We start from the raw sequence: 72,089 nt of genomic DNA on the forward strand, positions 1-72,089 counted from the left end.
CTCTCCCGATCTCTCTCTCTCTCTCTCGATCTCTCTCCCTCTCTCCCGATCTCTCTCTCTCTCTCTCGCTCTCTCTCTCTTTCCCGATCTCTCTCCCTCTCTCCCAATCTCTCTCTCTCTCTCTCTCTCTCTCTCTCTTTCCCGCTCTCTCTCCCTCTCCCCCTCTCTCTCTCTCTCTCTCTCTCTCTCTTTCCCGATCTCTCTCCCTCTCTCCCGATCTCTCTCTCTCTCTCGCTCTCTCTCTCTTTTCCGATCTCTCTCCCTCTCTCCCAATCTCTCTCTCTCTCGCTCTCTCTCTCTTTCCCGATCTCTCTCCGTCTCTCCCAATCTCTCTCTCTCTCGCTCTCTCTCTCTTTCCCGATCTCTCTCCCTGATGTAACACGGTAACGCCGCGACCGACGGCTCGTGCTACGTCACAATGATGTTCGATGCGTGTTGATTATGAAGATGAAATGCACGTTCAAATTCCCTCTTAGAGTGACGAGGGCGGGCTTACGGAGGGGCAACGGTTCAGTAAATTCAAAGAGGGACGACGAGATCCGGGTCGACTCCAAGTGACCCACGGGTTCTCCCGATCGAGCTTGTCATGAAGGCCTTTGACAGCCCGCAGGAGTTCTCCCTCAACGAAGGTAATTAGATCGTCAATCCTCAAGAAAATGCCTAACACTCGACAACAGTGGTTATCCTAACTGGATTCGTAATAAGATCAGGCGGCAGGGCAATCGATAGAAATACAGCACTGTAGGTAGTAATAATACTGTTATGAAGAAAGGGAAATCGAGAAGAACCTGGGGCAGTAAACGCCTGGTAGCAGGGATCCTGGCGGGTGATCGACAGAATTCCCGAAACTGAGAGATCCAGCCACGTCACGCCAAACAGCAACGCTCCTAATGCTCAATCGTAGAAGCCGTCGCCGAGTAGTCCGGAAGCAGCTATCCTAGGACAGGTTAACATCCGTTAACTTGCGAGAGGGAAAGGCACAGGTCGGATAGATCCGACCACCGAGAAGTGTGAGGTCCGGAAGGCGCGATCCAGATCGCTGGAGAAAACTCACGGCTGAGGGGGCTGGCCGCGGAACGAGGCGAGGAACGACGGAGAAATCAGTCGCGTCTGAATTTGATGCCGCGGTGGCGGCGAGGGCGACTGATCGGGAAAAGGAGCTTGGTCGGCGGCCGGCGACAACAAGCAACCCGCGTGCGACGGGGAGGGTGCGGGAAGTCGACAGCGGCCTGCAGGCCGGTAGCCAATGGCGGAAGTTGACAGCGCTCGGGCGGAGGGCTACGACTCCCGGCAGGGGCAGTTGGTCGGGATATATCGGCAGGGAACGTCCAGAGACACCGACACGGAGCTTAAGGGTCAGACACCAGAGTGCCCCAACCAGCAAGATGAAGAACCTCGCGAATTTCATCGAGCAGGGAGAGGGCTCACGGGGCAACTCAGCTGAAGACGTGCAGACCGCCGGGAACAGTTTGGGCGATCATGAACGCTCGCGGCCGAGAGCGCCGGCGGTTCAAGAAGAAGAAAAAGAACCCAGCATTATTCGCCAGCGTAGCTGGGCTGGCTGGAGACAATCTTGATCGTTGATGGAGCTTGCTCAAGGGGGAAGACCAACGGGCGCCTGTGGAAGACCAATTGACTCTTTGGGGTGGCGAGAGGTAGAGGATGACTCCCTTCTAAATTTGACTAAGAAAACATGACGAAAATTTACTAAAGAAGACCATTTTTTTTTTCTCAAAATGACAGACTAAGCAGTCCTTGGGCAGGCCTCCCCTTTATATAGGTGGGGGAAGGGAGGATGCCAAGAGACTAGACTAAGGGGGAGGGTTCCGTCAAGTGACGTGGCCCTCCTCTTTACACGAGAACGAACAAACATCAAATGCGAGACCGGCCCAAAGCACGACGCGGTCCGAAAGCAATACTTTAGAAAAAAAATAACAACGCTTACTTGGGGTACTTGAACTCCGGGTCACGGACGTCGGCACGAGCGGCTCGGAGCGGTCGAACATCTCCCGTGTCGGTGTCGACGCGATGGTCCCTGATGGGGGACCATCGCAAAGACACCACCATGGGACGCGCTCGACCTCTCCGAGCCGCTCGCGCCGACGCCCGCGACCCCGACTTTAAATAATCGTCATAAGTCTTTAATTATTTTCTGATTTTGTTGTTCGTGATAAATATTCGGACCCGGCTAGGTGTTAGGCCTCGTCCCAGTTTCTTTTTTGTTTTGTCTCGTCATTATGTGTAACGAGGAGGGCCACGTCATGCGACGGACCCCTCCTCGTCCTTTGGCTCTTGGCACCCTTCCCCCCCCCCTATATAAAGGGAAGGCATGCCCCAAGAGCAAAGGGGCGTCTTTTGAAAAAGTGAAATTTTCCTATGTTTTCTTCACGTTCTTCTTTGAGTTAAAAAATAGCAAGGGTCCTTCTTCCACCTCTGACCTGAGCCAGTACTCTGCTCAGCTTCCCGTGTGATCTTTTGAACCCCGAGCTCATCCACCACCAGACTTGGCCATCATCGTGGGGTTCTTGAGGTCGACGGCCTGCCCTAGCCACCTTCAGTTAGATTCCCGTGCTCGGGTACCATCAGAAATCCAGCTTAGCTGGCATTTTTTTTCTCCCTCAGAAACCTTTCGCCGACCTGTTCTTTTCCTCGCCCTTCGAGACCCGAGGAGTCCTCTGCCGCTGCCTCTCGGACGATCAAACTTGCGCCTGCCCGAGGTCTTCCGCTCCCCCGCAGGCTCCTCTGCTGTTGGTTCTTTCTCCGCCGGCCTCTTAATTCACCGCGGGTGATCTTCGTTGGACATCGGCTGGTTGAAAATCTTGCTAATTTACACCGGCTGCCACCGGTCTTCTCAGCTAGGGTGGTCGCTATCGTGGTTCCACCTCTCGTCGCCGGGTGGTTGCTCGTGAAGTGCGACGACGATCGCCCCCCGCACCTTTCTAAGACCGCTCGGGTCTACGTGCAACTATCGCCCATCCCTCGATCAAGGATTCCCCTCCCCCGACCGACGATCCTCAGCCTCTGGACGCAACGGCGACCTGCTCGTGTGACTCCGCCGGCTCGGACCGTTTACCGTTGCCGCCTGCGACGGGTTTGACTGATCAGCAGATCAGGGTGCCGACCCCCCCCCCCTCGCGGCTAGATTTGCGGACGGCCACCAGGCCGATTGTTGCTAGTCAACTGCCGTCGTCCGAGTACTGTGGCCCTAGTGTGCGCACTATACTGCACGCCTCTTGGTTGTCTTCCGCCGGCCACGTTTGCTCGACCACGCGATCTTCAACGCCTACTTGTGACCGGGTTGTGCTATAGTCTTCTCAACGCAACGCTGGTCTGCACTTGGATCCGCCGTGGAATTCCTCTTGATTGCCCTACGTCGACGGAAGCGCTTAGCCCGGGTACCCCTCTCCTTAACTCTTTCTCCCCTGAATTTTATAGTACGGTTACTTTCTTCAGTGCTGTCATACCCTATCGTCCCTGCCGCTTAGCTTATTATCTGAATAGGTTAGCCACCCTTTGTCGAGTGTTAGGACCTCCTTGAGATAGACGAACAGACCACAGTCGTCGAAGGTGAACTCCAGCGGACCATCACACGCCTCTCTCGTCGTGCTAGATCGTATAGTTCTCGTGGGTCATTTGGAGTCGACCCGGACCTAGTCGTCCCTTTGGGAACAATTGAATCGTCGCCCCTCCATCGGCACGTACTTGTTGCTCTAAGAGGAAACTTGACTTGCATTCATCCACTTAATTGTCTCGCATCGCGCATCGCTGTGACCTAATACGAGCCGTCGATCCCTGTCATGCCGTATTACATCAGTCCCCCATCACTCCCTCTCTCCCGATCTCTATCTCTCTCTCTCTCCCGATCTCTCTCTCTCTCTCGCTCTCTCTCTCTCTCCCGATCTCTCTCTCTCTCTCTCGCTCGCTCTCTCTCTCTCCCGATCTCTCTCTTTCTCAGTCCCTCTCTCTCAATCCCCTCTTCTATCTCTATTACGGGAATTTTCCGTCACTAATGACGGTGACGGCGTCACCGTGACGGTGACATGACAAAACGAGAAGGGGAGGATGAGTGACGTAACGGTGACGGATTTTTTGAAAATCCTCAGACGAATGACGTGACGGTGATGTGACGAACATTTCATCATGTCACCGTTTGTCACAACCCGTCACCATCCCGTCACGTCCGGGGCGTCACGTCCCGGACGTGCCGTTCCCTGTACAACACAGATTAATGATCAAGGAAGGAAATGCTTACAAATAATGCAGTCTTTTGAGTAGAATCAATGAGAAATGTTATGAAAATCTGCTGATTAAGTGGTCGATCAACTAAAAGGATTGAGAGTCGACCGGTTCAGCCAGACTCCCAAGGACTTGTTAGGATCAACTAGATTTCTATGTAGTGAGGGGCACGACGTGCCCAAAGGCATCCACGACCTCTATTGATAGGTGACCTAACGGTTATCACAATAAAATCCTACCTCTCGACACAAGGTGGCTAATCCTAATGAATCGTTAGTAAAATCTGGGAAGCGGAGCAACTAGCGGAAGACGGCACTGAAAGAAGTAATAATACCGCCATTTATAGGGGGGGGGGGGGAATGGTAGAACCTGGTGGGATTGCTTATCCAATGTGTTCTTACCGACGAGTCAAAGAGGCGATTGCCCAAAACGTAGGCACAATGATGACGAGGAGACCGGCGTGCTTCTTGTAGGCCGTTCGTTGTTGGGCAGGGCATTTTCTTGAATCTTCACCAAGAGGTCCCAAGAAAGTTCCAATAAACTCCAAGAAACTCCAATAAAGGGTGTTTTCTTGAATCTACTTCAACAAGCTCCAAGAAAGATCCAAGAAAATGTCTTTTCTTGAATATGCTCCAATCAGCTCAAAGAAAACTCCAAGAAGCTTCAAGGAAGCTTTAAGGGATGGCCTTTTCTTGAATCTGCTCCACGAATCTTCAAGAGAACTCCAAGATAGGGCCTTTTCTTGAATATGCTCCAAGAAGCTCCAAGAAAACCCCAAGAAGCTCCAAGAAAACTTCAAGAGAAGGCCTTTCTTGAATCTGCTCCAAGAAGCTCCAAGAAAACTCCAAGAAGCTCCAAGAAAGGTCCAAGAACGGCGTTATTTGAAAGTCGTCCACCCAAGAAAAGGTTTCTTGGTGAAACAAGGCAAAAATAGCTACGATAGCGGTGGCGGCGGCGGCAACGGCAGCGGCAGGGGAAATGGCGGCGGCGATGATGGTGATCTCAAGAACAGTCCATGAAGAGAGTTCTTGGCACTTCTTGAATCAGGTCCAAATCAAGAAACTGACCTTCTTGATGCAGACCTTTAAGAACAGCTATGGAACGCGGTGGCAACGGCTCCTCCATGGGATTCTCGAGGTGGGCAGGGCGTCATGGTAGGCAATCCCACGATCTATGCTATGCTAGAAAACTTAAAAGGTAATCTCCCAAAGGGAGAAGGCGGAAGCCCAATTGAAATGAACTTTCACTTTTTTCAATTAAACTCCAAGGCTTCCTTTGGGCATACCATCCCTTTATATAGAGGGAGGATGCCCAAGTGGGGCCCAAATATGGGAAAACCGTCTCGTGATGTAGTTTCCCTAAAACATACATCAAACAACATGAAACAAAATTACAACAGACGAGCCCAAAAAAACAGTGGCCCAATCCAAATTGGTTAGAATAATAGAAATACAAGAAATAAATGCATAGCCCACAGTCATTGATGGCATCAAGTACTTAAGCGAGGGTCGTGGACATTGGCTCGAGCTGTGCGATGAGGTCTGATGGCATTCCATGGCTTGGTCAGTGCGATGGTCCCCCATCAAACAACCCAGTTGATTCAAGAGAGCCAAAGAAGGTTAACTCATAAATCACTAAAACCATTAGTTACGACCAAATAAAAAATGAATTTTAATTTCAGTTTCAACTTAAATAAGTGATAGTTTCTGTGCATATTCTGAATAAAAAATATAAAATAAATCATAAAAACACATTTAGCACTACATATTCAATGTCATCACCTAGTTTTCTCATTCGCTGAACTACTTATCTAGAATAATACGTATGTTCAATAATTTTAATCCATTATATAAAAATTACATTCTTTATTTTCTAATTAATAAGATTAATAAAAAATAAAATTTTATATGGGGTCATTAATATATTGGGCCAGATAGGTCATCCCAACCCTTACCCCAACCAACTGTTCTTGTTTTTTTCTTGCAAAGGTAGAACGCTTTACTACTAAAAGGTTGATTAACCAAGATTTATTTATTATCATGGTAAAATTCCATAACATTTCATCCATACCAATGAATTCCACTCTCATGACTAAATTAGATAGCTCATAATTTTCTATACTCTAGGTGTAAATTTTAATTTGTCATGCATGCATGTCCATTGATACAAAGGCAGTGGAGTCTATATTTCTCGTAGACCAGATACCAAAGTTACTATAGACAAAGAGTATAGTTTTATGGATTATCCATTATTAATGGCTCATAAATTTAAGAACTTTGAATGACTGTGACACAATAATATATAATTAGTGCTCTAGTCTTAATGATGGAATTTCAAGGTTTTAGATATTATAGATCTTTTCCATTCACTAATAACAGACTAGCGCAGAAGGGAAGGTCTACTTTCCCCAAATCTTTCATTCATACTACAATGTTATCTTATTATTTTCATTTTCAGATTCGTAGATGATATTAGAGAAACCTAGAACATTTCAATCATCGTCGTCATCACAAAAAAATAAAAAACCATGCACGATATAACCATTATTAGTATAATAACTTCTCTCTCCAACAACAATCTCCCTAACATGCAGATGCTACTCTTGACCATCCATCTCTGATCAACACAACAAATAGACTGCTAAATCAGAAGAGCGTGAAAAGCAAGGATATGGACTCAGACGTTTGCCAAATGAGAATACCATTCAACATAATCTTAAATTTTCATTAAAACGTTTTAAATAAAAAAAACTGAGCATAGAATGTGGAACAGCGCATAATGTGCCAACAAACTTCCAAACCAAATGGATATAAAACCTAGAAATCCTGGACTATCAGGATGATTTTTCGGAGACATGAAATTGTTTTTTGAATTGGTACGAAGCTTCAAATTATTTTTTTGAGACGAAAAAAAACCATGTCACTAACGGAAAATCCTTGGCCAACATGAATACTTGAAGAAAATATTATATAGAACATGGCGAAGATAATCAAACTATCATTTTGGTTAAAAGAGCAAGGGTACTAAACCTAAACATATACCCTACGGGAGAAATACATAACAATAGCAAATTGTCAAAATGCATGATAGATCCAAGATAAGCACAAAAAATTATGATACTATAGGGATATTTTTCATAATATATATATATATATATATATCTTTGATTAAGAATTAATTTAATAAATTTTATGATATTTACGCCAACGACCAGTGGCAGAAGTGAATCCCAATATTCATATTTCATAATTTTGTCAATGGTATGGAGAACCACTTCACCAGGGAATGTTAATGTTGAGTATTTCTGTTGAAAGGTGTGCTTTTTATTGGACTTGTTTGCCCTTAAAACTGTGATGTTTTCACAAGCAGCTGAAATTTGGGTAAGGCATTTCTCAAACCATCAAGGGCCACTCTCAAAATGGATAAATAAGTACCTATACATAAATACAAGAAGAAATAGGTGTCACTCAAGGCAAAAGAATATATAAAAACCTCCAAAACATGAGTGAATATTTTCTTATTTACAAAAATGATAACGCTAAAGGATGTGGGAAAATTATGGATAGGTTATAAAAAAATTCAATAACCAATAAAAAATTTCAATCATTTACGGGAACCAGATTATACATTATTTTTTCAAAAACAGTCTAAAAGATTGTGCTCTCGATGGATCATACATGCATTTATGATGTGAAATGAGAACTTAAATACTCATTTAGAGGCATTGCATGCAGATAATCATATGGGGAAGACCGAGTGGCAAAGTTTAAAAATGATAATGAAATATTGAAGTTTAAATTTATTACAACCCTATAAAGAGGAATAATAAATGATACATGAGGTTTGATCGAAATATAGGTGGCCTAATAGCCAAAATCACTATTGAACATGCAATTCTATATCATTAATGAATGCAATGAAAGTTTACTAATTCATTATCGAGTTTATTGATGGAGCCCTAGGATTGATGTGGAGATCAAATGAGTTGACATGAGATGTTAATGTAGGAATTATTAGATCTTAATCACACAACCTTAAACTTGTTCCTATTCATGGATTATTGAGAATGGCATCAATCAATCCTGATAGAATAGCATCACTTGATCCAACTCACTAGGTGAGTATGATTGATCCTGTAAGTCATTGGTGTGGAGACACCTAGGACAAGTGGTGGGTGCTCTTTAAGAAAGAGTTCACTGAGCTGATCCAAAGGTGAATCGCTGAATGGTGGTTAAACTAAAATGTCAATCAGAATGATTCACATGTTGCAATTATGATTGTGATCCTTTGACCTGAATCATCAAAGACATTGTGAGAGGAAGGGTGTACTTTGACCATAGTAAATGACTTCTTATCAAAGGAGTTCAATTGCTATTTGTTGGGTGCACAGCGATCTCATGGAAATGATTGAATGACTTTCAGGGAATTGTCCATCCCTATAGAAAGGGTTGTTGACTCGTGGAAGAGAATGCTTGAACAATCCCTGGCCAGGGTAGTGATTGATTCAAAGAGAAAGAGTTCTCTTATGATGAAACACAACACTAAGCATTAGTACAATCCTATGATGGAATTGGGATTTGACAATTAAACATATCCCAATGATCATTAGGGAGTCATAAGAAGGATAAGGGATTATACGAACATGGGAACTATGACTGGCAGGTTCCATGCTTGAAATTTCCAAGGACAAGAGGTGTAGCTTAGCACCCTCACTTGTTGGAAGCCATCCTAGTCCGTAGGATTAGTTGGACCATCAATTATAGTTCATGACGATGATCATAATTGATGATAGGAGAAACAAGTGTTGTTATGTTCAAATGGCCTTTAACTTGGTTGTACATGGGCCTAGAGGGTCACACACAAATAAGGCATGAGAATCTATGGGATATTATCTAGGGTAATGATCCATTGTAGAAATGTGATTTCTTAAATGGAAGCCCAAGAGTATATGGGCCCAATATAATTAGGGTAATGGGATTTTCCTAAATGTGTCTTTAAATAAGGTTAAGAGAGGGGCAAATTTTAGTTCACCCATGCAAGACCTAACTCGCCCCCTCTTGAGTCTTCCTCTCCTCTCACTAGCTTGAGAGTCTTGAATCTTCCCCAAGAGAGTCTTGGATGGTGAGGAGATCATCTAGGCTCTCTAGTAGAGATCAAGAGGAGTCCCAAAGCTTATCTGCTGGTGTGGATACTTCTGGAGGACTCCAAGAGAGCCGTAATGATCCCAATTCTTCAAGAATAAGCCCTGTTAGAAAGGTTCAATATTTTGAGTGAAGTTTAATTTCAAGAAATTTTATTATGCTGCATTTCATGCATTTTTGCATAGAGGACAACAATTAAATCCAACAGTGTTTACACACCTAGAATGAAAATGAAGAAATATAAAAACTTATAATAGAATACTAAAAATACTAAGCAGATTTTTATTTGAAAAACATCACAAAGTAGTGAGAAATAGGTTTGAATATCCTCAACTATCTTGGAGCTTTATTGAATGAAATCATATGATGACTTATGGATTCCTAGATCCATAATTGAGTAGTTCTTTTTATCTCTCATGAATATCCATACTCTTGACAGAATATGAAAAGCATATAACTTGTAGGGATATCATTTCATTTTTGCAATGATGGTCTTTATTTCGACAATTATTTTCCCTTTAAATATAATAAGTTATGCTTTCCTTATTAAATGTGCATAGGCCAAAGAATGTAGTTGCCGAAGCCTGGGAGATAGGGAACAGCAAGCGTCATCTGTCACGTCACACGTTACCATGATGGAAATATGACAAATGATGTAACAGATGACATGGCGTTGACAATGATGGTTTTAGGGCTACGCGACGGTCACTGTGATGGATGACGATGGGTGCGTGACGGTGACATGACGATGACGGGTGCTCAGGATGGGTGGTGTGACGGAACGGCCATCACGGATGATGGACGTTCCGTTATTTCTTAATCTTGTTAAAAAGCAGTATTTTTAAACACTCATAACTGCATCCAATCGCCGGAAAATTCCCATTTGCTTTGAACTTTACGAGAAATTGTGCTAAATTCAAGAGATTATCAGCCACCGTACCTTGAAGGCCTCCATTTTTCCCTTTGTGATCTGGTTCTTCACGATACAGCTATTCAAGACGTCTTTCGTGAACTCATCTAGTTCTTCCCATCATCAATCAAACTGTCCGCACCCGTAGAAATAAATAACTAGTCAATAAATTTTACATATAACCCAAGAACAATCTAAAGCAGACTCACTTGATAACTTCCATGGGGATTTGGAAATTACAATTCCCAGTCAACTGTTGCATCATGTCAAATTCAGCGACGAGGGCATTCCTAGGACAAGAAAAAACTTGAATTTCAATCCGTAGAAACAAAAAGTGGGAAAGAGCAGATTGAAGAAGAAGATTGAAAGGAGAGGATATAGTTTCTATAGTCGTCGTAAGAGGGGAAGTTGAGAAGCAGCATTGAAGGAGGAGACAGTGATGTGAAGTTGATGAAGCAGGCCAAGTGTTTTCTGAATTGAATTGGTGATCTGGTTAAGATTCTGCTTTTGTCATTGTCTTTGTTGCTCTGCGTGCTCTTCGATGAGTCCATTCAGCCTGAAAATTTTCCTTTTAATATTTTTTTTACTTTGAAATCCTTTCTTTTCCCCTACGATTATGGAAATTTATTGATAAATTGTTTCTACAGGATACTGTTAGGCAAGATGAAGAATGAAACCTCAATTTTTTTTGTGGAAGCGTGATTTTATTTTACGACAATGAAATTTTTGATATCAAATCAATAAACGATCACCGAACTAAATTATTTCTACAATCAAAGATGATATCTCGAAGACTAAATCATCAAATTGCACCAAAACCAATTGTTCCCAACCCCTGAAACAAAAATTTCTGAGATCGGACCGTCAAATAAACACGGAAAAGAAATATTTGAGATAAAATCATCAAATTACGCCGAAAGCTACTGCTCACAGTACCGAGTGATCTGCCATTCACACTTCAAATAAACACCAAAACCAAATTTGTAGAGGTTCTCCTGTCACCGGTGATGGTGATGCCATCACGGTGACGTGGACGTGAGGGGACGCCCAATTGAGGGACCTGTGACGGAACGTGGTGATTTTTTTGTATTTGCTAGGACATGTGACGTGACGGTGATGTGACGAAAGTTGTCATGCCACCATTCGTCACGTTCTGTCATCCGTTCCGTCACGTCTAGGGCGTCATGTCCCGGACGTGTCGTTCCCTACTGAAAGAGCCCATTACAATTGTGATGAGATTTATTTATTGATTTTCCTATTTATCGCCCTCATATTTCACTCATTAAGGAGCATGCTTAAAAATGAAGGTAATGTTGTCACCAGAGAGTATTTTTACAAAGGAAATGACTAATGTTTAAAATTTTGTGTAGGCATAGAGAAAACCTGATGGCGCACACCTTCAAGGTTCATTGACGACAACGTCCACGACGACTGCCACCGTCATTGAAGACCGGGTGAAGATGCTAGTTATCGTTTTTTTTATTTCCATCATTTCTTTGTCATGTTTTGTGCTTCTTCATATTCGTTCTTTTGTTTTTGTCACAATCTCGACGCGTCATGTATGTTCGTCCTGGTCGTCATGGGAAGGGGCCCCTAGTCCTTTCCCCTTTCCCTTTTCTTTTTATATTTTCAATTTCCCCTTTTTATTTCTTTGTAATGGGGGCCCATTCTATAAGGGCCCCTAATGGATCAGTCTCCCCCCCCCTTTTTGTTGACCCCCGTAGGGGGCCCAATCCCTCTTCCCTCTTTATAAGGGAAGAGAGGGGCACCCTAGGTCCTCAGACCAAGAAGAAGAAAGAAAGGGAGTTTCGTTGTTTTTCTGTCTTGGTCTCCCTCTCTTGTTCAAGAGAAGAATACAAAGGGGAAGGAGGGAGGAGAGGAGATGTGGAGAAGGACCTGGGAAGATCGCCAAAGGAGGAGCAAGGTGGCACCTCTTCTGTGAGATTATTCAATCAACGATTGAGGCCTTCCTTTCCCGAATTTGGGGATTCTCATACACCTGTGAAGTGAATGATTTACTCGCCTGCCAATCAATCCAAAGTTCTGTCAAGGTATTGCTCTCGTCGAGCGGAAGGCATCCCGGCTGAGTTGAATTCCCGTCAACCCACCCGGACGCTGGTGACTTCAGCCAGCAACGTAGGCGTCGTCATAAACTATGCCCCTGGATCCAGTCCGTCGTGGACTAAGTGATATCTCTCTGCTATTTCTGAATGTGCGTCCGACGGTGACCGAAGGCGTCGAGTCAATCCACCGCAATAGACCCTGCGATCTCAACCTGTGATCACTGATCGCCGTCAATCGCTGACAGGGAGTAACGGGTCAACCAGGGCCCGTTTCTCCCCTCCCCCCTCGAGCTGCCTCCTTCGGTCAACCTTCGCACAGCAGAATCTGCATATCGGCCATCGGGTTTCTTTCCTCAGGCCTTGTTCAACGAGACGTCGAACAAAGAGGGAGACGCTTGTCCCCTCCACCTGCCAGACGACTAGTCGATCAACGTTGTGGCTCTGCGCCCGGCATCTGATGAAATGCGTAGCCTGCAAGATGAAATGTACCAGAACGACGATAGACAAGGAAAGCTAACTATATTGAAAGAGGATAGTAGAAGAATACAACGAACTACATTTGCTAATACACTTAGATGTTCTTATAGAGATGAGAAGAGGAACATTGGGTCGGTTGTGCCATGAAGGCAGTAGGTGGCATCATTGCTCCTGCCTTGGAACAATGCGGCGGCGCTCCTTGCACGTTGTGCTGTTGGCGGCGCTTCTCTATAGGCGTATCTTTCTTGCTCTGTGTGATTCTTATGGAAGCTTCTCCGACGTCATCAGTCGTTGCGTCACTGTGTGTCTTGACAGGTGGCTCGATTTCCTTGACAGCATCCATTGACAACGACAACGACACTCGCCTCTCCACCAGACGCAGGAGTTTGGCAAGGTCGCCATGTGCCTGTCATCCCCGGCTGTCATAAAGTATCATCGTAGGTTGATAGTCCCAGCCACCCACCTACCATTCGTGTGGATCCCTTGAGTTCAGCCTCACCGGACACTTTGTGGCACCAATCCACCAGCATGCCTCAACCACTCACATGCGATCATACCAACCCACGAGCAGTCACATCGCCGGGCTTAGTTGGTGCTCGAGCCGAGTTGCCCCAGGCTTCACCATCGCTCTCCTCTCCTCCGCCCCTTTACCATCGCTCCGGCATCATCAGCGCTAGTTGAGCCGCCATTGCTCTACGGTGCCTCTTCACCACACTTGCTTTGACCGCCGCGGACTGTCGACAAACTCTGCATCACAATCCTCGTCGACGAGGTACGCCATCCTCTCCCGTCGCTCGTTTAATTATCTCTTGCAGTAAGTTTTCATCTTGACTCCACCGCGCTGGGGCTAGGTAGGTGAGAGATGTTTTGACAGAAACTATGACATATTTGAGTGTCTTACAGGTACGGAGGAGACCGTCCGTTACAGATTGACTTTCTTCAGCCCTAGACGCCTTCATCGCTCCGATGAGGTTCGAGAGGCAACCGTCGCCATCACCCGGTGACCCCATCCAAGCTTGGAGCTCGGCGCCTCCCTCGAGTCATAACTTGCACGTACGACACGTAGAACATTCATTAATTTGCATCGTAGTCACATCGACCCGTTAGAGTTCACCCGTCGAACGACAACACCGTTGACGTTCAATACCACCATCCATTATCGGCACCAAGTCATCATACTCGGTGCCGACCGGACGACATCCCCGATGACGTCCAATATCAAAACCTAAATACTCTAATTTAACCACATGCTCCAATTATCCATTCATTTGTATTCCTTTTTTTTGAGACCTTTGTAAGAGTAGGATCACTTAAAAATGATCTTGTGTCACTATGGGGGTAGAATACACAATTGAAGTGAATTATTAATTTTACCAATATTGCATATACTAGTATATAGAGTGGTAAGATGTTTTTTGCAAATCAAGAGGTGAAGCAAAGTATAAACCTGGGGGGTGCATCAAATCCTAAATTTCAACTATATATGAATGTATCCATCATAGTGTGGCCTCAATCAATTCAATCCTAATTCGATTTTAGGTTAGTGTATGTATCTAAGAATAAAGAACATACAAAACCAGAAAATATCAACTTTGCACATATCAAATCTGTGATTTCATTGATCCTTGTATGTCTCTTTGAGCAGTTTATATGTCACTCTTGAAATACTCAAAAAATCACCAGGTTGATGGATCTCCTCTTGTGTCTTTAAATTGTGCTGCAAGTATCAACTTGACCCAATCAGTAGGTCATGTTTCCTACCCATGGAGTGCCAAGCTAGACCTCATGCTCTGGAAGATACAAAGGATTATGTGGATTCTATCATACCTTCTTTACCCATCATAAATTGTTGTGTGCATGTAATCATTTATATGTGTCAGACTTCCAAATGACTTGGGGTATTATAAGCCTTCAGACCCTAATTATTCATTATAGTTAGTATTGATGCATGTCAAAAATCATCGGATAAGACCTTATGGATATGTCTACTATTGTGGGCAAGATTTAATTGTATCTTTTTACTTGAGCTTTTTGATGAATATTATGTGGCCATCAAGCCAATCACACCACCATGTTTATTGAAGTTCATTGAATAAAATAGCATGTTCATTATTATTCCAGTGTGATGTTTATAATGAAATCCATGAATATGTGTGATGGAGTGCGCTAGCTTACACCATCGGAGACGTCTTCAGAGCCACTATCATTATCATTAACGGCTTGCCGGTTCACATCTAACCCTACCAGCACGCCTGAGGCGTGAGTGAAGACACCAGGGTTTGAATCCCCAGGTAAAGCACCTTTGTATTATCGATGTTTTGCTTTTTGTTGGTTCGTGCTCTTTTGGTTCGTTGTTTTATCATGTTGCATGTTTTTGTTTGTCGTCGTGTCATGTTAGTGTTTTTTGTGTTGTCGCGCTCGTGTCCTGAAATCGTGTCAGATATATTTTTTATTTTGTGTTAAAGGGGGGATCCTATGTATAACACCCCCCCCCCAACCAGTAAGGGTACAAGCGCCCTTACTAAGGGCACCCTTGCCCTTAGTAAGGGCCATCGTGCCCCTATAAAAGGGGGCACAATGGTGCCCTAGAACTTAGACCAGATTATCGAAGTTGAATTTTGTTCAAAGGTGTGGTCTCAACGAAAGAAGAGAGGGAAGTAGGGAAGTAGAGGAAGAGAGGGGAGAGAAGAGAAGGGGTGGGAAAGGGAATCTGTCAGACTCTACTATGTACCTTCCCTTACTAGACGATCCAGCATCACCGACGGTCCCTCGAGTGCCGCCAACCCACTTGGGTGTCGCCACCGATCTCTGCTGACCCACCAAGAGTGTGGTTTGCGCTCGACGACTCGCAGGTTGGTTGGCCTCTTAGGACCGTGCGCCTGTGCATTGCCCACGTCGTTCTGAGTATGCTCACAGACCGTTGTGCTGAGATTCTTGGTGTCTCCCAATCGCTACACTGGCCAGTCCACTGTGCAATTTCAGCTTGCGCCCCTAGGGTGGTCCACGATCTCTACACCACGTACAGGGCACTGTTGGATATCGATCGTGTTGTTGCACCACTATGGCATTGACTTCACTCCCCACCCACGTCTTGAGCTGCCACAGTCCTCGTGGTGTTGCACTAGCCATTCGGTGTTCTCTGTGTCCACCAAATGCCTGCGCTAGGGAACTTCGTGTCATTTCAAGCCGTTCTGCCAACAGCGATACACGCGGGACCCTTCGCATGCATCGATACCGATTGGCCTCTGTCAGGTGTCAAACTTCCTGCGGCAATATGAGTGGTACCTTCCAGACGTGTTTGTGCTGCAAGTCCACCACACCAGCATCGCATGGTTGCCTCGTAGTCACCGGTCAACGAGCTTGCACCGACCCTCAATTTTGCATGATGCCAGTCTTGTAGTTTTGCCCCGTCGTCGACTGGACTACTCATGATTCCTCTGAAACCAAGATTGCTACCAATTTTCAACTCCATCCACGCCCACGCTACCTGGTCTCGCCCTGTGCCGTCCCACCAGACGTATCATCGAGACCTTTCTGCGTCGTCTATCCTCGCCTTTGCCACCAGTTCACTACTGCTGCGAACTGAACGGTCAGGATGCCCGTGTCGCGTGCCATCTGCTCGGTCGTACGCTGCTTTGAGCCATAACGCTCAACGCGCCACTAAGCCATTGTGCCACTGCACTCCCCACTAGTCGTTGCATTGACCCGCACCCGTTGACAAGCTGTCGGTCATCGCTCACGTTCGCTGTTAGACTCCGCTTGTGCCGTTCCACTTCAAGGTTGCTCGCTGGATTCAACCGACTGTTTAAGCCACTTTGATGTTGACCATATCTCCCTCTCATCCTCGTTTCTATCCTCCGACTATCGCTCTAGCACTACGTTGTAGCATCATGTCGAGCTAACCCGTGCCAGTCTCCGACACCTCTCCATCACACTAGCCTGCACTGCCTCGTGCCGACGAAGACACCGATGATGAGAGACACCGTCGACTAGGTACGTTGTTCCCCTTGCTTGTCAATTATATTACGTCTTTCAGTTAATTTTTTGCTGCACTCCACAGTGCTCGGGTTATTTAGGTGAGAGATTTTATAGAGAAAACTACGTCACGAGTGAATTCTTAGGTACGGGTAGAGCCCATCTGTTACATGCGAGCACCATTGGATTGATTGTGCTTGACGTCGTAGTCGTCAATGTCACTCTGACGAGGGTCACAAGGTCATTGTCATCATCACCGGTCGCCACCTCGGAGTTTGGAGCTCGACAAAACCCCATGAGTCGGGGCCTGCACGTACGTCCGCATAGGATTTAGTGCATCACATAGTTTCAAATCCCTTAGGGAATTATCCATCGGACAACATCTTCGACAACGTTTGACATCATCTTGGTATCATAGCACCATCTCCATACAACCGGACGACGTCACCGACAACGTCTGGCATCAATGTGCAATGACAAAGTGAATTATGATAAATCATAATACATAGATCACTAATCTTTATACATGCATTCTAAATATTCCAATTCGATGGATAGTCGAGAGGGACATAAGTTATCCGTATAGGATAGTGTTGGGTTCTATGCCTTGGTTCAACCAAGGAAAATATGGTTTCCATAATGCGAAAGCATATGTATTGATTCATAATGTATCTTTAAAATAAATACATCAAATGTACCTTTTGGAAAGTTTTTCCACAACTGACCTGCTATTGTTGAGATTGTTTTGAAGCAGTTCATCTGTTCAGCCTCTAAAAGTATCCATGTGATAACTTGGCACTTGGATCTCCACTTCTTCTTCAACTCTCCTTGCAAATCTAGAAGATCTTCTCACCATGAAGACACTCTCCTTGGTTTAGTGGAGAAGAGAACAGAATGGAGAAAAGGGGGGCTCTCAAATCCGGCTGCCTTGGTTGCTTGAAATGAATGCCCCTTCCCCTATTTCTGTTTTACTTGAGTTTTTCTCAAGACCCAATAAAGTAAACTATATTCATCAATGCCCCTCTGATCTTACGCATGTGATCTACTAGGGCCATATATCATTCTAGTTAGTAACTTAAGAGGCCCAATAAAAATTATTACTGATAACTTACAAATTATAATGTCGAATTGATGAATATTACATACATATATGTGTTTTACTAGCCATGTTAGCATGTTATCAAAATTATATGGACATAAATAGCTTGCACTATAGTTTTATGATTGTTTTTAATTTTTTAGTATTTTTTACATGACATTTAACCTCAGCGCATTCAAGATTTATTTTTTTCAGGGCATAAAACACTTGGATATAGATTGTTAAGGTTTTTACTAATTTTTCTGAAATTTTTCCATATTTATTAATAATTTTCTGACCATTATATAGCCAAGAAATAATTTTAAGAAGTTAAAGAATATTTTTTTATTTATTTGGCATTTTAAAAAGGATTTTCCTAAAATCACATGGCATCCACGTCATTTGCTCGAAATTCAAACGAATGATTGGATGTGTCAAATGAGAATTTTATTGGCTCATTATGGTATCGCAAAGCGTGATGCCATAATGGGAAAATCGTTACCTCTATGATATATATGGCGCGGGCGGCAAGGAGAAAAGGTAAAGTTGTCTTTTTGTACTTTTGGAATATTTTGTATAATTAATAGACGTGGAGAATTGATAATCGTGTGCAATAAATGTACGTGGCGACTTGATACTTTGCGTGCATTTATTTAAGTGGTAAGTTTGCCTATCTTTATTTTTTATTAAAACGAAAACATGACGAGGTGATATAGCACTCTCCCAAACGCTAAAAATGTATAGTCTCGCATTCTGATTATCGATAATGATTTCATTGTTTTTTGCATACAAAGACGTGGCAGTGCATGATTCGAGGGCAGATAAAACAAGGGAACAACGTTGATGGATCAAAAAATTCCATTTTTTAGTTTCGTGGAGGAGAGATAAAAAAATCCAAAGGCTAGGATTAATCGCCAGTAAAAAAGAGATATCTTGAGATCTAGCCACCCGATTGTGCTCAAATTTTGAGGGTAGGTTTGTCTTTTCACCCTCTACATTCCATACGATTGGATCTTTAAATAGAGGTCAGGAAGAAGGGGAAAAGGATCGAGGAATCTCTCTGCCAAGAATTTGGCCAGGAAGGACATAAGTGTTGCTTCTGAAGTCAACAGATAGTGGTTCAAGCATCAAAGTTGTAAGTTTCTTCTTCACTATTTGAACTTCTTGAACGATTTCAAAATGCGAAGGTATGGGCAAAATGTACATGCCCTTGGAGTTGATTTGAATGGTGATTAGCATTTCAATTTGAATCTGATTCAAGATCTGATCTTCAATTCTTAGTCCTACATTTTTCTCATATCATATTTCATATTAGATCCCTAAATTAGGGTCAAATTTCATATTTAATTCATTTTCCCCCAATTTTTCTACTTTCTCTCTCTAGGTCGTCTAATTTATCTCTCTAGATCTAGAAATTGGTTGTTTGAAAATTTGATTCAACATTTAAAATACCTAAATCCAAATTTTTATATAAAATTCAGCCATCTTCAAGCCCAATTTCAAAATCCCTTTCTTGCTTGTAATTTCTCAATTTTAATATAAAAACAATTGTGTTGATAAATCAGATTAATTTAAATCTTGGTAGTCCAAATTAATTTGATACAAGAATCAAAATTATCCTCTATAGAGTGTCTTGACCAAAAATACTAAGATCACTATTAAGCTTTTGCTTAATTTTGATTAATTACAAAATAAAATTAAACACAATAAAGGCCCATTAAATGCAAAATTTAATTCATTCTTGAATTAATTCTTTGGAATTAGGATAAAAATTCTTGCAAAGTGCCTCCTTCTGGTTTGAGCCATTTCTCATCCTAAACTTTCTATATTTTGAAAAAAGGGAATTATATAAATTTATTGTATAAGCTTAAATCAAAAAGACACTTCTAAACTTGCATTTAACAACACCAAATTTAGGCTTATCAATTACCCAACCTATTAATTAATTATTTCAACATACATTTTAATTAACTAAGGATCGATTTAACCTAATTGAGAGGTTAAGTTTTCAGCTCTTAGGGTGCCAAGCTACACCTTGTGCTCAAGAATATACCAAGTAGTCTTTGAACTCCCTCATGGAACCTTTACCGTTATCAGTTAAGGTGTATTATAATCCATCATCTGCCTGAGACTCTCAAACGACTTAGGGTATGGTTGATCCTCGAATTCTAATTCATCACTCGATTAGTATAGATGCGTAACGGGGATCATTGGAGAACGCACTCTCCAATATCCTCACTACCCTGGGCAGGGATTTTCTGCATCATCTTCCTTGAGTCAATACCCTCTTATACCAAGGATGGATGATACTGTCTAAAACACTCAATCATCTCTGTGAGCTTCTTACTACATCTGAGCTACAACTTGTCTTAATTATATGATTAAATGCTTGTAATTCGTAGTCAAAATATAGCCGCCCATCCACGAGATGTCCTTGGTGTCTCAAGTCAATGGATCACTTATACAACCATGACATGAATCAACCTAATTGAATTTTAGGTATAATACCATTTAGGAATTCATATGGATCAATCCATTGAACTCTTCTCCAAGGAGCACCTACTATCATATTTATACGATAGGTATAGCTGATCATGTGGCTATGAGTGTGGTGACTCTAAGGACAGATAGTGGGTGCTTTTTGGATAAATAGTTCACTGAATTGATCTATATGAATTCCTGAATGGTATTATACCTAAACGTCAATCAGGTTGATTCATGTCACGGTGGTCTAAGTGATCCATTGACTTGAGAATATATAAGACGAAGATAATTTGAGATATTTATAATAATTTTCTTAGGATTATATGTAAATGACTTCACAAGTAAATGGGTTATTCAAGCTTGAGATATATATGTACATATATATTATTTTTTATTTCACAATTTTTTGGTTATCAGATATGTGGAGTGGGTCAGTAATTCATATAACCAGGCTAGAGGGCCACATAAATAAGTGTATTGAGTGGTATAGCAGACTTTGGGGGTTGACAAGTTTGGCTTGCGGAACGTGAATCAGCCAAGTTGGAACAACCAAGACTGAGCCAACTCAGATTTATGTTAATATATGAAGGTTGTCTTTAACCATTACCAGATCAAGTTTTGATGAGATCTCAAGAGTATGAAAGAACCTCAATGTCCAATCCATAATTGGACTACCATATTTATCTACATATTTTTTAATGTCAACCCCTTTTTCTTCCTTGGTCGGTAATAAAGTATAAGTAATTCTGATTATAAGAAAAAAATTTCTAAATCAGAGTGTGTTGTTTGTTAATTTATGAAATCTGAGATCCAAAAAAATCCATCAAATCTGAAAGCAAATAAAACTTTCAAGAATTGAAGCAGACATCTCTACAAGAACGACATCTGGCACAAATTGGATCATTTCTGAAAGGGACCAGGTTATCAAATGATTAATCCTTGACTTAGGATGATTTTTTCATATAAATGTTGATAGGAACTTGTTAGATTATAAGATCAGGTGTTATAATCTTGTCTTTTTAAAGTTTATCATTCCTGGAAGATTAAAAGACCTTTGATGTCCATCAAAGCTAGATTTTTAATTACGGTATGACCTCCGCCAATCCACCCATATTCCCAACAAAAACCCACAGAAAAGACACAAAATTGTTCATGTATAAACATTTAATGCCAAAAATATTTGTCAAATGAGTTGACTGACTAACGAACAAAATATATGTTTAATCGATTCTGAGCTTATTTTCAACTACAACATTTTTAATATTGATTTTGATTCGTGAGGTTGTTAATGATTCTTCATTGACACTCAGCTTAGATCTTTGAAGGATGGATCACCAAGATAGGATTAAGTTGAAACTTTCAGTGAAAGAAAATTTTGTTCATGAATTTTTCCATGATACTTTCCAACTCGATATTTTCCTCCCATCTCTTATGTTAAATTACGGGGTTAAATCACTTAATAATGGAAAGCGACACTCATTGACTTAACACCAGAGATGACTCGGGATCTGCACTGGGAAAAGACTCTTGATTTGGACTTGTCCAGTACAAGACCTGTCCCGCTTTCTCTTCAGTCTCTTTCGAGAAATGCTATTACAATAATATATCCCCTAAGAGGGAGTGACTGAAGCGTTTGAAGCATCAGACTGTTTACTGAAGTTACCCCATAACTGAAGCGTTTGACTGAAATAGTATTTTCTTGGCTCATTCACACCCGATTCTTCATGCAAGAATCGCTCATCTATTGAGTTTCTACATTTCACGTAGGAAAAATCAATCCCAAAAACCATTAAACTTCCATCAGTGGAGGGAATATCTTTCTTCAGTTCAAGACATATCCCCCCTCCTCTTCAGTCATGTAGATCAGTGGCCAGATTCTATCGCGTATTTCTAGAGACCCAAAAATTAAGGAGGGAATTATGATGTTTGGCCTAGCTAGAAATATTCGGCGTAGGGATTCATGGTTACCGTCACTTCCGCCCCTCCCTTGGTGAGTAACTTTTTATAATCTGTTTTCCAAATTCTTTCATTTATTATGGTGTAGAATTGAAGAGAAAGAAGCCATCTTTTCGACGATTCTCAAGTGATTTCCGCCTAATTACCACCTGCCCACAGTCAACACGAGAGAGAGACAGAAAAGAAGAGAAAAAGAGAGAGAGAAAGAGAGCGAAAGATAGGATGAGAAAGGGAAGGAGAGAGAAAGATAGAGGGAGAAAGTGAGAGAAAGATATAGCGAAAGGGAAGGAGAGAGAGAGAGACAGGGCGAAAGGGAAAGAGAGAGATAGAGGGAGAAAGAGAGAAAGATAGAGCGAAAGGGGAAGAGAGAGATCGAGGGAAAGAGATAGATAGAGAGAGAGAGAACGAGAGGACATCACCTTTTCTGCTTCGTGGGCTGAAGAATTTGGCCGAATCGGATAACCCCTTTTTAACATTGCCCGTTTTCATCGATCCCAAGCCTTCTTTCTGTCTCTCGGACAAATGGCGGCGGCGACGACCAACGGTGAATGACAATGCGGCTCCCCAAGCCACTCAATGGACCAAGGCTAAGGTGCAGTGGCGTGTCAAGTAATCCCTTCATATCTTATGCATAAACTATCCCATTAAGTAATGCTGGTCGGGATGAGGAAGATTTAGAGCCATGGAATTGGCCTCATCTCTTCATACTTTGTGTCTATCTTGTGGCGAGGAAGCTACCACGAAGACGGCAAGAGAGAAAAAGATAGAGATAGAGATAGAGATAGAGATATAGAGGACTCTGTAAGAGCTATCCTGAAGTAAAAAGAGGAAAAGGACAAGCCGCTTTCATATGTGCCTGTGGCGTTGACGCTTCCACTAAATCATCCATCACGTCAATCCACTAAGGAAACGCACGAGTAGATTGATTGACAGGTTGATAGCGAGAAATCCAGCGAAACCGAGAGAAACCCAGTTGCGATGAGCTACGGAAAGCGATCTTTAATGGCATGCAAAGAGCACCCGAACCAATAGAGGAAAGACGTAAGTAAGTACATTTTCCCTCTTTGAAAAACTATACTTTACTGACTCCACAGAAATCCAATTCTGCATACCGTGAATAAGAGCGATGGAGATAGAGAGAAGATCTAAAAAATGGCAATGATAGATTAGGTTTTTGTCTTTTTATCTGTTTTATATCTTTTATTACAGAAAGGTAAAAAAGATAGAGAAAGAAAGAGAGCCAGATTGAGGAAAGAGAGAGAGGAGAGAGAGAGAGAAAGATAGGGAACAAAATAGAGAGGAGAGAGAAAGAAAGAAAGAAAGATAGGGAGCAAGATAGAGAGAGAGACAGATAGAAAGAAATAGATAGAGAGCAAGATAGAAAGAGATAGAGAGGAAAGAGAGAAAGAGATAAAGAAAGGTAAAGAGCAAGATAGAAAGAGACAGAGAGAGAGATAAAGAAAGATAGAGAGCAAGACACAAAGAGAGAGAAAGAGAGAGATGATGAGCAAGATAGAGAAGAAAGAGAGATAAAGAAAGATAGAGAGCAACATTAAAAGAGAGAGTGTGAAGACAAAGAAAGATAGAAAGAGAGAGAAATAGAAAGCTAAAGAAAGATAGAGAGCAAGGTAGAGAGAGTGAGAGACAAAGAAAGATAGAGACCAAGATAGAAAGAGAGATAAAGAAAGATAGAGAGCAAGATAGAAAGAGAGAGTGAGAGATAAAGAAAGATAGAGAGCAAGATATTAAAAGAGAGAGATGGAGAGCGAGAGAGAGAGAGAAAGGAAAGGTCGTTAATGCGCCCCGGCAAAGTGACCACAGTTGAATGAGAACTTGCTGCGAAGTAGACGATATAAGGAAACGTGGAACAAAGATTAGACTCCATGAAGCTGTGATTTTCGGGGCTTTTCAAGACAAGGTCGGGATGACCGGCCAAACTCGATGTAAAGGAGATGAGTTGCTGTCGAGACCCGTCTCATCCAAGAAGAACCCACGCAACGGTCCCCTTTGGGACCCATCTCCATATCTATTTATATGCGGTCTCAGGGCTTTAGGCTCTCCAAGTTTTCTTCCTCTCCGCTTCTCCACTGTAGAAAGGCGTTTCTCTCTCTAACTCCTCTAATGGCGCCCCTCAGAGACGCGCTCGTGGTGAGCCACGTTGTCGGCGACGTCGTCGACTACTTCATCAAATTAACCTCTCTCAAAGTCTCCTTCGCCGGCAGAGAAGTCACCAACGGCTGCGAGTTTAAGCCTTCCGCCATTGTAAACCCCCCGAGAGTGGACGTTGGAGGAGATAGCCTGAGATCTCTTTACACTTTGGTGAGAAGGGTCTTATTCTACATTAAAGATTGCATTTTTTAGGCCATTATTGCTTATGGGTATTTAACTTTGGAGTTGATGGAATATGGGTATGGTGTATTTTTGCTTATTGTGGTAGGTTATGGTAGATCCGGATGCTCCGAGCCCGAGCAATCCTACGTCGAGGGAGTACTTACACTGGTGAGCTTCCTCTCTCTTATGACAAGAATGGGTTACTTGGGAAGATGAGGGTGATGATATTATCGTATCCATTGTCTTTTCTCTAGGCTTGTGACCGACATACCAGGAACAACCAACGCTAGCTACGGTGAGTTGCCTCTACCTTGGTCTTCATTCTCTCCTCTCTTTCACACTATCTATCTCTATCTCTATCTTTACACATCCCACCTACCTGTATAGCCGCGTGTAATCTCTATGTCTCTCATCATTGACATCTCTATACGTGTATACATCTCTCCCTATCTATCTATAAATCAATCCATGAATCTATCTAGCTATTGAAAAAATCTGTTTATATATGAATGTATGTATCTTTACTTACCTACCGATAGATCAATCAATCTACCTTTTTTACGCATCCATCCATCTTGTAACGAATACATCTCTCCACATCTCTGTCTATATCAATCTGTACATCAATCCATGTAGATATCGAGATATCTGTACTACACTAAAAATATATATACCTATCCATCTATCTCTAAATCACCAGCTCCGTCGTTTCTTGATCCGTATGAATCACGGGCAGTGTTTGTTTCATTTTTGGAAAGTGGCTGATCTTGGTCAGACATCCGTGCGAAGCCCCATGTTACCGTACTGTAGGATCAAAGACCAGGCGTATAAATCTCCGAAAAAAGCCAATCAACCATGATCCATCCTTGACCCACTGTTCATTCATAGACGAGTGCACGAGGCCAATAATGCATCTCTCACTCTCTCTATATGCCTCTCTCTGCATATATATACATTTTCTCTGCAGCTCTCTTTATCTACCTATACATCTATTTCTTTATCTACCTCCCTATCTCTCTATACATATTCCTACATCTATCAATCTAAATATCTATCTGTCTATCTACCTATCTATCAATCTATCTTTGAATTTATCGATCTATCTTATCTATCTATCTGTCTGTTATATCTTTATTTACCAATCTATGAATTTATTGATCCATCTTATCTGTCTAACTATCTTTTTATCTATCTGGCTATTACATCCTTATCTATCTATCTATGAAGTCATCGAACTATCTTATATATCTATCTTTTTATCTTATCTATCTATCTGTTTATGAATCTATCTATCTCTCTATGCCTATATATTTATCTAACTGTCTACGGATCGACGTATCTATCTTATCTATAATCTATCTATGTGTCTATCGATGTATCCATCTGATCTAACTCATCTATAACAAATCTGTCAATGTATCTATCTCAACTGTAATCTATCTGTCTATGCATCTATTTATGTATCTATGTATCTATGTTTCTACCTATATCAATTGATCTATCTATCTATCTGTATAACTTTATAAAGCACAGGAGTTGTACAGTGAGTGAGACGCGACTTAATGGGGTTCATGCATTGCAGGGTACGAGATCGTGTCGTACGAGAGCCCCAAGCCGGCGCTGGGAATACACCGTATCGTCTTCCTTCTCTTCAGGCAGAGTTGTCGGCAAGCGGTCTACGCGCCGGGCTGGCGCCAACAGTTCAACACGCGGGACTTCGCCGAAGTCTACGATCTCGGCCCGCCCGTGGCCGCCATCTACTTCAATTGCCAGCGCGAGGCGGGGTCAGGAGGCCGCAGGTTCAGATAGCCTCTCCCTTTGAGAGAGAAAGTGTAGAGAGAGAGAGAGAGAGAGAGAGAGAGAGAGAAAAAAAACGTGTGGTTTCTCTGCTCTTGTCGTCTGTCTGGCTTTCTGTGAAAACAAACTGCGGGCTGCACACGGGCGTGAAAAACGTGTTGCAGTCGCCTTGATTCCCGTCTGTTCAATCTTCTGTTCTTGAATTCTCTGCCTCATCGCCTTTCTGGAGGGGTAGGCTGCTCTGTATAATTGAACTCTTGTCTCCTTTTGGTTTCTTTTTCTTCTTCCCGTTCCCATTTCTTCACCTCCAGTCTGTCAAATCCATAAACAGAAAGAGAGAGAGAGAGAGAGAGAGAGAGAGAGAAAGAAAGTTGGTATTTACTTCTTGGTAAAGTCAGAGAGATAGGGTCGGATAGTTGGAAGTTCTTGGCAAACTTGAGGGAGAATCGGACAGTTGGAACTTCTTGGCAAACTTAGAGAGAGAGAGAGAGAGCCTTGGATTGTTGGAGTTTACTTCTGGGCAAACTCAGAGAGAGAGAGAGAGAGAGAGTCGGAAGTGGGAATTTAATTGTTTGCAAACCCAACGAGAGAGAGAGTCGGATAGTTGGAATGTAATTTCTGACAATCTCAGATATAGAGAGATAGTTGGAATTTATTTCTTGCCAAACAGAAAGAGAGAGACAGAGAAAACTGTAGAACAGTTGGGGTAAACTCCAGGGCCAATTTTCCAACGCGGGCAGAAGAAAAAGAAACGGACGAGTCAAAAGAGATAAAGATTCCTCTAAATCAAAGAAAAAAGTTAGAGATGAATCAGAATGTGTCAGCAACAACATTCAAAGAGAGAAATATTGGATAGTTGATGTTAAATTCAGGGCAAACTCAGCGAGATAAAGAGTGGGAGATAGAATAATTTGAGATCAACTTCTACTCTCAACTTCTCTCCTCTCTAGAAACGATGAACCAACCGCAAACATATGAAACTACCATATCTTCTTCTGTTTTGACCACCAACGCCGAGTAAACACAGCCAAAGTTAGACGTATTGAAGAGAGAGGGAACACTCTCAAATCTGAGATCTGTCCAGAAACATCTTTCCGACGACAAAGAATGAAAATAACTCGTCTTTGTCAGACCCATTAAGACAAGTAACAAACAACGCCCATACATTTTCCTCAACTAAGCCAAGTCAGGCAGTTCATACAAGGTGTGAAAAAAGTGGGCCTTTTTACCATGTAACCAGGCTAGAGACTTGATCATAGCATCGATCGTTCATATGATACAAACGCCAAGAACAGCAACGGCCAATGTATAGCTCTATGACGCATCGTCTTCGGTGTTGTTGACCCGCTCGCATTCATCGATCCATTCGCTGTATCTGCGCATTTAATCATTTAAAATTAATCGCAAATTTTCTTTAATTCTTTTATTCAAACTCAGTGTCGCCGCAATTACTCACACGTCGATGGGTTCAGTCAGAGCTGCAAAAGACAGACATGAATCCAGTGTAAATACAACGAAGAAGGAATTTCAGAAAAGGGTACTATCAAACAAAATTAAGTTCAAGCTCACAGTTAATTGTCGTGCTGAAGCTCTCTTGGCATATCCTGCAAGAGGCTTCCCCGATCAAGTTCTTCATGTCGCTGAAAATTGGATAAACATAATAGAAATGTCAACGAATTGGTTGAATAATTGAAAATTCTAATTATTCCGAAAAGGTGCATACATTCTACACTCGACGCTGCTGCCGTGGTTGCAGAAGGGACAGCAGAATACTGTATCCAGTTTGTCCATTCTTTTCTTGGGAGGCGGCTTTGCGGCAGACTTTCTCTTACCCATCACTCGAAGTCTCAAGTTTAGTCTGAGAATGATATAGACACAAGAGATAATGAAGTTGATTAAATTTTGAACTTCAAGGGAGAATTTCCTATTCTAATTAGAAATTAATTTATTTGAATTAATAAGTTAATTTCTTTAAGATAGACGTTAAGAACTAATAATGGAACCACAAAAATTAAGAGAGGATAAACTATTTCATACGCATTTAAAAGAATTAACCGTATGCGCATTATCCGCTTCAACTGGCCTATGCACAGATCGCGCAGAGTTGATTAATGAGCCTTACACAGTCCAGCAAAATAAGGAAAATTTTGATTTGGAAGCCATATTAGTATGATCTTAAAGAGGAGAAAACTCGTCTGAAGCATTTACAATTAATAATCGGATAGAATGAAAAAATATCAAGATATAGAAGCACGTCAATCGATAAAGGGTTCTGATAATTGCAGGATCAGCACTACCATAAAAACATAAAGCGTCACATCTAAACATTCAAATTAATTTGCTTTTAACTTCAAGGAAGAATTTTCTATTACATAAGACATGACTTTATTTGAATTAATAAGTTGACTTTTATTATTTTGATTTTTAATTGTAAATCTAATAATGGAAGCGAACAAATTAAGAGATGATAAACAATTTCATATGCATTAACAAGAATTAACAGCATGCGCAACTTCCGCTTCAATTTGGTCTCTGTACAGATCGTGCAGAATTGCTGAATAAGCCTTGCATAGTCCAGAAAAAACAAGGAAATTTTTTATTTGGAAGCCATCTTAGTATGATCTTAGAGCGGAGAAAACTCTTGTGAAGCATTTGCAATTAATAATCGGATGCCATGAAAAAAGATAAAGATAGAGAAACACGTCACTCGATACAGGGTGTGGTGACAACTGCAGGATCTGCGATACTATAAAAACCTAAAGCACTACATCATTGATCTGCAAAATATATGAAAGATAAAGGGTCACATCGAACATAAGATCTTTCAAATATCGATTAAATTTGAAAAGCCGTACAATTTCAAGGAACCAAGATGAAGCGCATGAAAAAAGAAACATCGGCTAACCAAGAGAGTATAAATGACCCCCAAAGAATTTAAAATTAATCAACAAGAAAAGAACGCATCAATGAAATTCAAAACAAGAAATCAAATCTCAAAGCCTCCAGGAACAAAATTAGGGTTACAAAGATTCGTAAAACGGCGAGAAAGACTCGCGAAAAAATCATACCGATAGAAATTAGACGATGATCACCGATCGCCACCGAAAGCCGACGGCTTCTCCCGATCCCTACGCCGACCGCGACGATTGGGGCTCCCGCGAAAGTCGGGCACGACGCCTGCGCGAGTGTGACTCAGCGAAACTGCGAACCCTCCTTCGCAATGGCAACGTGGGTAGTATTTATAGTGTACTGGTCCGCATTCGGGTAATCCGAGAACCCATTGGGTCCGACAAATAGAATACGAACCGGAAATCGAAGGGTTGGATGGTCGCACGGTCTGGCGCGGATATTCGCACCAGGCGTGCGAATTTTTTATTCCATGCGCCGTGTGCAGAGCGGTTTTGATTAGAAACTATTATCTTTTGATGGGAATTTGTTTCCTGCAAAAAATAAGTGTGATCGATCTTTCTAGATAGGAAAACCTAAAGTGTGACTGTGAGAGATCAACCCCATTAAAATTATTTACATCGTATAAGCTTATTGAAATGATTGATATAATAGAGTGATAGTGATTTGGAGATGGAGGTATGAGAGATATGAAGATGCATAGAGAGAAATATGGAGGTTTCTGAGAGGAAGGATGGGCAGAGAGAGAGAGATGGAGTTTTTAAGAGAGAAGAAGATAGTTGGATAGAAGATATATACTGAGGTTTTTGAGAAAGGATGGGCAGAGAGAGAGATGGAGGTTTTGAGGGAGAAGAGATTTAGAGAAAGATATATGGAGGTTTTAGAGAAAAGAAGGATGGGCAGTGAGAGAGAGATATGGCTCAGGTAAAACAATAAGAAGAAAGAGAGATAAGGAGGTGTTAGAGAAAAAAAGATAGGAAGATAGAGAGGGATGGAGGTTTGAGAAAGAAGTTGTGAACAGAGAGAGATGGGAATTTGAGAGAGAAGAACATAGAGAGACCTGCAGGTTTCAGAAGTGAAATATATACACAGTGAGAATAAGAGATGGGGATTTGAGAGAAAAGAGCATAAGAAGAGAGAGAAATGGATGTTTGATAGATAGAAATATAGGAGGAGAGAGAGATGGAACGTTGAGAGAGAAGAATAGAGAGAGAGATGAAAAAATGTAGATAGGAAGACATGGAGGTATGAGAGAGAACAAAATGGGCAAGGAAAACATGAATTATGATGAGAACATAATATGGTGATCACAAATCTTTTAACAATTATTCTATATATTCTTGTTTAATGGATATTCAAGTTTTATAGAGAAGATAGGAAGAGAGAGAAAGATGGAACTCTGAGATAGAAGAATAAAGAAACACAGATTTATTAATATGAAGAAATAAAGATTGGAAAACATGGAGGTTTGAGAGGAAAAAATGGGCAGCATGAGAGAAATGAATTATGATGAGAGCATAGTATGGTGATCACTAATCTTTTAACATATATTCTAAATATTCTTTTATGATGGATATTCAAGATAGGCATTGAAATGTACAGAAATAATATCACTATATGATGATAATTTGTGATACTTATGTCTGATCCCATAGCTATTGTTGTAGAAATAATAACGAAACATAATGGGCATTCTTTGAAAAACATTTCACTCAACTTATTTGAAGAAATCAGTGATTGGTATATACTACAACTATGAATCAGGTTGATGCATGTCATTGTTGTGTAACTTGCCCTCAGACTTGAGATACCATATAAATATTGTGCATGAATGGATATGTTTTGACTAAGTTTTAGAAATATCAAATCATGGGATTCAAATAAGCCCTCTCTCAAATATACTAATATATACATGAAATTAATTGAATGGTTAATATGGGATTGTTCAGCCTCAGTAAATAAGTGATGGAACGCTTATATGTGGTTGACAAGCCAATCACACATTTCATATCTAGTTCCATGTTCATCAATCAAAAATACTTCATCATAGTGCACGTGTAAGGCTTATAATTAAGTTCATGAATACATGATCAGAATTAGTGAATTGTGATGAAATCATAATATGAATATCAATAGTCTTTCAGCATGTGCTCTAAATATTCATATTCAACGGGTACACGAGAAGGACATCAAAGTATCTATTAGATGAATAACATTATCTATCCTCACTCATACGACGAGTATGAGCGGTCCTTGTGTGGAGACACTAAGAACAAATAGTGGGTGTGACGTAGGACGACTATGGGATGGACGATTTAGGGCGGATGACGAGGCTATGGGTAGGAATGGGTTAAGGGATAAAACAATCCACAGAAATCACGGTCGATTCTCGGACTTAAAACCGATGAAATCTGGTGGTGCAGCTCCGACCTTATCGAGGGCGGAGTACTGTCTTCCCCACCGCGACGATGCCTAAGCACCGAAATCAATACCTCGAATTCACGCCGAAGAAACACTCGAGAAAAGGAGAGAAGAAGAGGAAATCCAAGTCTAATTCTGACGCGCGTGGAAACTTCCCGAGAAAATACTGAGCGGAGAACACGCCGACACCACAGGGTTCAGGTATACCTCAGCACCGCAGCGCGTGTAGAGGCTGCAGGTAATTCTGCTCGTGGCGCACGGCGGCGCGTGATACTCGAACGGGCGCCCGGCGTTGTCCGCCCTGGTTGACGTTATGAAGCGGGCGCCGGGTCGGGCTCGACGAACTCCCGCGCGCCGCGAAGGTGCGCGCGAGCGCACGGAGCAGCACGGAGCAGCGCGGGCGCGGCGCCGAGCGCGCAGAGCGCTCGCGCGAGTGCGCGGAGGCGGCGGAGCGCACCCGCGCGCGAAGCGCGCTTGAGGCGCCGCCGACGGCGCGCAGCGCCGCGATCGCGGCGCACGGAGGCGCACGGCGCGCGGGGATGGCACGCGTGGCGTCGCGGTCACAGGGCGCGCTGCGCGCGGTGATGACGACGGCGGCGCGGCGGCGGTGGTGGCGGCGGCGACGGTGATGACGGCATTTGACGGTGACGACGGGAAGGTTAGGGCAAGATGAGGGTAGGGCAATCCTCCAAGAAGAGTTAGAAAGAAAACTCAATTCTTGAATTATGATTGCCTAATGAGTTCTTGAAACAAATGACCTTATATAGGCCTTGGAGGAAAGAGAAAATAACTAGAAAATAAGACACGCAAGGGAAAACGCAGATCACGTCACGCCAAAGGGCAGTTGTGGATCTGCCTTTGGCGTCGTGTCATGACGCGCGCGGAGACGCAGCGCGGTGGTGACGTGGCGGACGACGGTTGTGGCGTGTTGACTTCTTCGTTGACTCCTGCTGACCGAGGTGGGTTGACTTCTGTTGACTTCATCTTTGGATCCGTAACGCCTGTGTTGACCCGACTGCCTGCGGTGACGTGTCCCGGCTGATGCATTGGCGCCTCGCCATCAATTCCCGGTGCGAAGAACTCGACTGCCGAGTAAGCAGCCGAGAGCTCCAGGGCCTGACCAAGTCGGGCGCAGGCGAGCCAAGTCGCCCTCCGTGATCCACGTGTCCTCCATCGACGCTTTGCCCTGCCAACGAACAAGAAACTTCCGCACCATTCCACCTTTGGTGACGGTGATTACTTCGCCCAGTATTTCTCGATGATTTCATGCCAGTCAGAAGGTAGAGACAGGGAGTGGACAAGTCAAACTCGCCACCAGAAAGTCCGCGGGTAGAACATGGCTATCGACGAAGGAGGTGGGGCTTTAAAGGCAACTAAATCTGAGATATTGAAAGTAGTGCTTATTCCCCACGAAGAGGGTATGTCAACGGCATAGGCATTTTCCCCAACTCGTTTGAGGATCAGAAACGGCCCGGCACTACGAGCATGAAGCTTAGTAGCCCGCTTGGAAGAAAATCTCTCCGGCCTAATCCGCACCATCACCATATCACCTTCTTTAAATTCACGAAAACGACGGTGCAAATCTGCGGATTGTTTATATGAGGCAGTACTATGGGTGATGCGTGTACGGATTTCCTCATGCAGACTTCTAATATGATGCGCAAATTCATGACCGTCATCTGAGACTCTAGCATGCGGTAACATTGGTATGAGGTCGGTAGGGGTACGTGGAAGGTGACCATGCACTATTTCAAATGGACTCATACCGGTAGTACGGTTGACTGATGTGTTATAAGCAAATTCGGCACGCGGAATGACAGAATCCCAAGACTTGAGGTTGTCTCCTACCAATGATCGTAATAGGTTGCCGAGGCTCCTATTAATGACCTCGGTTTGTCCATCAGTTTGGGGGTGGAAAGCTGTAGAGAATTTAAGCTTTGTTCCCAAAAGATGCCAAAGAGTCTTCCAAAAGTAGCTAGTGAATCGGACATCTCTGTCTGACACTATGCTCTTTGGAAGTCCATGGAGACGAACTACTTCATTGAAAAACAATTGAGCAACATGAGAAGCATCAGACGTTTTAAAACAAGGAATAAAATGAGCCATTTTTGAGAAACGATCCACAACCACCATGATGGAATCATGGCGCTTGTTCGTCCTTGGAAGCCCTAGCACAAAGTCGATGCTCACATCCTCCCACGGTTTTTGAGGAACTGGTAATGGAGTGTAGAGCCCAGTATTCTGCTTGACCTGTTTGGCGAGAGCACACACACGACACTGGGACACTATATTAGCTACGTCTCGCTAAGGGAGGGCCAGTAGAATCGATGCTCAACCATTGCGATGGTTTTGTCTCTCCCAAAATGACCACTAAGGCCTCCAGCATGTGTTTCCCATACGAGAAAGTCCCTAAGAGAGGAGCGTGGGATGCAAAGGCGTCGATCATAAAATAAGAATCTGTTTTCTAAGAGATAGTCTTGGTTAGCAGAATTCGGATTCTTGCCTAAAGTCAGCAAAATGGGAGCAAAGTCAGGGCAATCAGGGTACAGGTCCTTCATGTGATCAAATCCAATAACCTCAACCTACAGAACATTCAGCAAATGGACCCTTCGACTCAAAGCATCCGCGACTGGTTCTCTACACCCCTCTTGTGTTTGAGGACAAAGGTATATGATTGAATAAACTCAACCCATTTAATGTGCCGAATTTAACTTCTGCTGGGAATGGAGATACTTAAGGGCTTCGTGATCAGAGTAGAGGACAAATTCTTTGGAGAGTAGGTAATGACGCCAATGACGTAAAGACTGGACGCCCGCATAAAATTCTTTGTCATAGGTCGAATATTTGAGCTTAGCATCATTTAACTTTTCACTACAGAAGGCGATGGGATGATTCTCCTGACTCAGGACCCCACCAATTCCTAATCCCGATGCATCACAAGCAACCTCAAATACTTTATCAAAATCAGGTAGTCGAAGAATTGGGGCTTGATTCATTCTACGTTTGATCTCCTCAAAGGATCTTTGAGCTTCTATAGTCCATTCAAAATGAGTTCCCTTAAGACATTCAGTCAGGGGTGCCATGATGGTGCTAAAGTTGGATATGAAGCGACGATAGAACGTTGTTAGACCATGAAAACTACGAACATCATGCACACTTCTAGGTGTTGGCCACTGGGTGATGGCATCAATTTTGGCCGGATCGACGGATACACCTTGACCAGAGAGGATGAAACCTAAGAAAGAAACATGACCAACAAGGAAAGAACATTTTTCCGGGTGAGCGTACAACTGCTCGGTTTTTAAGACTTCACAAACTAAACGAATGTGTTGGAGATGATCTGGTGTGGATCTGCTATAGATAAGGATATCATCAAAATAAACAACCACAAAATTTCCTATGAACGGTCTGAGTATGTGGTTCATCAATCGCTGAAAAGTGTTAGGTGCATTGGACAACCCAAAGGGCATAACCTTCCACTCATAAAGTTCATTTTTGATCTTAAAGGTTGTTTTCCATTCGCCTCCGGTCGGATACGAACTTGGTGATAACCGCTCTTAAGATCAATTTTGGAGAAAACTGTCGAACCTGCCATCATATCAAACATATCGTCGATGCGAGGAATGGGAAATCTATACTTGACAGTAATCTTGTTGATGGCTCTACTATCGATGCACATGCGCCAACTCCCGTCCTTTTTGGGAGCTAGTAGTGCTGGGACGGCACAAGGACTGAGGCTCTCTTGAATGAATCCCTTGTCCAAGAGGTCTTGGACTTGACGTTGGAGTTCCTTGTACTGCGTGGGATCCATACGGTAGTGGGGAAGGTTGGGTAACGATGACCCCGGAACAAAGTCAATAGCGTGCTGAATATCGCGCATTGGAGGTAAGTTATTGGGTAAATCATTGGGGAAAACACTAGCGAACTCCTCAAGAAGCTGAGAGACCTCATGGGGTGGAGTAGAGGAGTCCTCGGAGGAGTGATCAGGAATCATGGCTAAACACATAGTCATTTCACTATCAAGCTCTTTTTGAAATTGGGATCCACTAATAACACACAAGCCTATGGAAGTAGATTTCGAGACGGCCCCTTGCGGGTTATGAGTGTAGGGATGCCATGTGATTTTCTTGCTCTGATGGATGAAAGAACAAGTATTACTCCGACCATAGAGGTGTACATCGTTATCATACAGCCAAGGGCGGCCGAGGATAATGCTGCCCACCTTCATGGGTAGAACATCGCATAAAATCTCATCTTCATAGGATTGGACCTTTAAGGGGAGACGGCATTGGTTTTTCACAGGGATAGAGGTAGCATCAATCCACGAAACAAAGTAGGGGTGAGGGTGATCAATCAACGGTAGTCCCAAACGCGAAGTCATAACGTCGGAGACGACGTTAATACAGCTACCACTATCTACAATCATCTTACACATCTTATCACCAATTTTGAAATACGTGTAAAATATGGACGTCCTCAATGCAGGGTTGTCAGTAGTAGGTTGAGTAAGATTGCAACGGACAATTCCTCTAACTGATGTAGATGGGTCATGACGAGGAAGAGATGGGGGGCAATCTGTGATGCCAATAAAGCTCACTAATCCATCATCAAGCACAAAATCATCAACAACATGGCTCTCTAGTCTATATTCCTCTTCCTCTAGGGATGGCTCATCTAAGGTAGGCTCGCTTTCGAAGGGTTCCTGTCCAATGTGCAAGGCTCGAGAGGGGCATTGGGAAGCTCTATGACCTCGACCTTGGCATTTAAAACAAGTCAAGCCAGAAGGACCGAGTTGTGAAGAGTTGGATTGAGGAGGGGCCCTTGCGGTGGACTCGAGGGACGGTGAGCTACGAGTTGTCGGGGTAGGAAATGATTGAGTCGGAGCGGCGGACGGTGTTCGGATGGAGTGCAGGTAGGGGTAGGAGCCCGGGGAGCTGGAAGTGGCGGAGCTGAGAGAGGTGGTAGTGGTGGTGCTGGAAGAGCTAAGGGAGGTTGACGCTGGATTGCACGGTTGGCATAAGGAGTAGATAAAGGGGGCCGATCGGTGAGAGCAGGGCGATGATACACAGGAGAATGATGTAAGTTCTGACACAGCTCTAGGTCTTCTACGATCTGGTAGGCCTGCTCTAACGTAGTGGCTTTACGGACTAGAAGTTCCGTCTCAAGGTACGGGTTGAGACCTGTCCGAAAGCGAAATAACAACGCGGGGGTTCTCCTCAACACGACACCTCATGTAAAACTCCTCAAATTGGGTGATGTACTCGGAAACCGGACGTCTACCCTGTTGTAGTTTATGCCATTGGTCTAAGAGGTTGTCTAAGTAAGCTAGTGGTACATATTTTTCTCTGAGTTTGTCCTTCATTTGAGGCCAAGTATCGATGGGCGGCTCACGGCGGTTATAAATCGAAAATTCAAGGTTTTCCCAAAAGATTTTGGCTTGTCCTCCTAATCTCATCTCGGCGTACTGGACTTTCTGCCACTCTAACATATTGTACCACTTGAAATAGCTATTCAATTTTGACTCCCAATCGAGATAGTCTTTAGGGTCTCTAGATCCCTCGTAGTATGGGACATCGACTTTGACGCTACGTTGAATCTGCTGCCAGTGGTTGTCGTGATCCGCACGACGGTGATCGCGAGGAGGAACCACCACTTCGGGTGGAAAAGGATCGTTCCTGTCCGGATGACTCCCGTTCCACCCGCGATGTCTATCATCAGGCGGATAAGGATCATTTCGAGGGGGATGATTCCTATCTCGCTCTGGGATCCTCTCCTCCGGTGGATGGTAATCGTCTCGTAGTGGATGATTTCCATCGTGCACCGGGGCTCTCTCCAAGGGAGGGTAGGGATCGTTCCGCAAAGGATGATTCTTATCCTGGCTTGGGGTCCTAGGTTCGCCGATAGTAATCGCCGCGACGATTCCTATCACGAACTGGAGCACGGGTATCCGGAGGAATCATATCGTCATGTTCGAGACGGTTCTGGTTTCGACTTCGGATCTATCATCGGACGTATAGGATCATCAACGAACGATGATTCCTATCACGATCTCGAGCTCTAGGATCAGGTGGGTAGTGGTTCTCACGATCACGCGAAACGATCCGGCCTCTAGTTTCAAGTTGTTGAGTTCGGTCGCCACGCGTCGATCGAACTACTTAGACGGTTGTCCATGTTGGTCATTCGTGTATTCATATCACGAAAACCATTATGGAAAGCGCCTAGTATACGATCAACGCCCAGGCGAGAAGAGGACGGTGGAGTGGGTGACGCCAACTCATGGATAGGGGCTGACACCTCACGACCGCCTTGGGGTTGGTCTGTCATCGGAGCGGGAACTCGCTTGCCTGAACGCAAATGCATGCAAGGGGAATGACAAATGATGAATGAAGACGCTCACGATGGCGGAAATGGCTGGGCGACAGGTTAGGCTCGATACCAATTTGACGAGGACGACTATGGGATGGACGATTTAGGCGGATGACGAGGCTATGGGTAGGAATGGGTTAAGGGATAAAACAATCCACAGAAATCACGGTCGATTCTCGGACTTAAAACCGATGAAATCTGGTGGTGCAGCTCCGACCCTTATCGAGGGCGGAGTACTGTCTTCCCCACCGCGACGATGCCTAAGCACCGAAATCAATACCTCGAATTCACGCCGAAGAAACACTCGAGAAAAGGAGAGAAGAAGAGGAAATCCAAGTCTAATTCTGACGGCGGTGGAAACTTACCGAGAAAATACTGAGCGGAGAACACGCCGGCACCACAGGGTGCAGGTATACCTCAGCACCGCAGCGCGTGGAGAGGCTGCAGGTAATTCTGCTCGTGGCGCACGGCGGCGTGATACTGAACGGGCGCCCGGCGTTGTCCGCCCTGGTTGACGCATGAAGCGGGACGCCGGGTCGGGCTCGACGAACTCCCGCGCGCGCGAAGCGCGCGAAGGGTGCGCGGAGCGCACGGAGCAGCACGGAGCAGCGCGCGCGGGCGCGGGCGCGGAGCGCGCAGAGCGTCTGCGCGCGCGCGGAGTGCGCGGAGTGCGGCGGAGCGCACCCGAGCGCGCGAGCGCTGCTGCGCTTGAGGCGCCGCCGACGGCGCAGCGCCGCGCGACCGCGGCGCACGGAGGCGCACGGCGGCGCGGGATGGCACGCGTGGCGCGGCGGTCGCGGCAGCGTGTGACCGCGCCGCTGCGCGCGCGGTGATGACGACGGCGGCGCAGGCGGCGGTGGCGGCGGGCGACGACGGTGATGACGACGACGACGGTGACGACGGGGAAGGTTAGGGCAAGATGAGGGGTAGGGCAATCCTCCAAGAAGAGTTAGAAAGAAAACTCAATTCTTGAATTATGATTGCCTAATGAGTTCTTGAAACAAATGACCTTATATAGGCCTTGGAGGAAAGAGAAAATAACTAGAAAATAAGACACGCAAGGGAAAACGTGCATCACGTCACGCCAAAGGGCAGTTGTGGATCTGCCTTTGGCGTCGTGTCATGACGCGCGTGGAGACGTGCGCGGGTGGTGACGTGGTGGACGACGGTTGTGGCGTGTTGACTTCTTCGTTGACTCCTGTTGACCGAGGTGGGTTGACTTCTGTTGACTTCATCTTTGGATCCGTAACGTCTGTGTTGACCCCGACTGCCTGCGGTGACGTGTCCCGAGCTGATGCATTGGCGTCCTCGCCATCAGGGTGTCTTTAATGGAAAGAGTTTACAGAATTGATCCGTACGAATCCCAAAATGGATTATACTAAACTATCAATCAGGTTGATTCACGTCATTGTTGTAGAAGTGGTCCTTAGACCTAAGACACCAAAGATGTATTATGGATGAATAGTTGTGCTTTGACTATGGCCTATGAGTTTCAAATCATGGAATTCTAAACAGTTTTATTTGGAGCATTGAGAAGTTCGCAAAGATAGTTGAGTGGTCAAGATGGGATCTTGTTCCATCAATATAAGAGGAGACAAATCCAGAAAGATGATGTGATAAAGTCCTTAGACAAGATAATGTAACATCAAAGAAGAGTTCTCCGATAAATTCTGAATGCATAAGTCCTAACTCAAATGACTAAGTAAGATTTTATAGTTGAGTATACCCTATCTTCCTACAAGCATCAGGTGAATGAGACACCATACCTACAAGATAATCGATCATGAACAGTTTCCATAGATGAGTCAATACACACTCCTTTGTATCTTATAGAGCACGAGGTGTAGCTTCGCACCCCATTGGTTGGAGACTCAACCTATTGATTGGGTTTACTTGATACTGATGGAAATATATGTGGCCGATAAGCCAATTACACATTCCACATCTCGTTCCATGTTCATTAATAGAACATATTCATTATAGTGCACGTGTGATGCTTATAATGAAGTCCATGAAGACATGATGGGACTTAGTGAATTATGATGAGATCGTAATACGGAGATCAGTAGTCTTTAAGCATGTGTTATAAACATTCATATTCAAAGGATATGTGAGAAGGACATTGAAGTATCCGAATAGAATAGTACTATCTAGCCCACTCATATGATGAGTATGGCTGGTCCCGTAGCCATTAGTGTGGAGACACTAAGGATAGATAGTGGGTGCTCTTTAATGGAAAGAGTTTAGTGAATTGATCCTTATGAATTCCTGAATGGTATTATACCAAACTGTCAATAAGGTTGATCCATGTCACGGTTGTGTAAAGGGTCCTTAGACCTGAGACACCAAAGACGTCTTGTGGACAGACGGCTGTACTTTGGCGATGGCCAACGAGTTTCTAATCATTAGTTTCTAAATGGTCTTAGTTCGGGTATATCAAGACGTTCACAAAGACGATTGAGTGGTCACGATGAGATTGTCCACCCTCGGTATTAGAGGTGACAACTCAACGAAGACGATGCAATGAAGTCCTCGGCCAAGGCAGTGAAATATCAGAGAAGAGTTCTCCGATGATTTCTGAATGCATCAGTGCTAACTTGGATGACCGATTAGGGTTTGACAATTGACCATTCCCTAAGTTGTCCAAGGAGCGTCAAGTGGATAAGGGATTATACATATATAGTAACTAATGACGAACAGGTTCCATGAGTGAGTTGATACACACTCATTTGTATCTTCTAGGACACAAGGTGTGGCTTTGGCACCTCACGTGTCGGAGACTCGACCTATCAATTGGGTTAAATCAATCCGACATTAATTAATCTATATGGTGATATAGTTAATTAATTTTTAAGGCCAATAAAGGTTATTGGGCCTCTGGAGTCGTTAACTAGACTGATACATGGGCCTAGAGGGTCACACACACATGGTCTTTTGGACGTCGGAAGATATACTTAAGTTTTAGGGGTTTTTATGAAAAAAACCCACTTAGTATAAATAGGGGAAGGCCCTGAAAAAAATTCACCTAGGCCATAATTGTTCAGGGACCTTCCCCTTCTTCTCCACTCTCCCCACATCCCCTCTCGATGCCCAATGCGATTAGAACAGCGTAACGACGACAATGGAGGTAGAACGGGGCTCGTCAAGGAGAAGGAGGAGATTCAATGTGCCGAGGATCATGCTGATACATCTAGAGGCTGCACACGTGAGTAGCTCGACTAGTCTCACTCAGGGATCCAAGAAATCACAGATGCAATCCATGGAAATGTACTTCGTTTAATGTTTTTGAACTCGTTCTATTCGTTCAAGTCTTTTGTTGTGAATCATTTTTATTTATTCATCCATGTCAAGGCTTCTAGAACCCAACAGATACGACATTAATTAATCTACATGATAATATATTTAATTAATTTGGAAGGCCAATAAAGGTTATTTGGCCACTAGAGTTGTTAACTATATGGATACATGGGCTTAGAGGGTCACACGCAAATGGTACTTTGGATGTCAAAAAATATACTTAAGTTTGGAGGATTTTATGAAAATTACCAACTTAATATAAATAAGAGAATGCCTTGAATGAAATTCACCCGTGAAATTCACCCCTTCTTATGCCTTCTCCTAGAGTTGCACTCCATTCCCCATGCGATCAAGGCGACACAACAATGGCAAGGGAGGCTGAACGAAGCTCATCAAAGTGGAGGAGGCGATTTATGTGTTGAAGTTTTTGTGGATTCGTCTAGAGGCTGCACACATGAGCAGCTCAACTTTCTCACTCGAGGATCCAATAAATCATGAATGCAATCCATGCACATGTGATTTGTTTCTTGATTTTCTAAAAGTCATTACAGTTTCATTACAACTCTTCTATTTCAAGGAATCATTATGTTCATCCAAATCAAGGGCTACACAACTTAAAATACGCATGGCATGTATATGTCCCTTTTTTATTGGGTTTTAAAAGAAGCATGCAAATGCACCACCATGTTGGACGCACATTTAATTTTTCATATATAATATAATAGTAACTATTGTTAAAGTTGTTTTATTGGTCTTTTCAAGATGCAACACTTCGCGCAAAAAGAGCCGTTGATCAAGGATAATGTAATGATTTTACATAATGCTATGATGAGTGACGACGGCGAAAATGGGGTTTTAATTTGTCGTCGTTATTTTCGTTTCGATCAAATAAAAATTTGTATATGTAAACTTAATCAAAATCATATAGAGATGAACAAGGTCATCTCCACAGGGATTGAAACTTGGAGATAGAATTCACTAATGAGTAGGATGGTCAGCAAACACCACTAGGTGTTTGTTTTCATCTCTAAAGAGAGGTAAAGAAGAATTTAATGATGATTTATAAAGGAAGTCCTCTTTAACAATTTTATTTCAACCTCAGATTTTGTATATAGGCACAGGAAGAAGATTAGTGATTTTAAAATATTTTTATGAATTTTTAGAGATCAATATCTAGGAGAAAAATAAGAGTCGAATTCGGAAGATTAAGTGTTTGATAAAATGTCTCAGTGAGTATTTGAGATTGTTAGCATATTTGGTAAGGAACGAGAGAGGATTTTTAGGTATTTTATCAGAATATGATGGAATTTAGGAATTATATATCCTTTGTTTTTATGGTATTTTTGAGAGATTTTTAATCGTGTTGAAAATATATAAAATGATTTTAAAAGGTCGAATTTAAAGACTGCATATCAGGTATTTGAAGAAATGTCTGACAGAGTTTTCAGAAGTTTTTTTATGTTTTTACTCAAAATCGATTTCATTCGATTTCGAGGAAAACGTTTGATGAGATCATTCGTTCTTTCTTGATACTAAATGAATTAGGAATTGAAATAAATGTAAACCAAAGTACTTACCGGATTTCTGCGCCGACTCAGAGTCACCGACGGCTCCAGACCCCACTCCGGCCGCTTCGTCCTTCAGGTAAGCTTTTCTTAATTCTCTCTTCTTCTATCACTCTCTTCGCGTTCTCCCTTCAGGTCGCAGCACTGTCACTATCGTCGACTGAGAGAATCGGAAGAAAATGACAAAGAAGGAGGATCTTCCTCCGTGATTTTATTTCCAAAGAGGTGTTTGAGTTCGGTGGCAAAAGATAAATTTTTCACAATTTATGGCTATTTTATAGGTCAGGAATGGTCCGAAGACCTTCCTGACCGGTATGGGATATCTCCGGCGAACAAGTATATATTTGTTGCAGAACAAGTATATATTTGTTGCAGTTTGTTTTCATTTGATATGAAGTTAACCACTTACCTTGGGCGTTGTATGCGAAAGTACTTTGACCGCTTTGAGACACGGACTTGGGCTGGGCTTGTGCTGCGCGTGCCGCCTGCGGGTGCGGTCTTCGTTGCGACTGCGGGTGGCGCGTGCGGTGCACTTGGCTTGGCTACGCCTTGGCGGTCTTTAGGATCCTTTTTATTTATATTATTAATATTATTTTTCTTTTCTATTTTTTCTTCTTTTATTTTCTTTCTTCTGAATCAACGAAATTTATGCTATACCTTATTAGAGCAAAAACTCGTTAAAAACGTGATGTTTTACATTTGAATGAAAATTTGCATAAAAGTGAGATTTGACATAATAATGCATCTGCACTTCTAAAAATGACTTCTTAACTTCCAAATAAATGTTGATTTACATGCCTGATTTATGACTCATCAATGAGACAAAACCCAGGAAAACAACATGACAAGGCTGACGCTGATGAAGGGAGAGAAATCTTTGGAGTAAATAAATGGCTAGGAACTACCTAACTTTGGGGCTTGATATCTGATGATCCAAAATTCTGATTGAGCTGTTATTATGAGGGTAGCTTCATTTTTTGTCATAAATCCATCCATAATATTGGATCTATAAATTGGGCCCCCGATATTTATAAAAAATCTTAAAGCTCACTTCCTCTTAGAGATGAATATGGAAAAAAATTGAATCTTTAAAAGTTTGTCCATAAAGTTATTGGTGTCTTGAGCGCTAGGAGAATGTTAAAACAGGAGTGGTGAGGCTGATCTACATCAAAAAGATGCCTTGATTCGAGCAGAACATAAGGATCTAAGGTTTGTCTCTTACCTTAAATTGATCCTTCTTTAATACATTCATTAAGGTAGAGCATCACTATACACCATCATCTATCATCCATCATCCATCCCCATCTATTGGCATCTAAAACCCACTGCACGTATCACTTATGCCTTCACGATCTTGTCACGTGTTCCCCTCTCCATTCGACTAAGAGAACCTATACTGCTATCTTCATCTTATTCATCATTCAAAATCCTACTTCCACCGCATCTCATCATGTCATCTCTATTCCATCTCACCTTCAACCCTTCCTATCTATTATTAAACCCTAAATAAGATACTTATCATTATCATTCCCCATTAGTTCTCAACTCGTCTTATCATCACTTCTTCATGTCTTCCTTCACCCTACTCTCTTTTATCTTCATTCGCTTCGTTCACAATCATTATGTACCACTCATGTAATACTCAACTTATTGTTATTAAATGGTTGCTCTACCTATCTTTGATCAATACCTTCATCCAAACGCTAACTTTTAGAATATATGTATCCTTTCTCATCATCTTAGTTTCACTTGGTAGAGGAGAAATTTATCTCCCTATGGCTCATTCCCCAAGGAGACAACCCATGATCATCACCAACTAATCAAATTATTTTATGAGTAAAGGCTTATATATTTTATTGATTAAACTCAAATCCGCAACAACTTAATTTTGCCCTAATTTTGATTTCATCAATCTCCTTCTAGATCATTAGATATTACTCTTTAAATTTCGAACAATCTAAGCCATTCAATTGTCTCTCTCCACAAATATGTAAAACAGATTTCTAGCATGATAATAAATTCTAAGAAGGTGGAAAAGTCAAAAAGTCATTAAAATATTAATTAAATTCAAAATTAGATTTTTCTCACTCAAAAGTTATTTTTATTATGATAGTAGGTGCTCTTTAGAGAAAGAGTTCACTGAATTAATCCAACGAATAGAATCCTTGATGGTATTATACCTAAATGTCAATCAGGTTGATTTATGTTATAGTTTTATAAGTGATCCATTGATCTGAGACACCAAGAACATCTCGTGGATAGACAATTATATATTGACTACGACGTATGAGTCTCTAACCATGGGATTCAAACAAGTCATACCTTGGATGTAGTAAGAAACTCACAGAGATGATTGAGTGGTCAAGATGACATCCACCCTCTATAAAAGAGGAGATGGACTCAAGAAAGATGATGCAGAAAATCCATGGCCAGGTTAATGAGGATATTGGAGAAGGGTTCTCCAATGATCCCCATTACGCTTGAGCACTAATCGAATGATGGATTAGGGTTTGATGATAAATCATACCCTAAGTCATTCGAGAGTCTCGTGCAGATGACAGATTATACATATACAATAACCAATGACGATAAAGGTTCCACGAGAGACTTTGAACACTACTCGATATCTTTTAGAGCACGGGGTGTAGCTTCGCACCCTATGGGCTGAAACCATAACCAATCTATTGGGTTAAATCAATCCTCAGTTAATTAATCCATATGTTGATTTAATTCATTAATTAGCTTGGCCAATAATTTCTATTAGGTCACTAAAGTTATTAAGTAGAACGATACATGAGCTTAGAGTGTCACATGCATAAGATCATAAGGGTATTAGTGAATATACTTTACCTAATGGGCTTTTGAGAAAAACTCAAATGAAATATAAATAGGGAAGGGCCACTCATTTTAAGCACCCATGCTAGCCAGAATTGGGAGCCCCCTTCTCCATTCTGATCTCTTCTCCACTCAAACAAGGAGAGTATCTTCATGGTGAGAAGATGTTCAAGATTTTCAAGGAGAGTTGAAGAAGAAGTGGAGATCCAAGAGCAACGTGTTTGCATGGATATTTCTAGAGGCCGGGCATAGGAATGGCTGAAGAAAAATCTCAAAGTGAGCAAGTCAAGGGTGGAACAAGTTTGCCATAAGGTACATGTGATAGATGATTTTCAAGTTCTATTTAAGATTGATAAACACTTCCTCATTCATGGAAAATTTATTTTACATGGTTGAACCAAGTCACAGAACCCAACATTCTCCTCCTATATAAGCACAAAATATCAAATATATCTCAATGAAACATGTATGAGATGTTTCATGAGGAGATGAACCATATTGATCTTGATAGTCATTTTGGTCATCATATTCTCCAAGTGGAGATATCTTTATTAATAATATTGGGACTCTACACAACTCCAGGATATTGTCGCAAATCAAAGTTTCTTTGCCAGCTTCACGATGGCATTGCTTTCCCAAGCAAAGTTTCACCATTGTAGCAATCTAACTTTTTCCTTGAACTTTGTATGTAAATTTTGGGGGTGAATAGCCCAAGTTTTGTATTTTTTTTTGTTACTGTCCATCTGTAGTGTTTTTTCCCCTTACGAGAAATTTTTATTTTTGGCCACCCCCTTCCATAATAGGGGGATTTTCTCTCCTTTTATGAACACCTTGTGCTACAACCCTTTGAGGCAAGCCTTTAATCTTGTTGGTCTAGCACAAAGAAAATCTGTCTTCTGGACTTTGAACATAATTTTATGGTGAACTATTGTGCATTAGTGTGTGTTGACTTCTAAAGTGTTCGATCCCTTTGGATGATTTTTAATTATCATCTCATTAGAAGCTACTAGAATAATTTGATCTAGGTTTTCTCCACTTCTCTTGCATGTTAAACTAATGTATCTTATATATATATTTGAATCCACTGGAATAATTCAGTTTGTGTTAATCCATTGCCATTGTACACTAAACTGGTTTCAGTTTCAAGAATTTATCTCCTTAATTATAACATTATGCTAGGTGCAATGTCATATATTCTTTGGCTCTTCAGTTTTACACATACTTCAAATGGGATTTCTGTTTACTCATGCTTTGATTTTTGGCTAAACATCTACTTAAGAAAGAAAGTAGGAGATCACAAAAAAGCCCAAATGTGTTGCAAGTTCATTTTGAAGATAATTGTCCATTTTTTTCATAAAATCTACCCCTTGAACTTTATAATAATCTATGGCGGAACTGGATAGAAATGGCTCATATGAAGAAGACTTGGGAAGTCCATCTTCAGATGAATCCAAATTGACTTCATAACATTCTTTGCTCCGTTGCTTCTGCTCATAAATTCATGCATGTATCTTCATCTGAATTGCCTCAGTAACATTCATCTCAATCTGAACTGACTTCTAACATGAAGATGCATCTTCATCGCTCCTTAGCAATTCTAATCTCGTGCTTTGGAGAACTCATAGCAGGTTGATTGAGCATCAAATCTTATTCACCTTGGGACGTCTAATTTTAATGGGCCTGTCTGAATCCCGCTTTGAGAAAATATATTTTAGCATATTTCAGCAACATTTTCAAGTATATTTTAAATGAGCCGCTTCCCGAGTGGCGAACTCAGTGGGTCGAATCGGCCGGTATCTTCTCGGTATGGGCACCGTCTTTCCCGCTCAGACTGTTCATCCTCCGCACGTCTCCTATAAAAGCTTATCCCCTCTTCGTCCACGGCGAAATCTCGATCGCCGTGCAGACTGCGTCATCGTTTTTTCATCGTTGGTGTACGCAATCTGAATTGTAGAAGATTTCGATCTTCCAACTCTCGCTAGCTGCTTGGCATCGTCGGAATTCGATTTGAGGAATCGGTTGCTGCAATTTCGGTCTGCATGATGGATTGCACGGAATCTCGCAAATCCTTGGTGGCTGGTCGGTTGGCTGTTCTCTCTGCGCATCTTGCGGAGCAAGATTTTAGCTGTTCGGTGTTTTCTAGCGCTCTGTGGCGGTCGCCGGTGTCTGCGCAGGTGATCCAACCGCATTCAGTTGGCTTGGGCGGTGTTTTGGCGGTTGTTGATCGCAGGACGGGGAAGAAGTACGAGATTCCTGTCTCTGATGAGGGGACAATCAAGGCAAATGACCTGAAGAAGGTGATTGTATTGTTCTTTCGTGCTCATTCTTTTGAGTTTTGCCTCATAACTTACGTTATTTATCTGTGTTGAGCTGACCTTAAATCCAACTTTTCATTCCTGTACTCGATTTATGTTTTATTTCATTCTTATTTTTTTGGGGCTTGGTTCGTACTACAATTGTTGGCAGATTTTCGGTTAAATATGGGAACCTAAAATGAAACCTCGATTTCAGTGAAATTTTAACATTTGGGAACTCTCTACAGATAACCACGGGAAATGATGACAAGGGGATCAAGCTTTATGACCCTGGGTATCTTAATACTGCTCCGGTCCGTTCATCAATTTGCTACATAGATGGAGATGAGGGAATCCTTAGGTACAGGGGTTATCCGATTGAGGAATTGGCTGAGAGCAGCACATTTGTGGAAGTCTCATATCTTTTAAGTGAGTATTTTCATTTTTTGGGGAATTAACGTTAAACTATTCGACACCTAATGCCTGCTTCTCGAATTTTCTTTTGCCAGTGTACGGCTCTTTACCATCTCAAAGCCAGCTGGCAGATTGGGAATTCGCCATCGCCCAGCATTCTGCTGTACCTCAGGGTATTCTGGTGAGTATTTTCTTCTCCTTAAAGTTGCTATAATATCAGTTATTGTGCTGGTAAAATTTTCATCTGGAGAGGCTTGAAAATTTTCTTGTTGCCGTCAGAGTCTGAATTTGTTATTTTAATTATCTTTCCTGTAGGATATCATTCAGGCCATGCCACATGATGCACATCCGATGGGAGTGCTGGTCAGCGCCATGAGTGCGCTATCTGTGTTTCATCCTGATGCCAATCCTGCATTAAGAGTGAGTTTGAATATTCATTTACAAATTATTAGGTTATTAGATAACATTCTTTTAGCTTAGATGAACAATCAATATTTGTGGAATTCTGTATTTATATGTGTTGTAAGAATTATGTTCATAACTTTGTTAATTGGAGCTTAAGTTAATTGCTGAACTGGATACCTGACTTCACGAAATTCAAAAGCCATAAAGAAGGAAGAGAGAAGGGTCTTGGCTGTCTCATTGTACTCTCTCTCTACCATTACATTTGTTCCTGATGAATTAACTTGAGAGTAGTTTACAAGTGATCAACTCTTTCGTGGTTGGCTTGAAATCTTCATATTAGGTATTTTAAGCTGTTAATTTGTCTTTATATTATTTAAAAATTAGGTATCTTTGCTAGTAGATTATTTTAAATGTTAAATTAATTCTGATAAAATTTACTTTTCTAAATGCAGGGTCAGGATCTTTATAAGTCGAAGCAAGTGCGTGACAAACAGATAGTCCGGATTCTTGGTAAGGTAAGTGATGAAAGCCCAAAGGAGAGAGGAATAGATCGACAAAGAAACAACAGATTTCTGATAAACCTGCTGCGTCAGGTCTTCAACCTTGCGCTCATGAGGGGATCCACTCCCCTCCAAGAATACAAATAATGATCGATGCCCAAGTTCACCATTCCACTCGGTAACTTAATAACCTTGAAGTTTCCTGGCGATGGGTCCTGCCTAGAGTAATGGGCTTTACCCGTGAGACCCTACTGGTTCGGGTTGGTTCTTAAATTTGCCTCCTCATGAAAAACTACCTTGTCTTCAAGGTTGAAGTCAGGGACACATGCTGGAAGGTAGAAGCTTATTCCCACATTGCTTCATCATTTGGTTGCTCTGTCCATTTGACCAGGATTTTGGTACTTCATGGTGACTTTGCTTGACTACAGAATGACTAGTGGTTGCACCAAATGTTTGAGGTTGAGCTGTAAGATAGATGGAAGGTTAGGTTGGGATAGAGTGAGAAGCGGAGGTGGCTCATGTGTCTGATACTACTAAATCGTATCAAGAATCTTTTCAAATTTAGATCTTGGGAAAACCTTCTTAATCGGGCAATGCGATCTTGGAATATCAAGTATGATTGAAATGTAGCTTGTACAAATCATGGATGTCGATGGAAAATAATATAGAATTGAGATCTCCCTCAAGAGGTCTCCCTCCCCGCTGCGGTTTCACCCCTTGCTCCGGTCGTTTGCTCACGCTTGACAGCCTCTGACAACTTCTTGAAAAAGATATCCCTTCTTCTCCCCTCGAACTTTATTTGCAGGCTACCCCACACGTGTGAGTTTATTTGCACATGTTTCCATGTGGTAGCATTCCTCTTGAGCCACTCGCAGTATGGTCTTGAAAAGAACATATCAGTGGCAATCCTCTAGGCAACCGAGGCGATCAGTCTCACAGTTCGAGCTGTTGATCAAAGTTGGAGAAAGTTGAAGATGGAAGCTCTAACAAAGCAGGGGAGGCAGAGACTTCCCCTAAAACACATTAAATTGAGTGGTTTGAATACCTGCCCATACCAGTCATTTGTTCCATTGCCTAAGTTGATCTACAGCAAAGCAGTGTAGATGTCACTCTAAGGAACAGTAAACCACCTCAGATTGTCCATCCATCTGTGGGTGATATGGAGTGTTGATGCCGAGTGTCTTTCGTCGCAAGTGAAAGAGATGTTTTAAAAAACAGCTCAGAAAGACAGTCTTGGCCAGAAATAATTGATCTGGAAAGCCATGTAACTTTACCATCTCGTTGACAAAGTGCTCACTACCTCCAATGGTGTAAAGGACTCTGAGAGGGAAATGATGTGAGCAGTACACTCAGATGATCCACCACTAAGGGTATACTGTTGTAGCCATTTGAAGCCCGGAGATGTTCCACAAAATATCATCGCAGATATCATCGCAGATGTGAAAGATATCATCGCAGATGCGATCCATGATAGTTATGAGTTGGAGGAAGATAACTATTGTGGGTGGGTTCTCTGTTTTATCACTTTTCTGGATATATTTCACAATGATTTTCTTGATGCTCTGCCAATATGCTGATATGATTCGCCAGAGGGTTTATGCCCGGAAGGCCTGCCAGCAGTCCACTACAGACGTGCAGGCCCGGTCCACTTCGATCCCTAATTAAGTCATGCCTTCCTGGAAAGAAGGCAGGAAGTTTGTTGCACTTGTGAGTCTCCCTAGCCCTCTTCCTCCTCCTCTTCCTGGTCTTGACTCTTCCCTCTCCATGCTTGCAGGCCGACGCTGTCCCCCTGCCATGCAACGACCACTCTCTGGCGATCCTTCGTCATCTCCCTCACCCTTCCTGTTTCTTCTTGCTCTAGCCCGGGAATATCTTTCTCCTCTCTCCCTACATCCCTACATCCCTACATCCCTTACCAGTCCCTTTAGTGAACGCTTTGCGGAAGACGTGAAGTATCAGTTTCATTTTGAACAATTGTGTTACAGTGACCCGATTATGGTCTTGACTGACGGGATCATATCATATGCTAGTTGATTGCTCTCTAATAGGTCTTCAGAAATCCTGGGTGTCCTTCCAGATACCCATAGTGGAGATCATGGAGAAGGCATGGTATGATAGGCAGTGAAGACAATCTGATTCTAGAACTTGAGAAGACCCTGGTGGAATGAGAAAAAGGGATCCACATTTTTAACGCCTGAAATGGCTCGCCAGATCTTGGGGAGGTAAAACTCTTGCTTCACTTTGTCTCACATTGGTTCAATGTCGGAGGAGTCGCATCCCGCGAGCATCAGCTGGTTGATCATGGCCGTTTCTTTTGGTCGACAGGATATTGTGTCAGCCACCCTATTTTTGCGTCCCTTCTTTGTACTGTATATCAAGATCATGTTCCAGCCGCTTCATGAGCAAATGTTGATATGGTGGCAGGATTTGTTTGTCTTCTTTCTCTAGAAGAAGCTTGAGGCTGTATTGGTCTATCTGCACTGTATACTTGCAGCCCATGAGGTACTGTCGCTAACGGTGAATTGTTTGCACTTTTTCAAATTAAATCAAGTTTAGCTTCCTTCAAGTTGGCACTGCTGGATCAGAATTTCCTGATACCAATGCTGGACACATCTGTTTCAACAATGAAAGTTGATTGAAAATCAGGGAGATGAAAAATGGGGATCGATGACATAGTTGTTTGAGCTGGTCAAAAGCCTGTATGGCATCATCGCCCCACTTGAAGCCACCCTTCTAGAAGCTACAGGTGAGTGGTGCAGTAATCATGTTGTAAACCGCCACAAATTGGCGAATATATCCCACAAAGCCTGAGACCCTTTGAATTCCTTTGAATCATGAGGGGTGGGCCATTCAAATATGATGCCAGTCTTGTATTGGTTGGCAGTGATACCCACAAGAGATACCGTATGGACTAAGAATTCTAATTGGGGGTGGCTGAATAAACACTTTTTTTGGTTGATACGGAGTGAATGCTCTTGTAGCAAGTGAAAAGCAAGTTGGACATGATCCAAATGATCTGCCTTCATCAAGCTACGTACCATGATGCCATAAAAAAAAATGAGGAATTGCCAAGTGAAGGGCAAAAGATGGTGTTCAGTGAGGCTTGGAATGTCACTGGCACATTTTCCACTCAAAAGCCATCATCAACAAATCATAGTTTCACAATGTCATATTCTGATTTGGTGGTACCTGATCATTGGTCTAGCTCTGAGAAGATATTGACGCCATGTATTTCATCTAATAGTTCTTCAAAAGAATTGGGAATGTTGGTGACGGTAGCTCAGTTCAGTGCTCTGTAGTCCACGCAGAAGCGCTAGCCTCCATCCTTCTTCACCAGCAGAGCCAGGCTTGCAAAAGGGCTGCTTGAGGGTTGGATGATGCCTGGTGCATATATAACCCCCACCAGTTTCTCAGTTTCTTTGTTCATTATCAGGGAATAATGGTACTGTTGGAGAGAGTTTGGTCTGGTGCCAGGCTCAAGACAGAGTGTGGTCGATGCTTCTTCTTGATAGCAGCAATTGGGCTAAATCAAAGACCTTGCTGAATTGCTTCTTCATCCAGTGCCCTTGTTGAGTTGTTGCGTAACCAGCATATCCATGTGGATATAATATGGCGAATGACTCAGCCATTCGTTGGGTGGTTGGTTAGTGGCGGAGATCTGGCGAGACCCTTCAGGCCATCATGATACACTGTCCTGAGGACTGGTGCCCATTCTACTGGAACGGCTTGCGGCTTTGGCGGCAATCCGCTCGAGGCTGTTAGTTTTTTAGGCGGTCATCATGGCAGAGTGGCCATGGTTGATTGGTGTGTCTGATATGACGGATCACCATCAGGGGCCCATGGCGTCCGTGTTGGTTATGCTGTGCCTTGGAGAGGAATAGCTGGAACTTGAGGGAAGAGGTTGTGCGGCATCTCCCTGATGGAGGGTGGGGTTGGTAATGGCCAGTTGTGCCATGGTTATGGGGGAGCGACTGGAGAGGTTGCACGAGGGCAACCTGGTAGAAAAGATGGCCACATCCTCCACTAGGGTTCCTATGGCTTGCAGGCCATTGGAGGGTGGGCTCTGGTATCAATGATGCAAACCTAAAGGAGAGAGGAGTCAGTGGACAAAGAAACAACAAAATATAAATAAACCCCCTGTATAAGTCTGTACCAGTCTCCAACCCTGGGCTCTCGGGAGGAGCCACTGTGTACCAAAATATTGATAAACAGTTCATGGAATTTTTGATTCTCTAGTTCACTATCTGACATGCGACTCTGTAACCGAGCAGTTTCCTGTCAGCAGACTTGACCCGATGAGACCTGATGAGGTCTTAACAGTAAGACAAAAGCCACTGTATTAGATGCCATCATGATAAAACAGTCTGCCAATTTTATTTTTTTAAATTACATCTGGTTAAACTCAGGAATCTTTTAACTTCCACCTAAACAAGTGATTTTTGCTCGTGAAATCCATTTAATCTCTTTGAGTTTGTTGTTTCCATGTTCTAAATAGGCACCAACAATTGCGGCGGCAGCATACTTGCGCTTAGCTGGTCGACCACCAGTTCTCCCTTCTAGCAACTTGTCCTATGCGGAAAATTTTCTTTACATGTTGGATTCGTTGTAAGTACTTTCAGTCCACTAAAAATGCCGTGCATTTCAATACGATCATTTTTCCTTCATCTATTACTGCTTGTCATTCCAAGCGTTTCTTAAAAGTTTTAAAGGCATTGTTAATACATTAGGCCAAAATAAACCACAAAGCCACACTTTAGATGCTGTAACTCTAGCGCAACAGTGACTAGGATATAAATACAAAACTTTGAGTTGCTCTTATTCTGGTACCCAGGGTCCGAGGATTTTGCCCACACCTAAATGACATATTTCTACTTCTATAAAATAAGGCGTTGTATCTTTAAATCTTATGATCAATTGATTCTATCTACTAAAAACATACAGGGGCAACCGTGCGTACAAACCAAACCCCCGTCTTGCTCGTGTGCTGGACATCCTTTTCATACTTCACGCAGAGCACGAAATGAACTGCTCCACTTCAGCTGCAAGGCATCTTGCTTCAAGGTAATGGCAATCCCAAAAATGTTCTGCAAAATGTAGATGAGATATCAAGCTGGATCATTAATTCTTCAGTTATTTTTATGTAGTGGAGTGGATGTATACACTGCACTATCGGGAGCTGTAGGAGCATTGTATGGGCCTCTTCATGGTGGTGCAAATGAGGTACATATTTGAATCATCGCGAGTCAAGGAATTTATTTAGTGATAGACGTAGCTTTAGAGGATAACCCATCATTTAACTATTAATTACTCGTATATCCTATAGCATAAGTAACTGGCAGTGACTGTTCTATGTTCAGTGTTGAACATTGGTGTCACCTCATTCTTTGCCATCAGACTTTTTTCTCTCCTATTTTATAAACTGTGTCAAGGTATATGTATAAAGATTTTCATTTTGATCTGACCAAGATTAGGTTTTAACTTGCAGCCAAGTAAATTGGAGCTCTTGTTTTCAATCGTCCAATGAGTAGGGTTTGGCGTCCACTATGACGAATGGACAATGAAATGATGATCTTGGTTTCCAAGAGAATCATTATCCTCATTACAGTCATCTGTCTGTTGATGATGAATCTACAACATCATTGTCATTATCTTCCAGTTTTCGACAGCTGTCATCGTCATCCATCAGCGTTCAAGCTAAGATAGATCATTTAATCATATATCATCATCTTGATCATCATCGTCATTGTCATCTTTCTGTTGAATTCATCACAATCACCATCGTTCATTCAAGGCCAAGCATGGCTATTTAGATTGGGGGATATTGATCTCAACGATGAATTTGTCATTGTCTGCCAACCCTGTCAAGTTGCTCTTTATTAATTTTGTTCACCTTTTTCATGTGTGTGTCCTTCTTTGGCATTGTAGGCAGTACTTAAAATGCTGAATGAGATCGGAAAGGTTGAGAACATCCCTGAGTTCATTGAAGGTGTGAAAAACAGGTAGTTATTTTTGGACAAGTCTTCTTTGACCTTGTACCTTTGTGAAAAGCTGTGTCCTCTTGTAAAACTCTTCTGTTGCACAGGAAAAGGAAAATGTCTGGGTTTGGACATCGTGTGTACAAAAATTATGACCCCAGGGCAAAAGTCATCAGAAAACTAGCTGAGGAGGTCTTCTCCATTGTCGGACATGATCCGCTCATTGAGGTTTGAGCCCCCACCAACCACCTTTGGAAGAATAAAAATGAGGAATCTCACAAAAAAAACGCATTAATATTTTTTTAAGTTATTTCCTATACAAGTCTCAGTCGTCAAAATTTAGACTGGCCAGAAATCACCATCCATCACAATTGAGATCAGGATAGAGATGGCAAAAGAAGTTGTGATAAATAAGAGAGAAACATGGAGGCAGGGCCAAAAATAGGATAGAACAAAAAAACCACAAAAGCTCAAATTACTTGCTCACATCTTGTGTGGAAATGAGGATCGTAAGTCTTGAACCTAAAATTGTCCACAGAATGCATTATAATTAGGCTGAATCCTAACATTGTCCACTTAAGTTTGTTTGATTTATTTATGCAAACCAGTTCTGTAAGTTTATTCGAGATTAAATTTTCCTCATTTTGTTTTCTTATTCACAGGTTGCAGTGGCTTTGGAGAGAGCGGCTTTATCAGATGAGTACTTTGTAAAGAGAAAGCTCTATCCGAATGTTGATTTTTACTCTGGATTGATCTACAGGTGACGGATGATTTCTAGAAAATTCCAGAACATTATTATCATCTCATCATTATTACTTTTTCCTTGTTTTGAGCAGGGCTATGGGTTTCCCAACTGAGTTCTTCCCTGTGCTGTTTGCCATTCCACGTATGGCGGGGTACCTTGCCCACTGGAGAGAATCTCTAGATGACCCAGACACGAAAATCATGAGGCCCCAGCAGGTTATTCCCTATAAAATATTTAAAATATTCATTTGTTGATTTAATATCTGTTGGATTTTTATTTGCATTTCATTGTCAATCCCCTATAGCTCATCACAGATTAATATTTTAATTTCTCTATTGTTTAGTTTTTCTAAAATTCAAGGATAAAAAATTGCATGATTGAAATTCTAAATAATGACTGAAAGTTATTGTATTATTTAAAATTCAATTTAATTTGAGAGTTTCTAATTTGAATTTATTTCTTTTGTTTGCTTAAAAAAGATAAAATAGAAACAGGAGATGCTTTAGGACCAGGAGAATCTAGTTAGAGTCACAATAGGAAATAATACCAGACCGTAATTTGTTCTTCCATAAATAAGAGTTTTCAGTTTATATCTTTTAGGTCATTTCGGTTAAGCTAGTTCAAAGTAATTTTTTGCACGTACGTGGTCTGGAGTAGGCTGCTAGAAAGGTTCTTTTCATCCTATCACGTTTGAATTCCTGGGGGGAAATTTCTAACTGAATTTCAAGAGTTCTTTTTCCTACAAATCAGGCTCTTAAAAATCCTTTGATCTCACAAAGTTAATTATTTTGGTTTCTTTATAGTGCCTATATCAGCAGTTTATTTCTGTCATCATTTTGAAGAGCGTTTTCTATATAGTTTTTTTTTAAATCTCTCTTCTTCGTCATGTTCCTTTTGCTCATCAGGTATACACTGGTGTGTGGCTAAGGCATTACATGCCTCTCAGAGAGCGGCTACCCGAGCCCGAAGTTGACAGGCTTGGCCAAGTGGCAGTTTCCAATGCAACGAGGAGACGGCTGGCTGGCTCGTCTCTCTGACTCTATGATCCTTGAAATAGAGATTATTGCCGGGCAATGACATATGAAAAACAAAAGACGAACCCGGAAAAGGTATATTTTAAATGTTAATAAGTTTGGCTGTCAAGATGATCTTGGTGAATTTTCTGAGTCATGATGGCTAGCTTCATATTCCCCAAATCTTTTTATTTATATGCGTAGTAGTTTGTTTTTCTATTTATGTTGATGCATCAACCGTCCATCTATCATAGATTTATATTTTTACCCGTCCGATGAAATGAGTGGATGAAGTTGGTCCAAATTAATGCTATGAATATTCATTGGTTATAGATAGAGAGGAAGTGGACCCATTATATGATACATATTTCCCTTCTAAAAGCAACGCAAATTTAAGATTCGAACTTGTCTATTCAACCAACGGAAAGTAAATAAGTTTTCTAGAAGGGGGGCAGTGGGGGTTGAGTTATTATCGGAAGATTCGATTTACTGTAATCGCTATTTTTCTAAGTTTGGGGATTGGGTGTCACTTTTATTTTGTGCCCATAAAATGAATCCTTAATTTGTTCTTACAGAATAAAATGGTTCTAAGATATTAGGGCCCGTTTATTTCAGTAGGAAATATTTCTGGGTCTCTATTTACACGATTTCAAATTCTACACCTGTACATGTAGATTTATCGATATGTGGGAAATAATAGGTTTTGGTTCAAATTTGAGCAATCAAATCTTTTATTAAAGCTTCAATCATTTTTGATGCTGCAACATAGCTTTTTACTTTCACAAACGCCCACTTCACTATAGAATCTTATTTACTTGGTTTTCCATAGTTTGATACGAATCGGACTGGTATCTTAAGTTTTCTTATTAATATTTCGTTAGAAGTTAAATCTGCCTACACTTTAAGACTCAAGTTTTATATTAAAGGTTTAACCATTGTTAAATAATAGAACAACTGAACCTGTAAAATAATACAGGATATATATAATTTCACGAGCAAATCTCTGGGGTAGAGTTTTATTTAATTTTTTTCATGTTTGACGCAGAGAAATTCAGTATTAATGTGGCTAGAGAGGTAAATATTATTTTTTGATGGTTAAAAGGTGCTTACCATGCAGTTACTTATTTGGTTCCAACCAAAAAAAATCCATGTGCATAAATTTTCAAGTGAAAATGAACCTAATAAAAGGGATTAACGTATCAATGAAACCAAGTTTGGAAGGAGAGATCAGTTGACTTCATTAATTTTGAGGATTTGGACATATACTCTCAACATCAAGTTATGTATCAAAGTTTGTCAAATTTTTTAGGCACTCAGGCAAATGACTATGCATGGAGCCTTAACTCTATCACTGCACTGTCTTGACACTTTCGAGCCAGAAACACTGATAGATAAATTAAAAATGGATCAAACATTATATCAATATAAGTAATAATATTTCAGAAAGTGTAGAACAAAGACCATTGATGGATTAAAATATTAATATTAGTTCATAAATATGGCATAAAATCACTTTAAAAGATAAAAGTATATCTTTTAAGAGAGTATGGGGTCATTACATATGGACTTGTTTCTTTAATTGTGTTTTTTATGCCACTTTTTTTATGGGGAAAGGATTTTTTATGACTGGAGAAGAATATCAACAGTAAAGTCTTATGAAAACTCAAAAGTTTATCTAACTTACTAGTAACCTGAGTATATTCTAGTAATAAAAATGCTTAAAATATCAGATTTATATACAGTTGTACTAGGTTTTAATCTAAACAATGGGAAATAATGGTAATGATGAAAATTATGGATCCAAAAAGCATTCCTGGATTTTATTTTTCATTCAATTTTCTATAAATTATATAAAATAACAAGAAACGTACTCATGCATGAACAAAATGTATAAGAATAATATAAATAAAATACATACAATAATGATTAAAAACATGTAAATGTATATTATCATACTTCATCATTAAATAGTTCTTAGTCCTTGAGGAATAATGGCTTGGTTTTGGTGGAGAAGACGGAATAGGTGGACTTTTAATGCTATTTTTTGGAGAAGGCTCTTAAGGACATGAAGGATGTCTGAGCAAGAAAATATCAGGGCAATCTGTATATGATCAAGGGAGATAATATAAACATTATTTTGGTTTCCAATCCTAGGTCGAGTGATATTATAATCTATATTGATTCAAAACCTGAAAATCCTCCAATGCAATACTGAAAAAGAGAGGACCAAGAAAAACATTTTTTAAGAAAGTTAAGAGTGCTATCTTGAGAAAGATATGGGAAATAATTCCAAGATCCACGATTAACTCAGATCCGTTAAAAATAGAGGCATTTGACTTTGACTCAGGTGTAATAAGACTTGTATTTTTACACCAAAAAGTCATTCATCAATAGTTAATGGAAAATGTGTTTAATATAGTAATCCCATAAATCCATATGGATGAAAGAATGCATGAAAACGCTGGGGGTTCTCCTCTAAGGTTCTGCTTTAGTCAATGTCATTGAACAGGAAACTCAATTTTGATTTTCAATCTGTAGAAAGAAAGTTTCTTTGAATTTCATTTTTTAATCATGTATGGGCCATCCCAGCATGAAGTCATTTTTCCAAGGAAGAGCTAGAAACAAGTGTGTAGAAAGGCACCTTATAATTGACAGAGAAATTGTTTTACTTGATACACTTCACATGAAAAGACATGGTTTTTATTCATAGATTTATATGCTCTTATACACATCATTCTTGAGCTCATGGAGCTCATGCAACAAAATGAGTTGGCTCTTCGTGACCTAAGAGAGTGAAAGATTAAACACTTTTGTAGCCTAATAAGATCAATGTTCCAACTCCATTAGCAGATGGAAGGGTTTGTGTAACCTCAGGAGAGGTTCCAATCAATGTCTTATGTGCCTATCAGTAATACCATGAAAATGATGCCCCATAAGTTGCATATATTCACCTTAAGGACGTGCTTCAAGGTTATTTATATCTTCTAGATATGTTCAGTGGAGATTTGCATTGCAAGTATCACTTGGAAAAGATGTGTGCCTTCTCAAAGATGGCCCAAACAAGCCTCGATGAAAATTATTTTATGGAGTATTTGTTTAAGAAAAATATCCCTCACTTTTTAGTGTGTGACTCGTGGTCAGAAAAATATTTTTCTTACCTTTTTGCTTAAGTCCCCCTATTCACCATTGAGAGCAAATTGTTGCTGTTCTTCCCGAGAGTAATATCTTAGTTCTATGAATAATTTGTTCTCCTTCTAGGTTTTTTCATGGCATGGAATTATTTCATTGCCATCTGGTTTGTGAGAACCATGGGCTGATGCCAGGACGGCAAAGAGTAACTATGTCTCTTCCAAAAATGTAAGACCAAAATGTCTCATAATCATAGTTAACTGATTTCTCTAGTATGTGAAAAAACTATGTCCTTATCCCATAAATAGTAAAATGTACTTGCTTTTATTAGTCGACAGGTCTATGACTAAGAGATTTGTACAAAATCTCTGATGAAATATACATAGAAGTCTATATTACTGAGAGAATATTGAAGTTCTCATAGGTCACTAGGAACAGGAACGTTTTAGATAAACAAAAATTTGGTTTTATCTACATTTAGGCTTTTTTAAAAAAAACTAATTTTCTCATCACAAATCTCTTTGTACAACCAAGTACTATTATCACAATAAGGAACTAGTCTCTTATTAATATGGATTGATTGGATGTTTGAAAGTGATCAAGGCAATTGTTGAAGTTTGATCCAAGGACTGAGAGATTATCCAGGAATATTTTATTTAAGTCACATATATGTTCAAATAATATTTCACTTTCTGATGCCTTAAATATCTTCAGCATATTCCATATTCCAAACTACATTCTCCTGAACATTAGTGTACCAGAAAGGCATGTGAAGTTGAGGCACACTTGTGACTAAGTGGGTAGAATATTTGGGATAACCTTACCATTCTTATTCATTGTTATAGTGATCCCTAGTGTTTTGGAAATATTACTGGTAGGAATCCAGGAGGATATATTTGTATTTGAGAAGAAAAAAATATTGTGAGGAAAATTGGAGTATAAAATTTAAGATGGTATTGATTTAAATCCCAATCATCAGCTAGAAGATCACCTTCAGGTAGATGACATAATTTCAATGTTATTGGATCTCTTTGTAGTGAGAAATCATGGTATGAGAATGATTATGAATATGACTTGAAGGAATGCATAATCATAATGTATATTTTGTGGATATATCAGACTTATAACGGAGTTGTTGAAGAAAAATACATGTTCACATAATGACCTCTTCAGGATCCACAATTGTGTCCTAAAATCAAATATATGCATAAAATAATTAAACTATTATGTCTTATGATGATATAAATCACCATATATATGAAATGGATGAAAAAGAATAGGATCTATAGAGAAATTTGATAATAATATTACAGAAGCTAAAAGTAAGGCTTTTTATCCAAGACATACGATTTCATCATGAGAGCTCTAAAGCCCAATTTCTCTTAATAGCGTGTGAAAAAGTGGGGAAATATATTTCACAAATTGGATCCAACACAAGAATTTTCTTCCATATTAATTAATAATAAATTACTCATTTTTTGGGCATATTAAATAGATATTTTGAGATCTTAATTCTTCTTGAGCTCTCACACCTAGGTAAAACACTTTTCACATAAGAGGTCAACCTTGTTAATAAGTTTACATGTAATGTTCACATTAAATTCTATGAAAAGTCCAGCTGAAGATTTTAAATTCATTATCTTCCCTTATTTTTTGTTTTTTGAGTTTCCTATTTGATATCAAACACAGCCACGATCTTTATTCCGTTTGGTTTCCACAGACAGGTAGAAAAATTTGTATCAGGAACATGATTTAAGACATCACAAATGAGAAGATCTGAAAAATATTGATTTGAAACCTCATTTATATCATTTTACATGCATCAGTCGGGGACTAGGCGATAAGTTTACGTTTCACTTTTTGTAGTTTTTTAATTCAGACTTTGCCTTTAAGATTTATAGAGATTTTGCACATAAATGTTCATTACTAAATTGATTTCATGTAAGGGATCGATAAATAGTAAGAATATACTTTAATTTATTAATTACTGAAATATTGTAAATGGAAAAATTAAGTCTACATGCAATAAGTGTATTTTTTCTAGAATAATTTGAAAGTTGATATATTTTTATTTTTGATGAGTGGTATTCGTTCATGTCAGGAATAGTAAAATTATTAATTTTTATAAAATTTGTTCTAATTTAATTAATAATTTTGTCACATAGATGAACTAAAAATTAGCTCGGCACAGATCAATGAATAGAAAATGTGGGATTTGTGGGCGTGGGTGCTGAATTTGCAGGCTCAGTGTTGTGTACTTGTTCGGCAGAAAATGCCTATTCTTCAGGCTGTCAGTGCATGGAAACCAGGTTGACAAGTTTTAAGTGCCAATCATAGAAAATGTGGGCATTGGAGATGAACAACAGTGTGGTTGCCAAGCATGGGTAATGTAGGCACTGGAGGCAAATGATTATGGAGGCAGGATTTGTTGGATGATGGCCATGTATTATTCAAGTAGGAGGGAAAGTGGGTTGCAACTGGTTAATGCCATATGAGAAATTCAGAGGGCCAAATGGAAGAGTTTTTAGAACATTTTAAAGAGAAAGTACAGACCAAATCGAATGTTAGAGAGAGAAAATAGCTCAATCTAGAGACAAAGTAAAGGAAGATTGGGAAAATAGATGGGAATCATGGGAAAACTTAGACCTAAGTTCATAAGGTATTGATGTTTATGTTGTAGGCCTTATTCTCACACAGCTAAGATCCTTGTGTACCATCAGAATCAAGAGGTTATCACCCATCAACATGATATAAAAATAACTGAATAATTTAAAGTACTTATATAAACACAGTTGAATAAACCAAATCTTGGAGAGCCAAATGAGCAGAAAGATGGAAAACATAATACTTATACCTAGGATACTAAAATTTTCTCTCCTAAATTTTATTCTATCTTTCCTCATCTTTACTGCATCATTTTATCATTGGTTCAAAACTCATTCATTTCAAGTTTTTGTCCCCTATAGGAGGCACTTGCATGATGAATGGATCAAAAAAATGTGGCAAAAACTTTGAAAACCCGAAATCCAAAAATATCCTTTTCAGCATACTTACCCAGTGTATTAACTTTAAATTCCATAAGTGTCAAAGCCAGTTGATAATCATCTCATTTAATTCAAAAAAAAAATTACACGCTTGGAACTTGGAAATATTCATTCACATTATACTAGATTACTTTGTATAAAGTCAATAAGGGTTAGGTAAAAAATTTCATTATTGAGATTCATATAAATTTCAGGAATAGTTGAATAATTAGTTTTATAAGATGACACATCAATAATATATAATTTTTAAATCATATTAAATACATGGAATTAAATTCGCACCCGCTTGTAAACTCGCGCCTTGCTTGACTCTCGAATTTTTTGCTTCTCGGGTGGTGGCGAACAATGCTGCTTGCATTGCGGGAGATGCCCGCCCATAGGGCCTGGCCTGCTTTCTGCCCGAAAGAACTGCTCACTAGCTAATCGGACTAGTGGTAGGGGTCCTTGGATCGAAATGACTTCCCCACTTTGAAAAAGGGACCCCCTACCACTAGTCCGACTAGCTAGTGAGCAAGTTGGTTTTTATCGAGAAGACATATAGATCTGGTAAGGGTTATATATAATCTAGAAACTCAACATATTATTACTCTTTTTATATTTTAAAAAATATTGTAATCTCCATGAACATAAAGGGGGGAAAGTACCTACATCTCCTATTCCCCTTTGTGAATTTATTCTTATGTAAGATAAGTTGACAGTAATATGTTTTAGTGGATGTACACATACCAGATGTACAGGTTGTGAGCTCACTACCTTGATTAAAATCAATTAATCAAACATTCAGAAAAATATTTCTCACAAAAAAATGGATCGGCCATTTGTCGAGCATCTTTTAAACCCATGAATACGGGAAATAGGGGTCTAGGTTATTGATACTAAGTATCGCTAACCTAGATCGATTGAGGAGTTCCCTTGACTAAGCAATAAATTTATATTCCTCACTGATAGGGGAGTGAAGGTCAAACCACAGAGAGCATTAGACAAAATATGAGTGGATTTCGGCTAAAAACAGGTGTGTAAGAATTTTAGGAATTATATTCAATTTTATTTTTATTGAATGGAGTGTAAACGACAGTGAATGATAACTTTATCTATTAAATGATTTTTAATGGGTGTAAAAAAATTCAGGTAAGTTCATAATACATGTTAGTGATTTTTAGGTATTTATCTAGATTTTTTACCCGATTTAATTCCTCGGAATTAAATCGGGAAGAAATTCAGAAGAAAATGAATTTCGAATTGTTCTTCTTGAACAGATCTTGGTGGAAAATGACTTTTGACCAAGATTTGAAAGATTATATTTCCGCCCACTCTTGTGGGATCTGCCAAGTGTTGTGAATGGAATTGGGTGTGTTCTTGGGCCAAGAACACACCGATTTCCCACAGGGTAGGAGGTCTAGAGAGAGAAAGAACTACTAATCTTGATTTCTAACACAATAAATCAAGATTAGTCAAGAAGGAGAAGGGTAGAGAAAGAAAGAATTGGCTTACCTTGCTGGTAGGCCTCTCCTTCCACCTCCACAAGCCCTGGATGCTTCTCACTTCTTGGATCCTTTGACAGCTCCAATTTAGAGAGATAGAAATGAGGGAACCCTTGCGAGAGGGAGTCGATAGAGAAGGACTTCTCATTCCCACTTAGGCCTTGTCAGCTCCCCTTCCACTTGGCCCTCACTAACACTCAGAACTCTAGAGAGAGAGAGCAAGAAAAGAATCTTCTCACCATTTCAGTAACATTCCAAATGAAAATTCAGGATGTCTTTTAGAAAATACTCTAAAGCATTTATAGGCATGCCTTAGATAATGCATCAATTTGATGGGTGAGATTTGGGCCAAGCCCATAGGCCCATTAGTGCTCATTATAGAAGATCTGAACCCTTTTAAAGGGTCTCTTGGAGCTCCTTCTTGGGTATTCTCTCAAGAGGGAGGCCCATTAGCCCAATGAGCTGTCCTTTGGCTTTATGAAGAGTCCCTTGGTCCTTTCATAAGAGCAATTTCCCTAGTCCTGAAAAAGGTCCAAAATTCTCCAAAATAAGAGGTTAGATTTATCCCACTTGGCTGATTGGCCAAGTGGGCCAGATTAAGTACAAAAACTACACTAAATGCACATGCTCCAAGTTATGATTTAATATGAAATATGAATAAAATGTGCCTTAATGAACTCTTATTTTAATACCTTTATATTGACTTATCATACATAATCAATATTTTTCCAGCAAGAAGTAATGTTAGCAAGTGATAGGTCATTCAACTTATATAATTTTTCAACATGAATATTGGTAGGAAACTCAAAAAACTAGTTTTATTATAAAATCATTAATGGTTACATCCTGAATTCTCATTATATTTTACCATATTAATTAACTTTCATAATTTTTTATCTATTTTTTCATTTCACTTCGCTCCTCCATTCATTTCTGACCGAGTTTTCAAAAAAACAATGAATAAGATGGTTTAAATTTTATGAAAATTGAAAATTACAAAGTAAATTTGTAAATGAAAAAATATTTAAAAATTGGAGTCTATAGTATTTGGAAATTTGCTGAATTATATAAAAATTTCTATAATTGTTATGATTTATATTTGAGTATACAGGTAATGAAAATGATTTCTAAAAGTTTCTTGCGAGTTAATTCATTATTGGAAATAATATATTTTCACTTATATAGTTTTTATATGTAAATATTGGAATGATCAAAATGTAGATTGTCGGTGCAAGCAATGGGGTAGGACCCAATCATGAGTGCCTAACTTAATGCCTGCATTAATAAAAGACCTTCATACTTGACATCCTCTTGATGCCAACAAAAAAATTCTTTAAAAATATCAATCGATTAATGGAGAATCATCAAGTAAGATATTCTTTCTGAACAAAATAAAAGCTCAAATTACAATTATTATTTTATGATATTCTGGTAAGAGTCTAGGGAAATCAAAAAACTTCATGTGATTGGGTTGATTATTATAAAAAATTAAAATAAAATAAAATTCTGAAATACCATTTTTGTTGATAGATCAAAATCTAACTTTAAAACCTAAATGTGTATCCTCTTCACCCTTATAGCAGTCTACCTAAAACCGTCCATATTCTTTTATTACCAATATGAACCAATTCTAAACCTCTCCCACTATAACTGATGATATGTGTTTTCCCAAGTCTATCTATTTTCCACTTTTGATATCCTTGGGATATTGTTTCTTTCTATCCCTCTTTTTATTTTCACTCTTGATCTTATCAACTTCATTATCCTCTCTATTTTTCTATTTTTCACTTTTGTATTTTTTATTGTTCCTTACATTATCATAGAAATGGGTATTGGATGGCCATGCATAAATTACATAGCTTGGTCTTTTCTATTGGGAAGTTCTTGAATAGTTTATCCCCCTTTTGTTGTACCCCTTTGGAACTAAATTAAAATACAAAAGATAAAAAATAGAAAAATAAATAATAAAAAATAAAAACAAAATTTTTCAAATGTGGTTTCTACACGTAGAGTTTATTCTCTGTTCACGATCTTCCAATGATGTGTGTTTATCATGTGGCTTACTTGTGTATCCATCCATTTCTTGTGAGAATTTCCCTAAGCATTTTCGTAGTTTAATCTTTTTTCTACCTTCCCACTTTCATCTCAAATCTTAGGAGTAAGCTAAAAAAGTATTCTTTTCTTCGACACATGTCACCATTCATCTTACCTTTCCCTTATATTGATACCCATTCATACTTGTCTTATATCCTTAGCTGTAGCTATCACCTTGATAATCTCAAAATTAGGGTTTGAATTCATCCTTGGTATTCTTGAGACTGTTAAATTAAAATATAAACTTTTTACTCAGTAATCTTAGATTGTCATGAGTATGAATCATCTCCATAGGGAACTGTGATTAAGGACTCAATATTTTTAATATGATGATTATTGAGATGAGAAGAAATACATACTAACTACGAAATAAAGTGACGGCAAAATACAAGGAGAGATAGAAGTATTAAGTTGAGGAGAGTAGTTAGTGCATAATGATAATTTGGGTTTGAGAAGACAAAGTGAATGCGAGAGTGCAATGACAATGATGTGAAGTGTGACAAGAATAGGCCATATACGAGTGAAATTCGATAATTGACGAGTAAGTTAATGATACAGTGATGATATGAAGATAGTAAGATGTGATATGGAGAACACATGGAGGTGGTGTGATGGAGAGGTGTAATGGTGGAAGCAAACTAAGCTTTTGGCGATGCCAAGAAAGAGCAATGTAAGGCGATGATGCTTACTGTAGATCCTTACGTTCCGCTGGGATCACGACAATTTGTGAGTGCAGGTAAGCTCCCCTCTTCTCTGTTGCATATTCTCACACACTGATGGAGGAAAATTACTTGTGATTGTAACATTGTTGTAATTTTAATTTGCCTAAATCAAATAAATTTTATAAAAGATATAAAACTCCATCATACATATAGTTAGAGCAAGGTCATCTCCACAAGGACTGGCCTTTAGAGGTGTTTAATATCTGAGTCATAGTTAATGGGCAGGAATAAAGGTACTCAAGATAGTGAATGTAAGATCGGATAAGTAATCAGTAATCAGGGGATAGTATCTAGTGGGTTAGGGAAGTCAAGATAGTAACGAATAATGATGAATAGCTATTCCTAAGAAAGAGAATAAGACAGAGAGAAAATATAAGATATTATTTATTGCTCTTTATAGATCTTAAAGATAGTAAGAAAGACATATATTGAGATGAATTAATAGAATTATAGTTACGGAGGAGGTTAGTGTGAGTATTGGACAAAATAGAGAAAGTTAATAATATATATAGGATAGTAAAGTTCTATGAATAGGGGCTAGGACGTTATTTACTTAATTATTAGTGAGCTATGTTAAAATAGGAGGTGAATGTAAGATAACAATATTAAAATTTTAGTGAAATAGAAAGAGAGAATAAGTATTATAGAGATAAAGTGAAGTAAGTATTATAAGTTGGATGATAGGTTAGAATAGATGAGAAGACATATATGTGTCTATGTGTGTGTACGCTTAACTTTTGAGAGCAGACAAGATTATTTAATTCTACTTATCATAGCTCACTAATTAGTAAGAGAACTAATTAGATAGGTCAGAAGAATATGTAAGGTAGTATAGCTAACTAGATATATAGAGGAATTAACTTTTGGTTTAGTTTAGAAAAGCTTAAGTGAAAAGTATAGTTGACGTAGGAAGACTACGGGGTAGGCGAGGAAGGGCGGGACGACAGGACTAGGGGTAGGATAGGCGCGAGGGATAAAACAATCCACAGAAATTCATGGTTGGATCCGGACTTTAAAACCGATGAAAATCTGGTGGTGCAGCTCCAACCCTTATCGAGGGCGGGAGTACTGTCTTCCCCCACCACGACGATGCCTAAGCACCGAAATCAATACATCAAATTTGCGTCGCGAGGAAACACTCGAGAGGTAGGTTGAAGAAGCAGAGAATCCAAACCAATTCAGATTCCGACGGCAGTGGAAACTTCCTGAGAAAACACTGGACGGAGAACACGTCGACACCAAAGAGTTCAGGCGTACCTCAACACCATTGTGCGTGAAGAGGTTGCGGGCAATTCTGAACGTGACGAGGCTGGGTGAATCCGGGCGTTGAGCGGCCCACTGGACGAGGACGAGGCTGGACGTTCCGGGCATTGAACGGCCCTGGTTAAGTGCGGTTGTCATGGGCGCAGCGTCAAGCGGATTTAACACCGCGCGCGGCGCACGGCGGTGCGCGCAGAGCGCACGGAGCGCGGAGCAGCGTGCGCTGGCACTGAGCGCCGCTGGCGTGGAGCGCCGGCACGCCGCGAGCAGCGGAGTGCGGCAGAGCGCACCCGAGCGCGCGCAGCGCGCACGGCTTGAAGTGCTGACAGCATCTGGACAGGGGCAGCCGGAGTGCGGTCTCGGGCGGCCCTGGCGAAGGCTGTCGGGGTAGGCGAGGACGGCGCACGGGCGGCGCGCAAGCAGCGCGCAGGCGGCGCGCGCGGCGGCGCGCGCGGCGGCGGGGGCAGGGCGCCGGCGATGCGCGAGCGACGCGCGGGCGGCGCGCGGGCAGCCTGGGTGGCCCCTTGGCGGACTACCTGGGTAGCCTTGGGCGAGAGAGAAAGGAAGAGAGAGAGAAAGAGAGAATGGAGAGAAAGAGAGAGGAGAGGGGAGGCCGACGTCGCAAGGCCGCGGCAGTGGCGGCGGCGGCGGCGACGGCGACTAGGGTTTGGAAGGTGGAAGATAGGGGAGGCTGGGCAATCCTCCAAGAAGAGTTAAACAAAAACTCAATTCTTGAATTATGATTGCCTAATGTTTCTTGAAAACAATGGCCTATATATAGGCCTTGGAGGAAAGAGAAAATGACGAGAAAATAAAGACATGCGCCGTGTCACGCCAAAGGGCAGTTGTGGATCTGCCTCTGGCGTCGTGTCATGACGCGCGTAGGGACGTGCGTGGTTGGAGACGTGCTTGTCGACGGTTGTGGCATGTTGACTTTGGTTGACTCAAGTTGACCGTGGTCCATAGCGGGCGTGTTGACACCGGTTGACCGAGGTGAAGCGTTCGGTGCTGAAGTGTTGGCGTCCTCGCCATCAACAGTAATGAGAGATAGAGAGATTAATATGGATGTATATATATACCTTTATAGATAAAGATGCTTTCGAGTTTAAAGAGAAAATGTAATCTCTAATTCGGAAGAGAACTAAGGAATTAGTTAAGTTGTAGAGAAAAAGAAAGGACCGAGAGCTTGATAATACTAGGTAAATAAATCTTAAGGTGTTTTTATGATTTTTATATTTATACTTATAATTTTAGATAGTAATAAGGTCTAGATAGGAAAATATTCTTCAGAAATATTTTTCAGGATTTTTTAGTAAAAGAAGATCACTAGAAATATCGTTATTTCTGTCGAAAACTTGCAGGTCTTCAACAAAATGCCTCAACGAGGCCGCAAGGTAAAAGTAAATTTGAATGTATATGTTTTTGATGCTTTTTATAAAATAAAATCAATATGAATTTAGATAAATCAATGACTACTTCAAATGCACTCTAAGTACCCGAAAAAATGCCTGAATGAAATCATGACACTGAATTTGATCAAACCAAGCTTAATGAATGATTGCGATCACTGAAATCAAATTTATAGTTTTTAGTAATTAGTATCAAAAAAATCAAGGGAAATATCAGATCCACCCTGATTCGATAAGCAAGAGTGGTGGGGCGGGTCGCCATCACCAAACTTCTGTGTGCAGTCTCCCTCTTCTCCTTTGTTCTGGTGCAGATCAGAGCTCCCTTAGATCTTCCTAAACCCTCTCTAAGCCTTCTGCACTCCGCCAGAGCTTTTACGACACTGATGTGTGCTTCAAAGCTTCAGAGGGACCTTCGCAATAGTCTTCCTTCCTGCAACAAGATATTCTGCATTTAGTATAAAAAATATCTTTATAGGCTCGAGAAAGCTTCTCTCTCGAAGCTTCATTCATTCTCTCTCAACCCAACAGCTTTTCCAAGCTGTTGGATTGCCTAATGGTCAACCTGTCACTGGCCACCGCCGGCCAGCCAACGGGGACGATAGTCGGGGTGGCAAAAGATGCCCTTGCCCCCAACCGTTCAATCACCATATTGATGGGTGATGGCTGCAATTAAATCTCAGCCATGGACCCATCTTGACTGGTGTACCCCCTTTGGCCATGTCACTTTGCCCCCTCAGCATGCCTTGTCATTGTTGGCTCTCGTTATTCATCCGTTTGGTGGTCCCCTTGTCCTCATCACTGGCAACAACCAATCGGAAGGCCTGAAAAAAAAAATTCATTAGATATTGAGAAAAGATCTAACCGTCTGATCTTCCTTAAGAAAATTGGACAGTTGAGATCATGTAATTCCACTTAAAAATGGCCCTAAATTACACGATCTTTGGCCCAATTTCAACTTCTCCTCTCATTTCTTTAGTGTTAGAGTTATTGTGCCTCTTTCTCTCTCTATTAGTGGGCTCTCTCTATCAGCCCATATCTCTCTTCTCTCATCTTTCTCTAGATATAACTCTCTTTCCTCTCTCTTCTCGAGTGGTCGCCCTACCTTTCCTTCTTGATCGACATGGTATCAGAGCAGGTGTAATTGTCGGCGGCCCATCTCCATCTCAGGCAGCAATCGCCTCTTCTAGGCGGTGATTCTCCATGTGGCGTATCATCATCCGAAGCCATCATTTCTCCGGGTGGCATTTTCCTTCCAATCGGCGACACTCTATCAGAAATATCTATCTGCGATTTATCCATGCGATGTTTATCCTATCTAGTCGGCGGCGGCGGCCTCCATTCTCGCGGAATTCATTCGTGCAGCGGCGTCTATTTTAGCTACTACCAGCGGGACTTTCTGGCGGTTCTCTCCTTCATGGGTGATTCCACTTCCTCGGCAGATTCTTCTTTGGCGGCAGCCTCTATTCCAGCTGGAAACACACCATCTGGAGCATTCTATCGTCACCGCGCTTAACCGACCGGCCTACACTTTTGATGGTACCAATTATGGTTCGTGGTCTACGGCCTTCATGGAGTTTCTCAACGCCCATTGTCTTTTACATCACCTGACTGACCCTCCATCGAAGGAATCAGATCCGTCCTATGGCGAGTGGAGTTCCATCGAGTCAGCCGTGTGCACGTGGATGTGTCAAAGCATCATGAATAGCATCACAAAACTGATCAGCCAGACCCGACCAGCTCATGCTCTTTGGCAGCGTCTTGCCAC

General features: G+C 41.2%; 3 protein-coding genes across 3 annotated transcripts; 2 read left to right on the forward strand and 1 right to left on the reverse strand.

Annotated features, from left to right (window-relative positions):
- The first annotated feature begins 24,162 nt into the window (after positions 1–24,162).
- Positions 24,163–26,744, forward strand: LOC144709602 (protein VERNALIZATION 3-like). Its single transcript, XM_078583174.1, has 4 exons — positions 24,163–24,639; positions 24,758–24,819; positions 24,906–24,946; positions 26,234–26,744. Exons 1-4 carry the CDS (start codon positions 24,355–24,357, stop codon positions 26,458–26,460), a joined length of 615 nt encoding a protein of 204 aa, XP_078439300.1. The 5' UTR covers positions 24,163–24,354; the 3' UTR covers positions 26,461–26,744.
- Positions 26,745–27,592: 848 nt separating this feature from the next.
- Positions 27,593–29,676, reverse strand: LOC144709603 (transcription elongation factor-like protein). Its single transcript, XM_078583175.1, has 5 exons — positions 29,517–29,676; positions 28,172–28,306; positions 28,018–28,088; positions 27,905–27,926; positions 27,593–27,823 (listed from the first exon to the last, which is right to left on the reverse strand). The coding sequence occupies exons 2-5, from the start codon at positions 28,282–28,284 to the stop codon at positions 27,763–27,765; spliced, it is 267 nt and encodes an 88-aa protein (XP_078439301.1). The 5' UTR covers positions 28,285–28,306; positions 29,517–29,676; the 3' UTR covers positions 27,593–27,762.
- Positions 29,677–47,673: 17,997 nt separating this feature from the next.
- Positions 47,674–57,359, forward strand: LOC144709270 (citrate synthase, glyoxysomal-like). Its single transcript, XM_078582763.1, has 13 exons — positions 47,674–48,136; positions 48,382–48,562; positions 48,643–48,728; positions 48,863–48,967; positions 49,405–49,467; positions 53,948–54,057; positions 54,394–54,513; positions 54,597–54,672; positions 55,378–55,451; positions 55,535–55,655; positions 56,090–56,187; positions 56,264–56,387; positions 57,078–57,359. The coding sequence occupies exons 1-13, from the start codon at positions 47,879–47,881 to the stop codon at positions 57,207–57,209; spliced, it is 1,548 nt and encodes a 515-aa protein (XP_078438889.1). The 5' UTR covers positions 47,674–47,878; the 3' UTR covers positions 57,210–57,359.
- The last annotated feature ends 14,730 nt before the right edge of the window (positions 57,360–72,089 follow it).

This window comes from Wolffia australiana, chromosome 11 (genome assembly GCF_029677425.1).
Source record: "Wolffia australiana isolate 7733 chromosome 11, ASM2967742v1".
Lineage (NCBI taxonomy): Eukaryota > Viridiplantae > Streptophyta > Magnoliopsida > Alismatales > Araceae > Wolffia > Wolffia australiana.

Coding starts and splice junctions, on each gene's coding strand:
- LOC144709602 (XM_078583174.1), top strand. CDS start 24,355: ATGCGGTCTCAGGGCTTTAGGCTCTCCAAGTTTTCTTCCTCTCCGCTT. Junction 24,820..24,905: donor TCGAGGGAGTACTTACACTG/GTGAGCTTCCTC, acceptor TCTTTTCTCTAG/GCTTGTGACCGACATACCAG. Junction 24,947..26,233: donor AACAACCAACGCTAGCTACG/GTGAGTTGCCTC, acceptor CATGCATTGCAG/GGTACGAGATCGTGTCGTAC.
- LOC144709603 (XM_078583175.1), bottom strand. CDS start 28,284: ATGGGTAAGAGAAAGTCTGCCGCAAAGCCGCCTCCCAAGAAAAGAATG. Junction 28,089..28,171: donor AGCAGCGTCGAGTGTAGAAT/GTATGCACCTTT, acceptor TCCAATTTTCAG/CGACATGAAGAACTTGATCG. Junction 27,927..28,017: donor CTTCAGCACGACAATTAACT/GTGAGCTTGAAC, acceptor TGTCTTTTGCAG/CTCTGACTGAACCCATCGAC.
- LOC144709270 (XM_078582763.1), top strand. CDS start 47,879: ATGATGGATTGCACGGAATCTCGCAAATCCTTGGTGGCTGGTCGGTTG. Junction 48,137..48,381: donor AGGCAAATGACCTGAAGAAG/GTGATTGTATTG, acceptor AACTCTCTACAG/ATAACCACGGGAAATGATGA. Junction 48,563..48,642: donor GGAAGTCTCATATCTTTTAA/GTGAGTATTTTC, acceptor TTCTTTTGCCAG/TGTACGGCTCTTTACCATCT.